Source organism: Solenopsis invicta, chromosome 3 (assembly GCF_016802725.1).
Source record: "Solenopsis invicta isolate M01_SB chromosome 3, UNIL_Sinv_3.0, whole genome shotgun sequence".
NCBI classification, from domain to species: Eukaryota; Metazoa; Arthropoda; class Insecta; order Hymenoptera; family Formicidae; genus Solenopsis; species Solenopsis invicta.
In genome coordinates this window covers 12,627,147-12,696,718 of record NC_052666.1, presented here as the reverse complement: position 1 = coordinate 12,696,718, position 69,572 = coordinate 12,627,147, and the positions used below count along the sequence as shown (strand labels likewise).

At 34.2% G+C, this 69,572-nt stretch overlaps 5 protein-coding genes across 5 annotated transcripts; 2 read left to right on the top strand and 3 right to left on the bottom strand.

Annotated features, from left to right (window-relative positions):
* Window positions 1–20,327: 20,327 nt before the first annotated feature.
* On the bottom strand, window positions 20,328–21,760 carry LOC120357247. Its single transcript, XM_039447321.1, has 4 exons — window positions 21,599–21,760; window positions 21,107–21,447; window positions 20,883–20,972; window positions 20,328–20,801 (listed from the first exon to the last, which is right to left on the bottom strand). Exons 2-4 carry the CDS (start codon window positions 21,248–21,250, stop codon window positions 20,685–20,687), a joined length of 351 nt encoding a protein of 116 aa, XP_039303255.1. The 5' UTR covers window positions 21,251–21,447; window positions 21,599–21,760; the 3' UTR covers window positions 20,328–20,684.
* LOC120357407 lies at window positions 21,268–25,104 on the bottom strand. The gene is made up of 8 exons (XM_039447596.1): window positions 24,912–25,104; window positions 22,902–23,029; window positions 22,618–22,821; window positions 22,385–22,533; window positions 22,215–22,305; window positions 21,907–22,098; window positions 21,599–21,766; window positions 21,268–21,447 (listed from the first exon to the last, which is right to left on the bottom strand). The coding sequence occupies exons 1-8, from the start codon at window positions 25,102–25,104 to the stop codon at window positions 21,268–21,270; spliced, it is 1,305 nt and encodes a 434-aa protein (XP_039303530.1).
* A 1,105-nt stretch (window positions 25,105–26,209) lies between these two features.
* LOC120357193 lies at window positions 26,210–33,362 on the bottom strand. The gene is made up of 8 exons (XM_039447092.1): window positions 32,767–33,362; window positions 32,281–32,420; window positions 28,733–28,936; window positions 28,440–28,613; window positions 27,830–28,018; window positions 27,495–27,745; window positions 27,252–27,411; window positions 26,210–27,142 (listed from the first exon to the last, which is right to left on the bottom strand). Exons 3-6 carry the CDS (start codon window positions 28,932–28,934, stop codon window positions 27,603–27,605), a joined length of 708 nt encoding a protein of 235 aa, XP_039303026.1. The 5' UTR covers window positions 28,935–28,936; window positions 32,281–32,420; window positions 32,767–33,362; the 3' UTR covers window positions 26,210–27,142; window positions 27,252–27,411; window positions 27,495–27,602.
* Window positions 33,363–41,664: 8,302 nt separating this feature from the next.
* On the top strand, window positions 41,665–45,137 carry LOC105206458 (prenylcysteine oxidase-like). The gene is made up of 5 exons (XM_039447595.1): window positions 41,665–41,670; window positions 41,747–42,052; window positions 42,129–42,252; window positions 44,418–44,767; window positions 44,853–45,137. Exons 1-5 carry the CDS (start codon window positions 41,665–41,667, stop codon window positions 45,111–45,113), a joined length of 1,047 nt encoding a protein of 348 aa, XP_039303529.1. The 3' UTR covers window positions 45,114–45,137.
* On the top strand, window positions 42,268–43,052 carry LOC120357188 (prenylcysteine oxidase-like). The gene is made up of 2 exons (XM_039447068.1): window positions 42,268–42,677; window positions 42,765–43,052. Exons 1-2 carry the CDS (start codon window positions 42,273–42,275, stop codon window positions 43,023–43,025), a joined length of 666 nt encoding a protein of 221 aa, XP_039303002.1. The 5' UTR covers window positions 42,268–42,272; the 3' UTR covers window positions 43,026–43,052.
* Window positions 45,138–69,572: the final 24,435 nt, after the last annotated feature.

The window sequence follows — 69,572 nt, the reverse complement described above, 5'->3', positions numbered from 1 at the left end:
ACAAAGCGCCTTCCGAAGAGTTCCGGTCGATTCCGTTATTTAATACTTAATAAAAAATTATTAACTCCCGCCAAACACGTATTTTTCCATACATAATTTACCATACATAATTTATTAGTTGACGCTGCAGCGTCTCACCCATATATGACAAAATACGTGTTTGGCGGGAGTTAATAATTTTTTATTAAATATTAAATAACGGAATCGACCGGAACTCTTCGGAAGGCACTTTGTTACGTTAAGAACTATTGGAAAAATATTTTTTGGTACACAGAACTCTCGAATAAAGACCAGCGTCTCACCCATATATGACAAAATACGTGTTTGGCGGGAGTTAATAATTTTTTATTAAATATTAAATAACGGAATCGACCGGAACTCTTCGGAAGGCACTTTGTTACGTTAAGAACTATTGGAAAAATATTTTTTGGTACACAGAACTCTCGAATAAAGACCAGCGTCTCACCCATATATGACAAAATACGTGTTTGGCGGGAGTTAACAATTTATTATTAACTAATAAATTATGCAATCAACCGGAACTCTTCGGAAGGCGCTTTGTTACGTTAAGAACTATTGGAAAAATATTTTTTGATACACAGAACTCTCGAATAAAGACCAGCGTCTCACCCATATATGACAAAATACGTGTTTGGCGGGAGTTAATAATTTTTTATTAAATATTAAATAACGGAATCGACCGAAACTCTTCGAAAGACGTTTAGATATGTTCAGAACTAGAGGAGAAATATTTTTTTGTACACGGAACTCTATTATGTAATATTATAAAATAAATATTTTATAATAATTTTTTTTTTTATTAAATAAACTATGTTAAACGCTAGAACTCTTTCTAGAACTCATCTAGAACTATAGATCTTTTAAAATTCTACAAGAATTGGGTCTGGAAAATGACGCAGGACAAACTGAAACGCTGCGTGAACCTGGCGTCTCACTTTGTCCTATACGTTTTTTTCGCTTTGAAGGCCAGAACTATTTGTTTTATCTATCAGGAACTATAGAACTATTGTAAATAAAGCCAGAACTCTCAACATTTCGTGAGTTTCCACGAAATGATACGCCAGCTTCACACACACTTCCTTTATCGCGCAGATAATTCTCGTCAATTATTATCACCGGATATTACATATGAATTTGTGTCCATTACGGCGTTTCATCATGTAATTATGTGACGATCTCGGATCTCGATGTCCTTCTTACATCGCCAATTAATGAAGTGACGGAACTGGTGAATTGTGTACATTATGAAAAGCTTTGTCTGGAGTTGTCATCGACTCTCCATCTACAATAGCACTTGTGAGCTGCGACGTAACAAACATAGATCTTCGAAAAGAGCGTTTGTAACTTGTCTCCTTTGTTTTTTCTTTTATCTTTTGTTGAGGAAAAAACTGTAACTTATTTATTCTAATTATTTATTTTGGCTGATGAAGATTAAGTATAGCCGAAACGTCCCTTATTATTGCAATTTGCGTATTAATATAATATATGTTTTTTAATTGATATCCAAATCTTGTAGTTTGTTTCTCTGACCTTTTCTTTATATTTATGTTTTTAAATTTATAGTTTAATTAATTTTAGAATAAATTTTTGAATTTCAAAATAAATAGAATAATTTTATATAACTTCAAAAATTTGTATACAGGGTGATTCAAAATAATCTATTGGTCCCGAAGCTGGCATATTCGTAATCGAATTCTGAGACAATTTTTCCTTTTGAAAAAATTTGTCCGGAGCTTAGTTTTCAAGTTAGAATAAGATTTAGTTAGCGTATAACGAGTCGGATACAAGTGGTAGACAGGGGCGGCGCGACTTACTGTTACACGCGGGTGTTTCAGTGGGGCACCTCCTGCGCTCAAATGATTGACAAAAGTACATGGACAGCACATTTATATTTAAACTCTCTCTCTTCTATTTTAACTCTCTCTCTCTCTCTCTCTCTCTCTCTCTCTCTCTCTCTCTCTGTCACTTTAATTATGCTACATTTAACTTGTCAAATTTTGATCTGTCATCCGGCCGTCAAATATTGGGATGATCGTGAAATCTTCAAGTTTACATTATTATAATAAATGTACATACGCCCGCGAATAATAAAATTTAATGCAAATTAGATTACTTAAATGTCCACTTGCAAGTTAAAAGTAGCACGTTTAAAGAAGAGAAGAAAGGGGAGGGAGAGAGAGAGAGAGAGAGAGAGAGAGAGAGAGAGAGAGAGAGAGCAGGGGGGTTTGAACAAGTTTAAGCACGTTTATTTACGCACCATCCCATACGGCGATCAGCTTATTGTCCTATTTAAACTTCCTCTCTTTCTCTCTCTCTCTTTTTCTCTCTCTTTCTCTCTCACTTTAATTATGCTACATTTAATTTGTCAAATATCGATCTCCATCATCCGGCCGTCAAATATCGGGATAATCGTAAAATCTTCAGGTTTACATTATTATAATGAATGTACATGCGCCCGCGAATAATAAAATTTGATGCAAATTAGATTACTTAAATGTCCACTTGCAAGTTAAAAGTAGCACTTTTAAAACACACTAAAAGGGATAGAAAGAAGAGAGAGAGAGAGAGAGAGGGAGTGAGACGGGGGGAGGAGGGGGCTTCAAACAAGTTTAAGCACATTTACTCACGCACACGGCGATCAGCTTATTGTTTCTACGATGCGACAGTTCAATTTAAATTTGTCCTTCATCCAGATCTATCCTTTGAAGTTGTTTTACCACATTTCACCACATTTATACTATTTACTCGGCACTTGATCGATGAACGCGGAACTACGCGACAAACCGATCGATCGACTTTATTAATTTCTATTAATCACTACTCTAATCACTACAATCATTCGATGCGTTAAAATTACTCGAAGAAACACGTGTCTACGTTACGATCACACAACACGTGTTCGCTCGACGATATCAAGCAGTCGACTGGATGTTATTGGTTATGTCGTTATAAGAGTGTCGAACGATTGGTTAAAGCCATAAGTCAAAACGCGGCAATTTAAAATGAAAATATTGGTTAATACGATTTACATCAATACAATTTATCAGAAAAATGTTGCAAATCAATAATAAATTTATTTGCATCTTCTCCAGAATGTCATTGTCGATACTCCAAATGGCATGATGCAGCTTGTCATTTAAATCCTCGACGTCTTCGGGAAGCTTTCTGTAAATAATTTCTTTACAGTATCCTCACAGGAAAAAATCCAACGGATGGAGGTCCGGGGATCTTGCGGGCCAACGTATTGGACCGTAACGGCCCATCCAACGGCCAGGAAATTGTGCATTTAAGTAATTTGTTACTATTCTGGCATTATGTGGTCCAGCGCTATCTTGTTGGAATATAATTTTATTCCTGTTTGCTAATGGAAATTCTTCTAAAAAGTCTGAAATATTTTCAGATAAAAATTCCATGTACGACGCGCCATTTAAAATGTCGGGTAAAATTACTGGACCCAATATGTTTGTGCCTATGATTCCTGCTCATACGTTTAATTTCCATCGTGTTTGGAAATTTCTGGCTCGAGTTACTCGAGAATTCTCGTCACTCCACATATGCATATTGTGAGAGTTAAAAATTCCTTCTCGTGTAAACAGCGATTCGTCGCTGAATATCACACGAGAAGGAAATTCAGGAGCCTCATCTATTCTTCTTAAAAAATTTTCACAAAATGTTGTTCTTTGTAGATAATCCTCCTCTCGTAATTCTTGCACGCGAGTATAATGATAAGCGTGCAATTTTTCTTCTTTCAGAATTCTTTGAACTGTAGGGTAAAGTAGATCGTGTTCCCGAGCAATGATCCGAACACTTGTTTCAGGCTCTTGTTCGACAGCACGAAGGACCCTCTCTACACTTCGCAAATTCCTTTCGTTGCGATGTCTACCGCAATCATTTTTTTTCGGTAAGACACTTCCGGTCTCGAACAACCGTTGAGATGCTCCAATTATAATGATCGCCGGCGGATGCCTTGCTCTATTCGGATATAATTCTTGATATCTCCTTGCAGCAACGTAGGGTTGGCCTTGGCATTCACCAAGTGCCATCAGCATATCATAGTACTCTTCGTTCGTGTATGCTGTCATATCGTGTATCGTCCTGACGATGGATCTAACAATCGAAGAATTAATGAGAGCACCGATCGCTGCATCCTATTTAACGGTCTTCGCGGGAGGTTGATTCCTCCCACCGCACCTCCCCGATCGAATCTTGTCGCGTGTCGCAGGTGACGTATCATGCAACGTTCTGATACAAAGAACAACATTTTGTGAAAACTTTTTAAGAAGAGTAGATGAGGCTCCTGAATTTCCTTCTCGTGTGATATTCAGCGACGAATCGCTGTTTACACGAGAAGGAATTTTTAACTCTCACAATATGCATATGTGGAGTGACGAGAATTCTCGAGTAACTCGAGCCAGAAATTTCCAAACACGATGGAAATTAAACGTATGAGCAGGAATCATGGGCACAAACATATTGGGTCCAGTAATTCTGCCCGACATTTTAAATGGCGCGTCGTACATGGAATTTTTATCTGAAAATATTCCAGACTTTTTAGAAGAATTTCCATTAGCAAACAGGAATAAAATTATATTTCAACAAGATGGCGCTGGACCACATAATGCCAGAATAGTAACAAATTACTTAAATGCACAATTTCCTGGCTGTTGGATGGACCGTTACGGTCCAATACGTTGGCCCGCAAGATCCCCCGACCTCCATCCGTTGGATTTTTTCCTATGGGGATACTGTAAAGAAATTATTTACAGAAAGCTTCCCGAAGACGTCGAGGATTTAAATGACAAGCTGCATCATGCCATTTGGAGTATCGACAATGACATTCTGGAGAAGATGCAAATAAATTTATTATTTGCATCTTCTCCAGAATGTCATTGTCGATACTCCAAATGGCATGATGCAGCTTGAGAGCCTGCATTACAATGGACGGTGGCCACTTCGAACATTTATTATGAAGAAAACTTCAAGAATATAATTCTTGAAATCTCCTTGCAGCAATGGATAATCTGCCCTTTTCAGGGCAACCAAATATTTTATTTCGAGGAATATTTTCAGTTTTTGCAAATAATAAAAAATAAAAAACAAAAAAATATTTAGAAGAAAGTGATTTTGATCATTTCTTGAATATTTTGAATAAATAACAATTATCTAGATAAAGAGTCACTTATGGATCATATATTTTTTAACAAATAATGATAAACATGCATTTGCAACATTTTTCTGATAAATTGTATTGATGTAAATCGTATTAACCAATATTTTCATTTTAAATTGCCGCGTTTTGACTTATGGCTTTAATCAATCGTTCGACACTCTTATAACGACATAACCAATAACATCCAGTCGACTGCTTGATATCGTCGAGCGAACACGTATTGTGTGATCGTAACGTAGACACGTGTTTCTTCGAGTAATTTTAACGCATCGAATGATTGTAGTGATTAGAGTAGTGATTAATAGAAATTAATAAAGTCGATCGATCGGTTCGTCGCGTAGTTCCGCGTTCATCGATCAAGTGCCGAGTAAATAGTATAAATGTGGTGAAATGTGGTAAAACAACTTCGAGGGATAGATCTGGATAAAGGACAAATTTAAATTGAACTGTCGCATCGTAGAAACAATAAGCTGATCGCCGTGTGCGTGAGTAAACGTGCTTAAACTTGTTTGAAGCCCCCTCCTCCCTCTCTCTCTCTCTCTCTCTCTCTCTCTCTCTCTCTCTCTCTCTCTTTTTTCTATCCCTTTTAGTGCGTTTTAAAAGTGCTACTTTTAACTTGCAAGTGGACATTTAAGTAATCTAATTTGCATTAAATTTTATTATTCGCGGGCGTATGTACATTTATTATAATAATGTATACTTGAAGATTTCACGATCATCCCAATATTTGACGGCCGGATGACAGATCAAAATTTGACAAGTTAAATGTAGCATAATTAAAGTGACAGAGAGAGAGAGAGAGAGAGAGAGAGAGAGAGTTAAAATAGAAGAGAGAGAGTTTAAATAGAAATGTGCTGTCCATGTACTTTTGTCAGTCATTTGAGCGCAGGAGGTGCCCCACTGAAACACCCGCGTGTAACAGTAAGTCGCGCCGCCCCTGTCTACCACTTGTATCCGACTCGTTATACGCTAACTAAATCTTATTGTAACTTGAAAACTAAGCTCCGGACAAATTTTTTCAAAAGGAAAAATTGTCTCAGAATTCGATTACGAATATGCCAGCTTCGGGACCAATAGGTTATTTTGAATCACCCTGTATAAAGAAATTATAGTATTGCATATTTTCATATTCAAGATACTTTTAAATAAAAATTTACTTTTAATACGTAATGTCTCTTATATATTTATTAATATCTGTTTACCAATATTTTTAATTTTTTTGTTTTTTTGTAAGACATTTGTTTGACTACATCGCGGGCGTGTAAAATACCCTGTGGACACAATTCAAGATCCTCGGATCATTTTCAAGGTCGTATATATATGTATTATGCACTCTCGACACTACTTTTTTGCCAGTACCGTCTTTAGAAAATGCTCGACTTTCCGCTGGAATCCCTTATCGAAGGTTAGGTCGTACAATGGTCTTGAACTTTCTAGAAGTTTCAATCTTTATAACGTGTTCTAGACATAGAAAACACGTATATATTTTTTTATCATGACCGATCTATTGCAATTATTATTAAAAATAAAAGATGCCACCAATCTCGCATTGTTTCAACTTTTTACATATATTAATTATAAATATTATACATACCTTTGAGACGAATATTCCAGTTTTTAAATATAGCATAAGACCACAAGAGATATAATAAAATATATCTGTTCAACGTTCATGAGGTTATATGTATATTATATAGACATCGATCACGTGCATTGCAGCGCAAAACAGCTCTATTTTGCAAAAATATGTGATATGCGCGTGCATTTATTAGTTAAGACATCTCAGAAATCTCTCAGAAACATTTCAAATGTAAGGTTTTAACCAAGATGGTTGCAGGAATATCGCAATTATAATATTTTAAAAAAGATGATCTCAGAGACATTATGTTGTATCCCCGGAAAGGGTGAGGTTCGGATGTAAAGGAAAACTAGTGTAGGCCGATACCTAATGCTCGTTTATTCTTCGAGTCTAACTACACGTCCGATAGCTGTGATGTGCCAAACGGAAGATAGCCCGGCGATCCGCGGTACGCATATATATCTCCCATTTGTTATCCCCAGCGCCATCCTAATTCGCTCGCGTGTTCTATCACGCTACTGTATTTACGCGCCAAATTCGAAGTGATATGTAAGCACGTAACACATTACAAATATAATGATGCACAATTGAAACATTGAAACGTCCCTGCAACATAACTGAAACCTTATGTGCTATTAGGGTTGACTGGTTATTAAACTATTGTGTTTAACGATATGAGCGTATTACTGTTTAGAAAAGAATAAATTTGGAAGCAGACTTTGAATCCACTTTTGGAGTAACCACAATTACACCTCAATCAGCATCTGTTCCTTCATCTTGCAACTCTATAACAAGGTTTGTCATCAATAAATAAATTCTATAACTGTTGATGGAAAACAAATCAGAGGATCATTTATTTTCTAAAAGACGATCCAAAAAGTCGAAATCATCAAATACATTCACAGAAGAAGCTAAGCTGTAGATAATCTGAAACCAGATTTCTGTACCAGATCCATCTTCTTCATCCGTATCTTCTCAAACAAAAACCTCTACTGATATAACTCATACTCTAGCACTGTTTGTAGAAACTAGACTTCGTTCATTGTGCTTTAAGAGTGGAAAAGAGTGTAAAAATAAAATTATGAAAATACATAAATCAAGTTATTTCATATAATGTTAAAAAGAAAATGTTGATTTACTTTTATTTCAAGAATTATAAGGTGAATGTCCCAGTTAGTAACCAGGTTAGTGATCCTAGTTAATGATCAGGTACCTACATTTATTCGAATCATAAGAAAATTCTGTAATCCATATTGCCAATATTAATTTATTACTAATGTTCTAATATAATAAAATAGTACATGTTTATTAGGGGTGGTGAGTAATTGAAATACATGTATTTGAAATACGTATTTAAATACATTTTGTGTTTTGTATTTTATATTTACATACATTTTCTTTAGAGTATTTTGTATTTTTATTGAAATACTTTTTTCAGAGTATTTGGTACTTTAAATTTTATTTCTAAATGCATTTGAATTATGGGGTGATACCCGTTTGGTATCACCAACCAATCATCTTGAATTATTTAACCTAACCTAATTAACGGAAAAAATCTGCATCGGCCGCTGTGAGTGGTGGTGTTCAATCGGTGCTGTGTCGAAACGGGATTCTCGTGAATTATGTAAAAGCATTTTTTATGAAAGTTAAAACTGCACCATTGTTGACTCAACTTATTGTAATGTACTATATATGAGCATATCTCAGCATTCATTTTTCAAAAGATGTAAACAGCACAGATGATTAAATAATACTAAAAAGTGATAAACAAGAGTAAGAATAAGCATGTGTACAACATCCACAATTTAATCTTAAGTGGCTACCAAAAGATTTACCAGAATCTAAAAAATGCAGGATAAAAACTCTGTGCATAAATGCGGTAAATCAATTCGCCACCAAAAATCTACAATCTGCTAATCAATCTTCCAGCGAGGAAGAAGATAGCTTTTTTATTTTATCTTAAATAACAGCGTGATCGATCAATGCAAATCTTGCTCTAAACTGCAGCTGATATCATTTTTCAATGATGAAAACAAAAGCATAGCAAGTTAAGATAACTATTCAGATGTAAGAAAAAGGCATTTATTTGTTACAATACATCTTCATGTTCGTCTAATCCAGTAGAGATTATTTTTATTTGCCATATTTATTAGCTCTCCAGCGCGCAGTTCTCTCTCAAATACATCTTTTAAAGACATTATTGTCTTTAAAAGGCAATAATAATACACTAAATTAAATAACTTTTAATATATATCTTACACAATTTCTAAGTTTAATTTTGAAATTAAAACGTAATCAAAAACAAAGTTTCAGTAAGAAAAATAAAGTATATATGAAAACATTATTAACGTTAAATAATTTTAAATAAAATTGAAAAAAGTATTTTGTATTTAAAAAGGTATTTATCAAATACTATTTTGTATTTTGTATTTAAATGTTTGTTTTGAAAGTATTTTGTATGTTATATTTAAATACATATTTTGAAAGTATTTTGTATTTAAATACAATTTTTAATATATTTTGCCCACCCCTGATGTTTATATACTTGTTTATCAATTTTCTTTTTACTTTACTATTTTTATCAGATTGAAAGAGGTGCGCGTTGTTATTCCAAGCAGTAGCGGCCATTGACTTATGAGATAGGCTAAATTCATGACTCAGATCGTCCTTAGGACGTCCCGTGGACGTCCCTATGCTATTGGGAATCATTAATGTATTTCATGCCTTTGGTCGTTTTCTTTTTCTTACGCTGGTTTATGGATTTCCAGAAGAATTAAAGTCACAGAGTTAAAAGTCACAGAGTCAAACACTGGATGGAAGACCACTCAGACATCAACTTAACTTCCAAATCGTAGTTACGGGCGTTGCAGGAACATGTATTACACACATAATATATATACATATGTATACATATATACATTTCAAACACTAACGCACTATCGACTCACACCGACTATCGTTAACAGCTTTGTGAGACCTCCGGTACATATTCGTTTTTATCAGATTACTTGGTACATTTATTTTCTTTCTGCTTCATTTTATAACTTTTATTGCATCATACATGTGCTACAAAATAATACATTACTGATAATCTTAGCGTAAAACTCGCTAATTTCAACCCAATAATTTCAAGTTACACGATGCTTTGTATCATGTCAATGCGATGGAATGGATCCGAAGTGCAATGGAAATGAGTGCGATTGCTGGAAGAAACGTCGCTATTTTGGAATACAAAGATTTTCAGAAATCACGGCTGTCGGACAACCTTCCAACATATTCTAATATTAAAAAATTACACATGTCAGTAGACTTGTAGTGTGATAATATTCTTGCTATTAAAAAAATTAATATAATATTATATGTTTCCTTTTTGAACAGCCATGTACTCTCTTAAAGTCAATCAGTGTATTATAACTGTACATCAGTGAATTGTTACTGATGACCATAGTTATAAGTATAGCACTGCAAACTAGTACAATATTGCTGATGAAATCAGTTGATTACAGTAACTGTTTTCAGCAGTGATATCTAACTGCTGAAAATAGTTGTTGTACACAGTAAAAATAGTAATATGTACTGCTTAGATCAGTATATTTTAACTAATAGAACAGTGAATATGAACAGATAATTTCAGTTGCTGATATAATGCATTTAATTCAATAATATAAATGTATATCAATTTTAATATACATTAAATAGAAAATTTAATGATACATTACATATGTATATATGATAATAATTTGTGCACACACATAAATATATAATTGTATGGGCATATGATTAATATATTTTAATAAATGAATATAAAAATAATATTATTGTTTGCAAAATTTTTTTAAGTTGAAAACTATTTTCAACATATGCAAGAAAATTGAAACAAAAAAGTTATATGATGTACTAAATAAATGAATACTATATACTAAATAAATGATATATCAAATAAAAATGAAAAATTTATGCATAATTAAATTATATAAAATGCAAACTAAGTATATCATTTTTAACAAAAATAAAAATTATTAAGTAAAACAACATAAATTGTACCTGTGTGAAGCTGGCCCCCCAATATGAAAAAATTAAATTTTAGCTTTTTGCGTTCATTTGCTCATCGTATGCTCACGAATGCCCCGTTAGTATTTTCGTTTGCTCACCCTTAGTTCCAAAGTTATACGCAATTCAAGCTTAGGGGGGCCAACTTCACACTAGCCCCCCAATATGAAAAAATCGAATTTTGGCTTTTTGCGTTCGTTTGCTCATCGTATGCTCACGAATGCCCCGTTGGCATTTTCGTTTGCTCACTCTTAGTTCCAAAGTTATACGCAATTTAATTTTGGGAATGATTCGAGACGAATTTCAAAACGTATACATACTTACACATATATACACGTACATATATCATATCTAGTGATGGGCCGTTATTTCGTTACCTGTTACTGAGTAACCGTTATTGAAAAATAACTTCAATAACCGTTATCAAATTTAGAAAATAACGGTTATCGGACTAAACAGTTATTTTTAACAAATTACAATTTTACAAACATAATAAAGTCGATATTACATTAAATTTGTCGTATAATAAATTTTTTAAACATGTCGATTGATTGTAGAATAAAGAAATTCTTGAGTCTTTAGAAAGCTTCTATCCTGCAGCCAATCAACACTCAAATATAAGTGTGTAGTGTGAATATCGTTATTGAGGCGGCCATAGTTAAAATCTCAATACATTTTATCATTATTATTATATGCCATAGAATTCATCAATTTCTTTCTGTATTTCATGTTAAATTTTATTTTGTTTATTAAATGTGTTATTATTTTCATATTTAAACAAGAAGTTTAAATTACATAATTTTGTTTATATATTTTTAAAATAAAATATGTACTAAGAAAAATAAAAATTTCAAAAATAATATTTTTGTTTCTTCCTTCAATAACAATATTTTACCTTAATTATATTAATATTTCTTTTAGTATAAAATTGAGTTTAATTAATATGACAGATAATTAGTTAAGATTTTCTAACATAGGTAAATTATTGTAAATTATAATGTGGTTAAATACTAGTAACCATTTAACCAAATAACTGTTTAAATAACCAGTTATTTTGAATTAGCAGTAACGGTTATAACCGAATAGTAAAAATAACTGTTTAGCCCATCACTAATCATATCACATCTTTCACATGACAGAATACGATCGGAAAAAAGTCAGAAAACCTTTCAGTCCATGGCTATAGACAACCAAAAGCCGTTACAAAACAATTGCATACTTGCGTTCGACGAGATCGTGCTCGCAGACAGCGCGCGGCGTCCGACCGTAGAGAACAATTGCATACTCGAGCTCGACGAGATCAGATCGTGCTCGCAGACAGAATTTGACCGTTATTATTACCGAAAGCAGTTTTTCGACATCGTTTTCGCCAAGAGTTAATTTTGTTATGTAGTTACACGTAAGTAATGTAATTATAAGCCTTTCTTTCTCTCCGACGTTATCGAAATAATTTTGCACTTGAATGAAGGTGATTTAATTAGATTCCCTACTTTTTGTAATCTAGCTTTGGCCAGAATTAGTGTTGAATGGTCATTATTAAAAATGCCTCAAAAAGTCGTTGTCTCTACACAAGAAATTATTGATGCTCTTGCGCAAGTCGACATTTTTGAAGATGCAAAAGGAACGCTCCAATGAAGTTTGGAAAAATCTATGCGCTTTATTAAATAACAAAATAAAAATTCCTACTCGATTCTTTCATGTAAAACAAGATAGAAATGGCGTGTTAACTACAATAAAGCAACAAATGAACATCGCGGATAATAATGAAGAAATTCTTGATACAACCGATTCGTCTGCTGAAAGCAACACAAGTAGCAATGCTAATGTAACTTGCAAAGATAAATATGTTTGCCCAGTTTTATTATTTGATCTGGATATAGATGATACTTCGTGGAATAATATTGCGCCTCATTCAGTCGTTTATAAAGAAAAATATAGTAACCGTTGTTATACCATCTTAAAACAAGGTTGGACAGATATAATACAAAAAGCATGTTGGGAAAAAACTAAGCTACCTTGCGCATTTTCGTTTAAGAGAGTAAAAATTTTTGACAACGAAAATAGTGTATATTTAAAAATAGTTGGTAAATGCAAAAAATGCGGTGCAACTTTCAACGCACATTGCTTACAGAAACCCATTCCTGGCCATGGTGTTAAACTTTCTGTCAAGACTGTAGATACTCGAGGAATACCTGACGTTAAAAAGCGTATGCTTAAAGGTATAGAAAGGCAAAAAGTCCAACAAGAATTACTTCATACAAAAGCTTCTAATTGGCGTATCAAAGCAACGGAGGATATGACGTATGGTGACCCTGAACCTGACCATCTATATAGTAGTATCGTGCTTAGAAAAAAATTAGCTCGTCAAGAAGCTAAAGATAAAGATTTAGGTTTATATAATGTTTCCGATCCTTTTATGTCATTGCAAAAATTGAAATATAATGTAGAATTGACGGATATAATACGAGAAATAGCATTAGATAAATTTTATTGTATGTATTGGTCGCCAATGCAACTCAACTTAAATAAGGACTTAAAGACTGATGTACCTTTATCGATCGATGCTACTGGATCAATAGTTTGCAAATTAAAAAGACCTTATGGTCAATCCGGCGCCATTGTTTTGTATCAGGCTGTTATTCCAGCTGCAGCAGGAATATTTCCTGTTTTTCAAGCTCTTTCAGAGAAGCACGATACTAATATTATATCTTATTTTATAAAAGAATGGTTACGATCCGGTGGTTCTGTGCCACATGAAGTTGTAGCCGATTTTTCTTTTGCTTTATTACATGGAATTTCTTTAAGCTTTAACGAATGCAATTTGAAAGAATATATAAACCGCTGTCTGCAACTTCTTTCTGGCATTCAGACCACAATAACGTGTTACATTCGTGTTGATATTGCCCATACTATAAAAATGGTGACGAGATGGAAATGTTTTAATGGTGTACTTCCACGTATTAAAGATTTTTATATTAGATGTATTGGTCTTATGACAACTTGCAAATGTAGTTCTGATTTTGAAAAAATGATGTCAGCCATTCTTATAGTTTGTTTAAGCGAATGTGATGATAATGGGACTGAATGTGATAAACAAGAAACTTTTCTTGTAAATGCTATTCGGTCATTCTCAATAGAATTGGACCAAAAAGAGAGTGATGATGCTGATATGGATATGGATATGGATAATGCTACGGTAGAAATTGAAAATTTCGATGATGAAGTCAAGCATGGCTCTCTTCAATTAACAAAAATCTTCGATAATGCTAAATTGATAGCTGAGAACGTGCGTACATCAATAAGGCCCAATCCTTATTATATTCCGGAATTCGCGAAACCTTTCACGCGATTGTGTCACTATCATGTTTTATGGACAAAAGTAATGTCGAAATATAGTAAAACAAATTATGATGTAGCATCTTCCGCAAGATCGGAATCATATTTCAATGAAATTAAAAATATTCTATTGTGCGATGATATTACACCTCTTAGGGTTGATAAATTTATTATAAAACATATCCGCTCAATTGTAGCCGCGTGTAAAATTCAACGTGCTACTTCTAATGCTACTTTATATGACAAGGAAGTTTTATCACAAAATTTAAACGAAACGTCGGAAGTTTCAGAACATTTACAGGAAGAAGAAAACTGGCGCGGAAAAAATAAAAAGAAAGAGGTTACTAATGCTGACAAGGATCCTTTAAAAAGAGGAAAGTATTTACAACCTTATCCAGATATTACATTGATTCATAATCGTCCATTACGTAAACGAAAAGATATAGTAATAAGAAATGGCAATCTGCTTCTTCCTGTAAAAATAGGAAAATTAAAAGTACAAATTATGAATACTTGTTCATTTGATGCGTTGATTGAATTTATAGCTAATGGATATTCTGATTATGTTACGTATGAAAATGAAATAGAATCCAATTTTTCTGATTTTGCAATTTTCCGTTTAGTTACTGACTATACAAAAAACTTTACAAATAAATGGTATATTGAAAGAGCATTTTCTTTGTCTAGAGTCCTTGATAAGCCTCTTGAAAGTACACTCAATTGTTCGTGTAACATAGCAGATTTAGTGGAAAAGTTATTTGCTGATATACCCAGTTCAATTAACGAGTTTAACTGTAAAACGTGCAAAATAAATTGTAAGACAATTAAACCAATTTTGGAGATTGATTCGAAGCCAATATTATGTGAAGGATTGAAAACCGGATTAGAAAAAAGTATCATTAATCATTTTTCAGTAAATAAAAAAGTTTTGTGTAATTCTTGCAAAAAATATGGTTATGAATCTAGAGAACCGGGTTTACATCTGTTAATAGATACAGAATATCCTTTCGCTACTACACTTCCTAAATCAGAATTTCCGCGTGCATCACCAGAAATTTCTTTATCCGAAATACCACATTCAATAATAATAAATAATAGCAAATACATGTTAATAGGTATTATAAATTTTATTCCACCTAACATCGCAAATGGCGTTGGCCATTATACAGCATTTTGTAAAAGAGTAACAGGATCATGGGAACAACATGATGATATACAAACAAAAATAGAAAGAATATCTATTAATGCATTATCAAGCATGCTTGTCCGACCAGTAATTATAGCATATGTTGCGTCGAACTAAAAATATTTGTACAATATGTATTAATATACGTGTATACATAGGTATATAAAATGTATCATATGTGAATAATTATATGTAAAACTCACGTATAGCCAAAATGGTCTATAATTTAATAATAACCACATGTCTTACCACTAATTTCTAATACCCCCATGCAGTAGAGAAAAGGATAATTAAAAGTAGGTATATTATATATTAAATATTTGTACAGGGTATCTGAGATCACCTATGCTTTTGGTTGCTATAATAATGTTCTGGTAAGAAGCACGCCAAAAATCGTCTAATATAACAGTGTCGTAATTTTTAAGAAATACCTTTTTAATTTTATTTAAAACTTATTTTTCGTTAGTAAACAGACGCGGTTAATATTACGTCATATATAACCATTATACATATATCAGAAACATAACTATTATTGTTATAATTTTATATGCAACTTTTGTATAATGTGACTAAAATTCGCGCGCGCAAAAGAACATCGTTTATATGCATTTAAATCTCCTTTTAAATCGTTTGTGCCTCAAAGGAATCGGAAATATTGAATTTTCAAAAATTGTCCTAGAAGCATCCCAAAATTAAAATGCGTTTAACTTTGGAACTAAGAGTGAGCGAACGAAAATGCCAACGGGGCATTCGATGAGCAAACGAACGCAAAAAGCCAAAATTCGATTTTTTCATATTGGGAGGCAAGTGTGAAGTTGGCCCCCCTAAGCTTGAATTGCGTATAAATTTGGAACTAAGGGTGAGCAAACGAAAATGCCAACGGGGCATTCGTGAGCATACGATGAGCAAACGAACGCAAAAAGCCAAAATTCGATTTCTTCATATTGGGGGGCTAGCTTCACACGGGTATAAATTGTAATGATAAAATAATTTTTTCCATAAATTTATAGAATTTTGCAAACAACTAACATAAATATTTATTTTATAAAATAAAATTAAACTGCTGAATAAATTTATGTATCTGATGTGTTATCTATCACATTTGATATTGGTGTGGTATTACAAATATTAATATGAATAGAAGATACAAAAGTATGTGCTTTTTCAGATGAACATTTAAAACAATAATGTTCTAAGAAACTGAAAAAGTTTAGTAGTGTTGTAGGATATGTAACATTTACAACATAATGTACCTTGAATAATAAATCAAGTGCTATGATTGGCGAATTGATACTTGGAGTCAATGTAACATTATCAGTCTGAACAAAATAAGTTAAACTTTTTCCCAGGCGCGGATTTACGTATTTTGCCGCTGAAAAGTAGCAGCCGCCCCTTGTACAGTGAAAATTAGAATTTTTATAAGAAATGCATAACGCGACCTGAACATGATGATTCCTAAGTGTAACAACTTTTAACTTAACAAGTCTAATGCCTGTGTAAAATAAATTCCAAATGTAACAGCTTTTAATAGGTTAATATTAGGATATAACTTGTCAACTTGTATATACAGGGTGACCCAGAAAATCTGCCCATGCCTTCATGGGTTGATAGAGCAAGTAAAACTGAGAAGAAAAGTCCTTTACTATTTTTCGAAATTCGCAATAGTTATCGAGATAAAAATTGATTAAAGTTGACGAATGAAGGCGTACTTTCCCTACCCGCCGCGCGCGGGATCGCCTAGCCGTCACCAAGCTAGGACCAGGCGGCGCGGCGAGGAGGGAGTAAAGCAGCAACTACCGCGCGCGGGGGGGACCGCCTGGCTGTCGCCGAGCCAAGAGCTTGGTGACGGCTAGACGGTCCCGCGCGCGGTGGGTAGGGAAAGTACGCCTTCATTCGCCGACTTTAATTAATTTTTATCTCGTTAACTATTGCAAATTTCGAAAAATGGTAAAGGACTTTTCTTCTCAGTTTTACTTGCTCTATCAACCCATGAGGGCATGGGCAGATTTTCTGGGTCACTCTGTATAATATTGCAAAAAAACCTACGCGCATTAGCTGGTATTATAATTGATTATTTATTATATTAAATGAATTATTAAATACCACTCAGAGTGTGCCACGAGAAGGCTGTACGATAGGACTCCAGTTTTTTGTTCTTTTGTGTTTTCTTGTTTTTTAATTTTTTTTTAATTTGTTAAAGTTTATTTTTTTATTTGATTTTATTATAGTTTAATTTTTAATTAAAATGTTGATTTTGACAATAAAATACTTGTTAAATGAAGGTCCTTTAATTGTGAATTACTTCTTCAATTATTACTTATTTTATTATCTTTCTACGCGACTGAGCATTAGCAAATGAATCAATTATATCATCATAATTTATACGTTTTGCGATTTCTGATTCAATTGTAAGAACTGCTGAATAGTTGAGACGTTCATCACACATCGTAGATCGGAGATAATTTTTGACGCGCCGTAATACTGAGAAAGATCTTTCTGCTGAACAGTTTGTTACAGCTATGCATAAGAAGATTCTAAGTACGATATTAATGTAAGGATATACTTCTTGGAGGCCTTTATCGTAAATCATTTTGCAGATCTCTCGAATAGTGCTTGGAGGTTCATTTAAATTTTTTAAAAATCCAAAGAAATGGAGACATTCATTTTGAAACGATTCTGAATCTGGCAAGTCTTCTTTGTATTCATTACTTAATCTGGCAGCATTTTTAGCAATAGTTTTATCATCCATTGTAATTCCTTTAGTTAAAAAACCAAAACTCGTGCTTAACTTTTCATAGACTGCTTTTCGACGTTCTAACTCTGCAGCTATTCTATCAATTATGACATAAAAAGTATTGATTTTAACGTTTTCTCGCCCAATAAATTCGGTTTCAAAATTTCGTGATTCATCATCTTGGAGTTTTCTTATCTTTTTTCTTTTCGATATATCTTCATACTCTGTAACAAATGATTTTTTAAGAGCAGCATTTTCGTAGGTATCAAAAGTTTTCCTAATACTTTCAACATAGTTTATTAGTGAACCGTATAGTTCTGCTACAGTATAAAGATCAATGTCAGCTGCTTGGAGCTTCTTGCTAGAAAAATAAAATCTCTGTAATAAATTATCCCATACTGAAGAAAGAATAGCTGTTTCAAGACGTTGTAGTTGTCGGAGGATACCTGAAGCTTCACATCGAGTACAAGATTTTTCTGTTTCATCTTCCGCAATTGATGTAAGAGCCTCAATCACTTCATTCCAATCTTTATTAAGACTCTGACACGCGTCATAACGGGCTGACCATCGTGTTTGTGACAAGCCTTTTAGAGTTCTGTTTTCACGTTGTGTTAAATCTCTCTGTAATATTTCCCAGCGATAAGTAGAACATGAAAGAAATACATACAAATTTTGAAGAAGAAAAGAGTCATTACTTTCTTTACAACAACTTGCTGCATGTTCTCCAACCAAATTCAGGGAATGAGCTGAGCAGGGAGAGTATACAGCATTTGGAGAAATTTCATTAATTCTAGCTTGTAATCCGGCATATTTTCCAGACATGGCATTATCATATGATTGACCTCTACAATTTGCAATATCGATATCAAAACCCACAAGCACAGTGACAACAGCATCAAAAAGTTCGATTGATTTGTGACCAGCATTCGGAACAAAACACAGAAACCTCTCTACAGGATGTCCATTTTCCAAAACATATCTCACAATCACTGCAAGTTGATCAGTATGAGATATGTCTGGACTTGAATCTACTATAATAGAAAAATACTTGGCACTCTTTAATTCTTTAATTATTTGTTTCGTTACTTCTTCAGCCATTAACTTAACGAAATGTTCATATGTAGTAGAAGATAAATAAATACGAAGTGTGGCCTTGACCTGGATTACCGTACTTAGCTATATGCTCTGCCAAAAAAGGATCGAATTCAGATATAAGTTCAAAACACATTATAAAGTTACCACTGCTTGACGAACCAAACTTCTCGATATCTCGACCTCTTAAAGCTAAACCTGCAGTTACCAAAGCACGGACAGTGGCTACAACTCGTTTTAAAACGTTACTCCAGTACTTTTTCTCTGTGTCTATTTGACAAGAAAAATGTGTATCAATTTTTTCAAGAGTGTTTGATCTCATTTTCATTTCTAAAACACACGACTTGTGTTCAAAAGAATTCTCGTGATTTTTCAATGCATCATTGCCATGCTTCCAGTCGTCAAATCCTTCTTTTGCTATTTTTGTAGTTCCATCAAATAATTGACAAGAAACACAAAACACTGAACCAGAACTTTCTGAGTACATTAAATACGATCGCTTTACTATTTGGCCATTGACAAGTTGGGTTTTAAATAAAGATTCATTTAAATATTGATATTGCTTACCACAAAGTCTCTTTGAGCGGGAAAAATCAAAATTTTTATCATGAACATGATCTTGGTTAATTCCATGCTGCAAAACGTATTTACGTGTAGCATCGTTTATTACCCATAAAGATAGATCCTTTACAATCACATTAGAATTAACTGCCAAATTATTACTTTGATTGATATTAGTAATAGAAGACAAAGTAGTTGGCTCTGGGGACTTTGAGGTGAAATTAGAATTAGGGTCTATGTCACAAGCTGTTGGTACAATTTCTTTGATATTATCCGAACCAATAATGGGAAGGAGCTGTTTTGAAGAATCAGCAATGGAAATGGCTGGTTTTTCAAAGTTATTTAGTTGATTAACAACTTTCGGTTGATTAAAGAAACTATCAATTTTAAGAGTTTTTTCTACGATACTACGTTCTCTCTCAGCCTTATCCAACCTACGTTTCTTGTACTGACTTCCACTTAACCGTATTCATCCGTCACTCATGTTTCTTATATAATATTTAAAAAAAAATTGAAGGCTGCGACAGCAATCTAATGCAAATTATAAAAAAGGAAGTAAAAGGAAAAAAACGTAAAAAACTGCGATTAATAACTAAAATTTATATATACTAATCAAGAAATTTATTTGATTTTAAAATACAAAAGATAAAAACTAAAATATGAAACACAAATGGATATAATATTGTCGCACGCTAATTCTCACGTATCGTAAGTATCGTTGCCGATTGCCGGCCGACGGGCTCGATCTCATATATGTAATAATCGAGGTCTAACTTCTCTTGCGAGATAGGGTTTCGATGGGCACGACACACCGCGGCGTACGATTGAACCTCAGCCGTATGCCGCCTCTGAAACGCGGCCCTGTGGCACGATGCGCCGCGGCATGACATGCTGCGGCGCGTCGTGTCTCCATATTTTGCCGCCCCTATATTTTGCCGCCCTGGACTATAGCCCATTAAGCCGCTATAAATCCAGCCCTGCTTTTTCCATTGATTAATATAATATAAGGTTGAATTGGACCTTGTGCCACCTTTTTCATTTCCTTTATTTTGTTCTCCATGCTACATCCTTCCTATAAAAAAGAACATTAAAATGAATATTTAAATGAACATTAAAATGAAGAAAATTAAAATGAATATTTAACAAAACTTACGAGCCAAATTTGTATTAAAGAAGAATTAGGTAATGTAGTAGAATATACATCGTCGTAATCCTCTTTCCTCATATTTTCTTTATTAGAACTCTAAAAGTAAGTGATTTCAATAATTTAAAATTAAATTTTATTCAATTAAATTTAAAGATAAATCTTTTCCAATAATTATGTATATTTATAAATAAATCATTATCTAAATTATATAATATATTCAAAATATTTACTTTCTTTGAAGTTACACCCTTCTTTTTTCCTTTTCCCTTCCTCAATGAATTTGACACAGGGAGTAAATGCGCTAAAAGTAATATGGCACGAAGATTTTCTATAAAATAAAATAAAATAATTGCGATTAGTATTTTAATATACATGTAAATAATGTAAAATATTAAAAAAAACTGAAGTAAGAGAATTGAACTATATCTTCTTCAATAAAATTTGAAACTCTATATAAATCTTGTCTCACTGTGTTGCAGTATGTAAGAATTCTAGGAACATAATATGTAGAAAATTTTGTTAAAAATTTATCAGAAGCTCCGCTGTACAATCTGTCAAACTCCTCATCAATCTGTAATCAAAAACATAGAAATGAAGTGAAACAAAATATACTTATTATAAATACATAAATTCTTAATGTTAAAAAAAAACAAAAAAGGAAAATAAAATGTGTTTCTCTTTAATACAAATATAAATTATGAAGTCAAAACATTATTACTTACCATTTGACCAAAATAATCAACTAATCGAGGAAATTGATCAAATATTTCGTCTGTTGTAGGAAGATTTTCTAAAATCCATTTTCTTCGATTTTTCATAGTAATGTTCATACATTCTGATATTGCAGATTTATTCGTTTTAGACGGTACTTTAAATTTCATCCATGAAATCTGATAGATATATCAAATAAAAATGTAGAAAATTAAAAGAAAATAATTTTTTTCTATGTCTTAAGAGTATATATCATTAAAAAAAGTATTTGTATAATTTAGAGAAAGTTATTAATATCCAAAAAAGTATCATAACGCACCTTTTCTTGATACAAATCTTCAGAAAACAAGTCATCATTTTCGTCATCTGAACTGTCTGCAGAGGATGAAGGTTGACCCATTTTTCTTTTTTTTGCAGTAAATTTTTTCTTGGCAGGTGAAATATTTTTTCTAATTGTCCAAAGACGATATTCAATAAAACCTCTTTTACTAAATGGATCATAGTAAAGTTCCTTAAAATGGTAAAAAAAGAAGATAAATAATTCATTTTATATAACAGTTATACAGAAAAATATATTAAATAGTTTATATTTAAAAAATAACAAATGATTTGTGAATTTTTTCTTACATATTCTTTAGTTGTTTCGGGGTCACCTAATTTTGGAAATTCTGTTACAATACTTTCGGCAAGAGCTACTTTGGCTTCTTCAGGTGTATAGCTGCAGGACAATTTTACAAAATTTCATAAAAATATAAATTTAATTGAATACAACTTCATTTCATAGATACAAAACTTACTAGTTAACTTCGTGTGTTTTTACTAATTCAGAAGTTACTATTCTTATAAGGCTTCGTCTATGACTTTCTGTAAATATGTCTTTTGCAGCTGCCAAAACATTAGCACCTTGCGGATGATGTAGAAGCGTCTTACGAACAGTTGTGAAACGCTGCATTATATAAAATTTTTAATTTTTTAAAAATATTTTGACTATAAACACTAATTTAGTTTTCTGATACAAAAAAGAATATACCGAAAAAGATTTTTTGGGTATAGATATTTCTTCATTAGAAGTTGCAGTTGTAACTGAAGCAATATTGCTGCTGGTAGATGGTATTTCAGCAATTGTTGTCCAATTTTCAGAGTCAATATTTGCAGGTAAAATAATTTCTCCTGGTTGTCCAACAATTTCTATTTTTTCTTCTGTATCCAATAGTTGCTCCACACGTTTAGCAACCTAAAAAGAAAAAAAGAAAAATATAATGTCGGAAAAATTATATGTATAAAAGATTACTTTATTAGTAAGTAAAACATTACCCCAGAAGAAGTTTGAGAACATTCCTCAAGAAATTTTAAAATCTTTTTTGCTGGTCCTTTCTTTATTTTCATATCATTTAAATCCTGTGCATTGAGTAAAAGGAAAGAGGAGCCTTCGATCTTTTCATCTAAAGATTAACAAAAATTGTAATGTATTCATAAAAATAATAGCTGTAATAGTAAAATATCACAATAGAAAAAATGCTTAACATAAAGATCAATATCGAGTTGTACAAAAAATAATTGAGGGCTTTCTATTGAAAAATCTATTGAAAAATTACAAGTTACTTAATATAAAATTCAATGTGATACATAATTAAATATAGAAATAGAATTATGATTTGAACGTATATTTAAAGACTAATAAATAAATCTTACATTTTTTGCTAAAATGATGCGATGAAAAAAAACTCCATTTCCATCATATTAAAATGTGACGGAGACTAACATAAAAATTATTGGATGTTGGTTCTGACCAGATAAATAATGGTTTGTAATATGCAAGACTAAGACAGTTCACAAAAAGCTGTGAAATGTTATGCATTTCTCAATCGACATGATAGGCATTAAAATCAGTATCAAATAAATGAGTTTTATATAATGTGGTCAAAAAGTATACTTCATTTTAATTCAACATTAAAATTTCTTTAATACATCCAAAAAGAGGCAAATTTTTTCCGTTTTGTTTATCAATTTTAAGACATACTAATAAATTAAGTCGAAATTCCACACTATTTATTTTTATAGCATTAGTGGTAAATATAGAATCAGTATCAACATATTCTAGATCATGTAAATATGTACGACTTTGGCAATTTTGCACTGTAACTGTTTCTCCATTTAATGGCTCAACTCGAATAATTGTGGCATTTCCTTTTCCCCATCTAGCACTTTGAGAACATTGAACAATTTTTATTAATGTTTTCGGTGGATTTTTAAAATTATGAACATTTTGTGCTCTTAGTTTTATTTCATTATGTTTGGCTTCATAACGCATACAGTTGTACAATTGAAGAGGTCCTGACCACAACATACAATCTGGGTAATGAGTTAAATGATGGAATTTATTTATCATATGTACATCAGGGAAAAGTTGTTTGAATGTTTCCAAAAAATCTATAATGAGGTCTTTCAAATAAGACATAAGAGAAACTGTAACTTTTGGCGCAAATACGATTTTCATAATTCTTAGCAAAATGAGAATCAGCTGTAGATGTTCTTCTCCTGCCAAGACCCAATCAGAAATTAAGAAAAGGAAAACGCGAAGAAGACACCATATTTGCATAACTTTTTGATTTAAAGTATGCCCTTTTACACGCAATATTCTTTCACTGAAATTTGCCGAAGGCTTATTCTTTCTTTCAACAAAACCATATTGAAATGATGCTATTCTGTTGTTAAAATCATTTATATGAAACAATTTTATTTCCAAAGTATAACGAATTAAAACTAACTTTAATATCATTGGTCCAATACCACAAAGAATATCATGCATTGGATCAAAAATAAGGTTTTTACATATATGAAAGAAACGAGATGAATGTAAGCAACACTCTCCATGCATTCCTGTTAACGTTTTAGCATTATCGCTATAGTTTGCATTATGTAGTAAATTTAAGTGCTGAATGTAAACTGCCATATTTCTTGATTGTTTAATTTCTATGCTACCATTATGCAAATCTTGTCTAGTATAAAGACACATTCGACAAAAGAAATTAGAAGATGGACCTAGTAAATTAAATACTTCATGGACAGCTAATCCATCCCTAACAAATGCAGTCAATGATGCACGCAAAATATATTCTTCTCCTTCTAAAAGTATAACAACTCCTTCATCACTTTCTAACTTTACAAGATCTTCTAAGAAAGGACTTAATATTTTTTTCATTTTATATTTTTGTACGTCAACATGACAACAAAGAAGCAAAACGTGAATACTGCTTGTTTCAGAATTCATGTGAGATGGAAGATTCTGTATTGTATAATAAAAGACTCCTAATTTATGAATACCGGTCTTAGAACCAAGTGGATTGACAATTTCCAGTTCATCATAATAAAGTTGAATTCTAATGGCAAGTTTATATTTCTGAAAAAAAGGATGATTTTTAAAATGCTGCCCATCAATAAAAGATGCAAGAATGCCATCATTTGATTCTTTCTCTGCTTCTATTACAGCGCGTATGTCTTTATTTCTAAGCACCATTGTTAAAGAATCTATTATAGAAATGTAACGATTCGACTTTTCTCGCGGTCACGGATTAGCTCGCCGGTGCCAGGGTCAAGAAAAGAAGGAACTCCGATTTGAAAAGAAGTTAACAAAATATTTATTTAAATCAATTTCTCCTCACACTCCGTGATACAAAATAATAAAATAAAATTTATTAGGAAGAGAGGAAGTTAACACCTTCGGAACTCGTGTTCCCCGGAACGTTTGATCACACACGGAAAGAACCTAAAATTAATTGTAACGTACTCGCATAGAGAACACATAGAAAACTTAAACTAAATTAAGCGCTCGCGGCGTAGATTGGGACGCGGATCTTACAAACTAACGCTCGGAAAATATTACAAGTAACGCGACTTAATGCTAACGCAACTTAATAGCTATCGCTCGCCTGAGGAAGGGGTCAAGATACGCTCGCTTTGTTAGGAGGCGCTTATTCGGACGGAACGTTCGAGACGGAGGATATCCCAGGAAAAATCCGGCAAGGAAGTTGTAACTCCGGGTAAACGCGTCGTCGCCGATCGAGTGAAATTATTCTAAATCTGCTCTGAAAATAAAACGGAAATTAAGAAACAAAATGATAGGACAGGTAACAGGTAAAGAAACGGGTAACCGAGTACGCCCGGTATCAGGAGGCCGTAAATGGCCTGTTTCAGGAAGCCGAGAACGCCCGGCACAGGAGGGCGGATACCCGCCCAGATAGCACGTGGACGTCCATTGGACGTCCAATGGACGTCTGACTTCGGACATTGGGACGTCCTTTAGGTAACCGAATAAAGTCCGACGGACGTCCTATGGCCGTCTTATGGACGTCCGTTTTCTACTGCCTCGGATGTCCACTGGACATCCAAAAAAGGATCTAAAATGGACCTAAATTGACCTAAAAAGGACCTAAACTGGACATACTTTTCAGTACCCTACTATTCGTAATTATTGCTGAAATAAATGTTAAAACTATATATAAAGGAAAAGTTTAGAAGTAATAATAAGTCTGAAATACAAGATTAATTCATATATTTATTATAAAACATTTTTAAAACATTTATTAAACATTTATAAAACATTATATATTATATATATATGCATATACATATTATATAACTGTACACACAAATTTTTAATGTAATAATGGACAGTCTTTCACTCAATTGAGTTTGCACATGGTTTAACTGCAGAAATTATATTTCGTTATTTGATTATACATATGCGAAATAAAAAATAAAAACGAACGTAACATTAAGATATGCGCAGTGCGATCTTTTACAAAATAAACAACGTTCACAACCTTTTAATCTTTTTATCTTTACTATTTATAAAATATCAGAATAAAATCTTTGCACTTTCTTAACGAGTTTAATATTTTTCTATGCGTCGTAGCATAACTAGTTGTAGAAATTTATAAATACATATAGGGGAAGGTTGCCGCACCGGCTCCTGAATCACACCACATCGCCTAAAAATTCAACTTAATAAAACTTAACAAATAGAACTTAAAAATATATATTTATTATAATTTAGTTATTTCAAAAGTGGTGCAATTTCGGCAACCTTACCTTACACACGCGCGCATGTATAAATATATGTATGTATGTATAAGTTATATAAGTAACAAAAATAAGAGCAAATCAGTCTTCTTACGTTATTTCGTAATTGAATGAAACTATAAGTGGACTTATAACTTTGGATAACTTTGGATTGAAACTATAAGTGGTGTTTAGAAATCACTTATATTTATATTAATATCTATAAAGTGAAAGTAGTTTCACTGCAATTGTACGTTGTCCGCTATCACTTCTGAAAGAATTTTGATTCCCCTTGTATTAACTCCAGCAGATTTTCTATGGTTCTAGAAATTGTAAGAAATGTTACAATGTCTACAACAATCGGCGATTTTCATGTGCTTCAAGTTTTTTTCTTTCAGCGTCATATCGTTCTTTAGCCCTTTTTAACCATTTCTGTATGGCCTTCTCTAGTTCTATTTCACTGTACGTCGAATTAGAATATTCAGCACCTGCAGCTGTAACAAAAGAAATTTTATACATGTATAAATTGATACAAATATACATATATTTATTACTATAAAAATATCATATTAAAATGTAATATATTTTTATAAATACATTTACCTAATAACATTTTCGTAATTCGAAGATTACAAAATTTTTTTTTGAGTTTAGCACCTAACCAACTATATTGTTGTGCAAGTTCATTAGTAATCAATCGGCACAAACTTCGTTTGATAAAATTGTAAGGAGAGGTGCCTCCTATTTTACATGTTTCGGTAGTCTGTAACAAAAACTCGTACATTACAATACAATATTTAATTCTAATTTTGCAAAATTTATACAGAACATATATATGTATTTTACCGAGCGTTTAAAGTTCTCTTCAGTTCTTAAAAATTGCTCCACGGTCTCAATATTTTCTACAGTTTTTAACGGTAGATCAAAAGAAGAATAAATAGATCTTATATCCTGCTATTGGTTGTTATCCTGATCTTGCCGCAGATTTAAACCGGTTATGACATTTTTCATTTCTCTCAAATCGTCTACTATCTGCCACAACTGAGTTCGAAAGTAGCCTTGCTGGCGAATAATTTCTTTGAAATAGTTTGCATTACCTGTAAAAGAAGAATATTAATTCTTAAAATATTCATCTTTCTATCTAACAATGATAATTTTTAATTCTTAAAAATAATACATACAGCCATCATCTGGAGTGGTTGCGGGGAAAACATTATTCAAATTTATCTGTGTGTCGCATACATCATAATTGCTATTTAGTAAATTACACGTTGATGTACTTGGTGTTTGTTCGCTAACTTTGGTAATTAAATTTTGTCCGGTTACTCCATTCGTGCTTACGTTTAAACTCTTCTTAATATTAATAGATTCTAAAAAAACAATATTATATTTACAACTTTACGTTACAAAAATATGTGGTTCTATCTTTACTTATTACAATTAAAGTATACAGTTGCTCAATATTTTATTTCAATAAAAATCAAAATTTTGTATATATTTATTTTAATAAATAGAAATTGAATTATTTTATTGTTTTACTTGATTAATAATTATTTTATTTTATTAATGTACTGTTATTTGCGGAGGTTTTGGAAGAGTGCTTTCAGACTCGTCAGACTCTTCACTAGAGTCTGCAGTCCTAATTTTTTTTTTCACCACTTTGTTCTCTGAAGAAATAATTTAAAATATAAATTTGTATATATTCTTTGTAAAATACATTTTAACATTATACAATAAACTTTAATATTTATATAATAATTGTAGAGAGTAATTTTTATTTATAAAACAAACCTTTAACGTGTTTCTGTTTTGTCGGAGCGTTGTTTTCCTGATCGCTATCACTGCAGGTGTCACTCACAAACAACGGATTTCTTGTCCTTTTTCTTTTTGTATCCTCAACTTCTGAGTTTAAATCGGATGTACATTCAGCCTTTTTTGTTTTTTGTCTTGCCACATTATAGTCATCTAAAATTATGTAAATGCTTATATTCCAGCGAATAATAGCAATAATATACGTATATAAATTCACTCCTAGAAAAATAATATTAATTTAAATAATTTTTTTTAAGTAAAATGTTACTGACCATATGTGCTGTTCCGAAACGTAATGATATCATAAGATGGCCAACATGTATTTCGTTCTACGTTTTTTTTAATTGCAGCGATAATTTGTTCATATTTAAATGGAGGCCAATAACATTTGCTATGTTCTATCCAAGTTGATGGTACTGCTTCAACAGTGTTATCTGCTGTAAATTTAATAATTGTCCACGTCGGTTTGGCCATTTCTGGAAAAAAAACAAGAGCACAATTTTCTTTTAGACAGTGACTAATTCTACACGTAACGAACACGTGACGAACATTTTTAATATTAGGATTAGCATCTTTTCTCATTTTAGTCATTATATTAATGTATTAAAGTTAGCACATATTGTAAATATTATTAAAGATTATTTTTTATGTTTAATCACTTATTATTTATAAAATTATGTTCTCCAAGTCATGAAATTATGTTATATAAATCACTAAGTAATATCCTTAACAAAAAATCAATATTAAAAGTTAGAACAAATTGTGCAAACAATTAACCAAAATAATCGTCTGTATTATTTGAAATAGCATTTTTTTCAAATGACTTGAATATTTTACGTACAATTTTACATGTAATTATCATACAATATGTATTCGTTAATTACTTTTAAACTATAAATTTATCAAAATATGTATATAATGTATATAATGTATATAATGTATATAATAAATATATATATATATATATATATATATATATATATATATATATATATATATATAATGTATATAATCAAAATATGTATATAAATATAAATTATGTATATAAAATATGTATAAAAAAAGTAAAAAAAGTTAAGTACAAATACAGTCATAAAAAAACATTTAAACTTAAAATAAATGCACTTTTAGAATATATTTATAATATACCATGTTAGTCATTATAGATATGATGTGTAGCAAAAAAAACAAAGAATTATTAGTCTATAAGGCAAAGTAAATGATTGCTAAATGTAGCTGCCTATATTATGTGTAAATATAATGTATATATATTAGTCTGTAATAGAGATATTGTAATATTACTTAAGTAATTTATATGAAACAAATACTGTAGCAAATCGACCTAGTAACATGAATTACATTTCCTTCTAATACAGTGAATGAAAGAAGATCTAAATAGGTAATCACACAATTTTGATTAAATTAATAAAAATATAGACTGGATGACGATAAACATAGATTATATTAAAAATATTAAAACAAAGTAAAATTAAAAAATGTTATTAATACTAATAAAACAAAAATTCTTTTTCTTGTCTTACTTTAATAATAATTTTTGTGAAGATTGTGAAATAAACTGAACAAATTTCATATGATATTCTCGATATAAATTTGTAATTATTAGCAATAAATGCTTTGTTTTCTATAATTGTGCATGTAATAAAGGAAAAATAACGTATTTATTTTTATATTTTAATCTAATACATTTATGGGCGACTTGGTCCAAATTCCAAATCTGTAAATTGCCAAGATCACAGACTTTATAAATATCGAGTTTTGAAGATTTGCATGGATTGATATAAAAATCTTTAAGTGTCTTATACTTATTTCCAATTATAATATTATTCTCGTCATTAGAAGCAAAATTTGAGATAATTATAATACTTCCATCCAACAAACAACAACAATTATCAGGTTCTTTAGTTGTTAATAAAAATTTGTCAAACACAACTTTACTAAATTGATTACAATTACGACAATTTATAAGCGGACCATTAGAATGCGGATTTAAAAGTTGAGGTTTATTACATTGTTTTGTGTTTAAATTAGGATTAATATAATTATTTTGTTCACTTATCCGACAAACAATTTGCTCTAAAGGCTTATCACTTTTGCGAACCATTTTTAATATAGATTGCATATAATTCTCAAATAGGAAAGCACTGAATTGTTGCAATGTTCCGAATTTTTTCACATCATCACAAAGATGTAATAAATGATGTGTATTATGCGATACATTTTCTTTACCGTACAGACTAATAAATGTTTCAATGTAGTATCGTAATAATAATTTTGCATATTCTAAATATAGTTCAATGTGCTTTGGATTGGATAAAATGGTGGCAGCTGCATGTAAAGTTACAAAATTTAAATATTTATCACGATTTAATACAGATTTTAATACAACCGGTCCCGTATATAATAAAAATGTTCTAAATTCCGTGGCTTTCCACCTTTTACTTTCTGATAATGATCTTGATTTTCTATTAAAATCACATGGTATATTATATTTTTGCTTTTCTAATAGAGTAGATATTATTAATAGTTGTTGCGATGATAATTTAGCAGGTTTTTTATGACACCATAAAAAAACGACTAATTTTTTTACTTCACCCAAGAATAGTAAGTGCATTGGATCTGATGGGAAATCATATACCATATCTGTATTTGGAAGCAATTCTAATATTGATGTACCCGTATGATGATCTGGCTGCGATTTTGATCTGAATTTTTCATCTGTTCTTATATTAGAAATTTCTAAGTACGGAAAGCACACTCTATTAAAATGATATTCTCCTTTAGCTTCACATTTTGTACATGAATAATAACCGGAATGACCTTTTGTATATTTTATAAAAGATTGAGCTGGTACATCACAAATAAAAGCTTTAATTTTAAACGGATAGATTATTCCATTAATTCTTATACCATGAGTAATTAAATCTTGAGCTTCTTTTACAAAAGAGTACAAAAATTTATTAGCATCTGCAGGTTTTTCATATCCGTGATAAATTCCAATAATGCCTACATTGCTGTAATTATTAACTAAACTGCATAAAATAGGATAGACTTGACTCCCTGAACTTTTAGACAAAGGTAAATCGTCGATATTTATAATAATTTCAATTATCTGTAAATTTTGAGAATACTGAGATGCAAGTTTTTCCACGCAATAATTTATTCCAAAATGATAATAGTAGCCCGGTTCGACATTATCTGTATTTATTTTTCTCAATGTGCCTAATAAAGTACGAGCATCTCGAGGAAGTTCAGGATATTTAGACTTTATATATGCCATCAATTCGTTTAACGCAACATGAGTTATTCTATTTCTAATAGCCCATCCTTGCAATTGTGATGTAATTTCATTATCATCCTCAGAAACATTATTTAAAAAATTGCGATTATCATCATTAATGCAACAACTATTAATATCATCTACCTTATTATTTTCATTATCAATACTTCATTATTTATTAATTCGTAAGTATCAGTATGAATGTCTCCTGTTACTGATAACTTATTATCAAATTTTGTATTTAAATCAATTGTGTTTACAAGTTTATCTCTTTCACTACATGATGCATCACTAGTACTGAAGGTGGACTAATATAAGTGAATGAAGGTAAATCTTGAATTGCTTCTACGATATTAATAGATGCATCAGTTATCTTTTTTGCACGTTTATAATATTTCTTATTTGTATTTACTTTAGGCATTTTTAATTATTTAATTATTTTTAATTATTTAATTAATTTTAATTATTTAAGTATTTTATTATTTTTAATTATTTTTGAATTATATTTGTATTATACTTAACTGCGTCAAGTGTTGATCTTCTTAGCCATGAAAATCTATTTCAATCCATGTAATTCTCTTCAATTAAGATCCGAAGAAGTTGCACGTAGAGAGATCCGGAATTCACGAGCAGCCTAGATTGTAAAATGCTGAAATGTTCGCCTGAAAAAAATCGATAAACAATATTTTAAAAGCGACAAGTGGAGGCAGCAGTTGGGACGACAGTGAATTGAAGCAATTTAACCTTAGAACAATTAAGTATATATGTTCTAAGGCAATAACATAGACTTAGGCTACATTCCAAAACATCTTCTACGAGGAAAAATTTAACTCGATATACGATATAGAGTATACGTTACATGTATTTCGAGTAAAATTTTCCTCGGAAAGAACGTCTTGGAACCTAATCTTTAACCTATTATGCATAGTGCCCAACATAATAGGTTAATCAACGCCGTCATATTTATGTATATATTTTTTACACACAATTTTAATAAAATGTACTTACTGTTTTATAACAATAAATGGAAAATTGCTATCAAAAAAACGTAGAACGAAATTTAGAACACGATTAAGTCACAAGCACAAAGGCGGTTGCCGATTTCTCGATGAGACGATACTGGCGAGACCAGTCATAGAACTTTTCTATGAGACCAGTGATGATCAAGGGCCGGTTTTTCTTGCGCATGCGCGACTATGAAAGAGTAAATTCAGCCCGTGTTCCGAAATACAATGCCTGTACTAAAAGTCTATAAAATATAAACGTAAATTATAGATTTTCAGTACTAGCAAAATGCATATCAGAATAAAGCCACAGTCATGTAACAGACATGAGTACTAGACTTGGCTTACTTGACAAAAGGATATAGGTAAAGAATCATGCACTTAACGTTCATAGTCATTTGGCTGCACGCTAATGACGCACTTCCCGATTAATGCCGAGATCGAATGTCCTATGGACGTTTAAAAATGGACCATTAATGGACGTCCAAAATTGGACATACGATGGACGTCCATTTCATGTCCATGGACGTGCGGACGTAAAATGGACCGGAAACGGACGTCCATAGGACGTCCTGTGCTATCTGGGCGGGAACGCCCGGTGTCAGGAAGGCCGTGAAGGGCCGGTGTCAGGAAGCCGAGAACATCCGGCACAGGAGTGCGGATAACCGAGAACGCCCGGTGTCAGGGGTTTTCAGGAAACCGAGTACACCCGGTATACGGAAGCCGAGAACACCCAGCCAAGGAGCTCCGAGTACTCCCGGAGTGTCGGTACCGGTGATTTGGAACCGACTGGTTATTCCTTCCTGGTGTGGTTCCGTATTTATACCCTCCAGCCGCCCACGCAGTCGGAACCACGTGTTTACCCCACTTTTCGGCGTATACCTACGCGCACGTGCCCGCGCGATGCTACGTGTGACGTCACGCGACCGGGCGCAAGAGCGAGCGAGATGGAAGACGGAACCGACGTCACGTGGCCGCGCGTGCGAGTGAGCGAGACGGAGAGTACTGACGTCACGTGATCGGGTGTGCGAGTAAAAGAGATGAAACGATACATTATAATCCGGCGTGCGAACGAGAAAGAGATATAATTTACCTGCGTAACGATGCTATCGTTACATCATCCCCCTCCTCAGGCTGGTGGCGCGGAGATTTTAATTTCCTCGCCGACACGTTGATAGTTGGCCCCAACGATTGAACCGTAGGATCCATCGGTCATTTAAGAGCCGTAATTTATATTTGCGGCTCTTGTGTACGGCATAATAAGGTATGTCGACTACTCGACCGTTTGATAATGTGATCTTTACGGGTGGTGGCGGAGGCGGTGTCACATTAATTGCACGAACATCAATCGGTTCGAGTGTTGGTGTATCATCGCTCAAAAGTTCCGGTGTCCTCCATGGTATTTGTTCCTCCATTCGTGGTTGTGTTGGAACTATATTTATAGGCGTCGATGTCACGGGGATAGTTTCCGGATGTGTCGGAGCGGCGATCTCTATCGGTTGGGTCACTGCCGCGATGGAGGGAACGATGCGCGTTTGAGTATTATCGGTCTTTTTAAGCAACGTTATTGGAGTTAGATTTTTCTTGTTTGCTCCCTTTTTTTTTGTTGGTTCCTTTGCGGCGGCGGTGATTTGAGGAAAATGGCCCTTTTAGCGGCGTTCTCTCGATCGCCTCGTTGTATTTTCGTGCCGACGCGCGGTACAACGTGATTCGCGCTTCGATGCTTTGACACCGGTTCCTCGTCGGAGAGGTTGGAGATATCTCCGAATAATCGCCGGAAAATTTCTTCTTTACTCTCCATCCTTGTGATTTTGCAGAACCGTGTTACCTTCTCAAGCTTTTGCAAGCGACTGTGGTTGTATGTGCGGTACTTGACCTTATTAGGTTGGTGCGCTTTTGCAATGGTTTTCGGGTAATTTTCGAATTGCGCCCGTATAGATGTGGCAACGTGGGGGCGTAAATTTTTCTGGAAATGTAATGCAGGGGCGTCGCAAGTCGGGGGCACGGTTTTATTTATAAAATTACAAATTGAAATTTTTCTTTCTTCCGGAGCGGTTTTTAAGTCTTGGATATGCACATGTCGGTGCCAGCGTCCTCGCGTGTCTCGCAAATCCACAATTACCGGGGAAATAATGCGTCTTACTTCTAACGGTCCAATGTATCGCGGGGCAAGTTTTGCATTGAATCCGGCGGCTTTATTTGATAGCGGGTACTCACGTTTCCAAACTTTGTCGCCGATTTGCGGTCTCCAATTTCTTCGGCGGAGATTGTAGTGCGTTTCTTGCTTTTGAAAAGCTCGGGCTTGATTGATGCGGACTACCTCGAATGCTTCTTCTAAACGACGGCGCGTAATATGCGGTGTCGTGTTTTCGGCATATCGGCGATCCTGCGGATGCGGAAAAGCCAATTCGCGGCCGTAATTTAAATAGGCCGGGGTATAACCCGTGGTTTCGTGCCTTGCAGTATTATATGCGAATTGTAAGGGTAGTAAATATTCATCCCAACGTCTATGATTTTTCCCCACGAATTGCGAAATCATAGTTTTAATGGTTTTATTTGTTCGTTCGACAGGATTACAATGAGGCGCTCTTACCGGTGTGGTGCGATGCTCTATTTGAAAGGCGCGCAAGAGTTCGGCCAGCTGTACTGATTTTAATTGCGTTCCGTTGTCGGAAATAATTTGATCGGGACATCCGTGACGGTGTATAATTTTTTCGGCGATTGCTCGGGTGACGACCGGGGCCGTGGCGCGACGGAGTGGTTTTAACTCTATCCATTTACTAAAACGGTCTTGCATGACCAGAAGCCATATATGTCCGTTCACTGACCTCGGCAAAGGACCGACTAAATCCAAAGTCACTTGTTTCCACGGCGCGGTCACTGGAGTCGTGTGTAAATTGCCAGCTGGTTTCATTGATGGTATCTTGTGTGCTAAGCAAGTCGGGCATTGTCGTACGTATTTCGTGATGTCCTGGAACATACCTGGCCAATAATATAATCTGGCCATCCGAGCAATAGTCTTTGCTACTCCGAGATGACCGGCTGTAGGCTCATCGTGGTGTCGCTGAAGTATGGTCATGCGTTCTTCCTTAGGAACACATTGTTTCCATTGCTCGGCAGGATCGCTTTCACGAAAATCTAATTCGTGCAGGATGTGCCGATAAAGTCGTCCTTGTTGCACACGGAAGTCCGGGTAATCCGTTGGTTTATTTTTAACTCCTGTTAATACCCGGCGGTACCAGCTGCATTTCGGAGTTGTTTGCGTACTGCAAACTTCTGGTTGCCTGGAAAGAGCGTCGGCTACTCGATTAAGGCTGCCTTTGCGATATTGAATGTCAAAATCGTATTGCTGTAACTCAAAGAGCCAGCGTCCTAAGCGTCCGGTCGGTTCCTCCAGTTTCTGTAGCCATCGTAATGATTGATGGTCAGTTATTACGGTAAAGGCGTAGCCTTCTAAATAGCCTCGCATTTTTTTTATGCCCCAGACGACTGCTAGGCACTCCAATTCCGTGGCGCTATAATTTTTCTCTGCGCCATTTAAAGTGCGACTGGCGTAAGCTATTACTCGTTCGCCGCTTTCTTGATGTTGAGTCAAGACAGCTCCGAGACCGTACGAACTGGCGTCGGTCTGAAGGATAAAGCGCTTGCTAAAATCCGGACAGGCTAGGACTGGTGCGTTTACTAATGCCTCCTTTAGTTGCTGGAAAGCTTTTTCTTGTTCCTCGGTCCAGGTCCATTTGACATTCTTTCCAGTTAACTTAGTTATAGGTGTTGCTATACTTGAAAAATTCGGTACGAATCAGCGATACCAAGAAGCCATCCCCAGGAATTGTCGTACCTTGCGTATCGTGGTCGGAGCCAGTTCGCCACGGCGCTTACTTTCTCAGGGTCTGTCCGGATGCCCTGGCGATTTATAATGTGGCCCAAATATTTTAATTGCTCCCTGCAGAAATGGCATTTCGCGGGATTAACTCGTAGCTTAGCCTCTCGTAGTCGTCGAAATACTTCACGAAGATGTTGAAGATGTTCTTCGAAGGTCTGACTAACGATGATGATGTCGTCTAGGTACACTAGCACATTAGGTTCAAGTTCTGGACCTAGCACTTCATCTAAGAGACGTTGAAAGGTGGCTGGCGCCGAATGGAGGCCAAAAGGCATCACGCGGAACTGCATTAATCCTCTTCCAGGCACCGTAAAAGCCGTAACAGGTCGACTTTCTGGATGTAGCGGAACTTGCCAGTATCCGCTTACGAGGTCGAGCGTAGACAGGTATCGGGCACCTCGTAATTTGTTAAGAGTAGCGGTTACATGAGGAAGCGGATAGGCGTCCTTTTCTGTAACCTCGTTTACCTTTCTAAAATCGATGCAGAAGCGATGAGTTCCGTCTTTCTTCTTTACAACCACAATGGGTGAACTCCAGGCACTGCGGGACGGTTCGATGATGCCATCAATAATCATTTTTTCGACTTCTTGGTCGATTACGGCTTGCATTGCCGGGTTTCGCGGTCTATATCTTTGCTTAATCGGCTGATTAGTTTTCAAACGGATGCGATGCTGTGTTCGATCGGTCGGACCCTGAACTTTCTCGAATTTTCGCAACTCATATTCTAGAAATTCTTTTAATCTCTGCTCTTCTTCTGGAGTTTGAGTGCTCAGTCCTTCTGCCGTTACTTTCGTTGTAGATGCCACGTCTCTTAAGTAGGCTTTAGGCGGTGGCCTTAGCATTGATCCAAGCTATGCCCATAAATCCACGCCAATCAGCATCGCACTCTTAAGAGAGGGCATTATAAGAAAATTGTGTACGTGTTGCCTGCCCCCGATTTGAACTGGTAGATTCACGGTTCCGGGGATTTCAATGGCCGTATCGTCTGCCATTCGTACGATGCTGGCCTGGTGTTCTGTATTGAAGCCAAGCGATTGTGCGTATTGGGCGGTCTTATTATTAATAAAAGATAGTTTGGAGCCGGAGTCGATTAAAGCGCTTATCACTTTATTTTGAATCTGTACAGGTATGTGCGGCCGCGGCTGGTAACTCACTGGGATTTTTGCGAGGACCGGTCGGTGGCGGCGTTTCCTCCGGTCCGGTCGGCGTTTCCCGTCGGGGGGTGACAATCTTTCGTGAATATTCCGTCTTTGCCACATCTGGAGCAAAATTTCTTCGGAGGTCGCTTGCAATGAAAGCGTGTGTGGCCTCGCTGTTTACAACGCCAACAGCATTCTTCTCTACTGTACGCTGTCGCAACGGTACTTCCGGAGGTAGTTTTCTTTTCTGTGCGTAACTCTCGCCGTTGTTTTTCAATAGCTTCGAATTCGGCCGCTCTATCACTGAGATTGCTAAGACTAGTGAGATCGTCCAAGCGAATATATAACTTATATTCCGGATTCATATTTTCGTATAGCCGGTCAAGTTGTTCTTCCGGAGAAAACTTTCCTGGTCGACGCATATTTGTGAGCATGGCCGTGGCGTATTTGTGGAAAGGCTCATCTGCTCGTTGTAATCGACCTTGAATTTCTCGCACTAATTGCGTGCGATACCGGCGGGGTAAGAATTGTCTTTTAAAATCGTCGCAGAAATCGTCCCAGGTAGTCCAGGAACTCTTACAATTCCGATACCACAGCAAAGAATCACCTCTCAGCATTTCAGGTAGTCCCATCAACATTTGATCGCCCGTGTATCCATAGCCTTGTCGCAATTCATCTAATCGCTCCAAAAAAGAGATAGCGTCTTTGCCATCGAAATGGCAGCCCCATTTCCGCATCTGATTCATCACCTTTGCCGAATCCAAACGGTCGTTGTTTTCATCGGCCGGTGGATTGATAACAAGTTGAGGAGGACCTTCCCCTGGTTGATCGTCGTTGTCCATAGTTAGAGTTTCTAACTGCTCTGGATTTCTCAGGAAATATTTCAGGAGCCGCTGTCGGAGTGCTATGTACGTGCCGGTACTCTCTAAGCCGAGTCGGTCTAACTGTTCGATTAACTGGGTTTTATTATAATAATATATATCACTTCGTGTAGGAGACATTTATAACAAATCGGAGCTCGACGGATCAGGTCCCTGTTCGGGCGCCATGTAACGATTCGACTTTTCTCGCGGTCACGGATTAGCTCGCCGGTGCCAGGGTCGAGAAAAGAAGGAACTCCGATTTGAAAAGAAGTTAACAAAATATTTATTTAAATCAATTTCTCCTCACACTCCGTGATACAAAATAATAAAATAAAATTTATTAGGAAGAGAGGAAGTTAACACTTTCGGAACTCGTGTTCCCCGGAACGTTTGATCACACACGGAAAGAACCTAAAATTAATTGTAACGTACTCGCATAGAGAACACATAGAAAACTTAAACTAAATTAAGCGCTCGCGGCGTAGATTGGGACGCGGATCTTACAAACTAACGCTCGGAAAATATTACAAGTAACGCGACTTAATGCTAACGCAACTTAATAGCTATCGCTCGCCTGAGGAAGGGGTCAAGATACGCTCGCTTTGTTAGGAGGCGCTTATTCGGACGGAACGTTCGAGACGGAGGATATCCCAGGAAAAATCCGGCAAGGAAGTTGTAACTCCGGGTAAACGCGTCGTCGCCGATCGAGTGAAATTATTCTAAATCTGCTCTGAAAATAAAACGGAAATTAAGAAACAAAATGATAGGACAGGTAACAGGTAAAGAAACGGGTAACCGAGTACGCCCGGTATCAGGAGGCCGTAAATGGCCTGTTTCAGGAAGCCGAGAACGCCCGGTGTCAGGAAGGCCGTGAAGGGCCGGTGTCAGGAAGCCGAGAACGTCCGGCACAGGAGTGCGGATAACCGAGAACGCCCGGTGTCAGGGGTTTTCAGGAAACCGAGTACACCCGGTATACGGAAGCCGAGAACACCCAGCCAAGGAGCTCCGAGTACTCCCGGAGTGTCGGTACCGGTGATTTGGAACCGACTGGTTATTCCTTCCTGGTGTGGTTCCGTATTTATACCCTCCAGCCGCCCACGCAGTCGGAACCACGTGTTTACCCCACTTTTCGGCGTATACCTACGCGCACGTGCCCGCGCGATGCTACGTGTGACGTCACGCGACCGGGCGCAAGAGCGAGCGAGATGGAAGACGGAACCGACGTCACGTGGCCGCGCGTGCGAGTGAGCGAGACGGAGAGTACTGACGTCACGTGATCGGGTGTGCGAGTAAAAGATATGAAACGATACGTTATAATCCGGCGTGCGAACGAGAAAGAGATATAATTTACCTGCGTAACGATGCTATCGTTACAGAAACATATTGACAAGTTTCAAGAATTGTTCTTGGTACAGAAGTGCCTGTTTTCTTATCAATTGCATTTTCTATACGTTTACCTAAAGGTATTTCCTGAGACTTGATATATTCTGTATTATTTGTTAAAACTTCCATTTGTTCTTCAAGTGTTCTTAAACCTTCAAAAGATTTATCTATTTCAAAAGAATGTAATAAATTATTAACATCAGGGTCATGAAGCATTTCTTTAGATTGCAAAAATTGTTCAACTTTAGTTTTTAATGATAAACACAAATTATTTGTTATTTGTTCATATTCATCAAGAATATAAGTTATAATGCTTCCCGTCATTGATACTTTTGATTGTAATCTAATTATTAGACTTATTAAAGAATCTCTTAAATTAAAATTGTCACAAATTTTTAAGTACTCTACATTATTTGAATTTTCAGATATTTTGTTTGCATCATTTTCATTAATAATTATATCATCATACGAAGAAGTGGATTCTGTATTTTCTACAGAAAGGTTATAATTTTCTTTTCGAGAAAAATGAATTTTCTTTATATGATCTCTTAAAGAGTAAAAATGAAGAAATCTTCGATAACAATTTTTTTGACCACATTGAAACCCAACTTTGTCTATTCCGTGTTTGAGTGTCAAACCATGTACTATTGTAAAATGTCTTGCCAAACCATTTAACTCCCCCTTTACAGTATTACGACACATAAATCACTTCAAAGGCTCCATTGCTGTTATATTTTAATGAAATTTTTACACCTGTAATATTAATAAACATGATTTAAAAATAACTTTATTATTTTATAACTATTATCAAGAAATAAAATAAATAAATAGAAATGATAAATATGTAAAAAAGGAAAGATGACATTTAATCAATTTTTAAATATAAATATATATTCTAGGAATGTGGCAGTCGTATAAATAATTTGCAAAAAGAATAAAGTCTGAGATAGCATTCCGAGATGTAACAATAAATATATAATAAAATGTTAAATTTTGCTATTTGATGCTTCATATTTCTAAATATCATAATGCTTGTTAAAAAAATGTAAAAAAAGATATATATGTAAATTAACCTTCAAACTTATTTCGTGTCTCCTCATCTGTTATTTCCTCGATTTTTGTTCCTAATTCTTGAATAGACAAATTTGTTATTTTTCTCATTTTAGCCTGCTATTGAGAAATAAATATTAAAGATAAAAAGAGAAAAGTTCACGTGTGTGTCTGCGACTACGTATTACATAAAACACTACAAGAATGGTAATAATAACGAAATACACACAATAATGAATATAATAAAATGTTATAATTATAATAATATAATAAAATGCCACATAAAAGCGTTGAACTTACCAAATACCGTCGATCGTTGCGGACAATGTGGACGGATAGCAGCTAACGTGTTGTAACTTGTATCAGTTACGACGTACGACGAACGATGCACGACACGACCGGCACGACACACGACACTAGCACACGCATACCGCGGACGCCGCAGACAAAAGAACGGATATATCGCGCAGCAACAAACTGAGCTCTTATTGGCTCGCGGTTACAGATTTGCAGTGAAATTTTACTTCCACTGACTAAAATCAGTAAATTGTAAGTCTGAACCAAGGTAGGAGTATTGTTACTAAATGTCAGTAAATACTCACTGATTGTCCGTGATATACTGTTTCACTGATTCAATCAGCGTTATTTTCACTGATTGACTTTAAGAGAGTAGAAAACATAATGGAAGATATTGCGAAGATATACGATCTGCAGGATGCTGGGCATTCATTTGCCAATGCCACCGCACTATTATCAGTTATAAATAAGGATTTTCCGAAGTTATTGCAAACATCCACGAGAGAGTATCCTTTGCGTCAAGGTTTTAAAAAGATTCTGATCGACGGATTAGTGCAAGCCATTACCGTAGCTGTTTATGGCGTGGAAGTTCAAAATATTCAGAGTTTTGTTGGTCGTATATCTGTAGCTGTAGTATGCGCTGATTTGTGGTCTGTTAAGGGTGGAAACAAAAAAGTATATTTTATTAATTTATTATCTACTTATCTTACTCTATCTTGCAAAAAATATCAAATATAAGTTTAAATCTTAGGTACCGCAGCATCTCATTTATAGAAATAAAAATGTGAACGTAGAACCGCGTCGCGTTATAAAGATCCATAATCTAGCAAACGTATCTAATTCGAGTCAGTACGAAGTGACCTACATAAATAAAGGTACAATTGATAAAATCCGAATGACGAATGTTCGAATCGTAAAAGATAACACGAGTAATCTACGCATTTCAGATAACACGGAATCAATAACATCTAATTACGACATTATGATTATCGCCGCACCACTTACCAGCGACCAAGAATTTCAAATAGAATTCTTCGGATTTCCAAACAGCTTGGTGTTTTCAGGAGACTATCAGACAGTATATGTGACACTTGTCAAAGCAAAACTTAATCTAACATATTTTGGTTTGCAACAGTCTATAAATAGTATTCTAAGTTTTAATCTCAACCAAACCAGGATCAGTTTGTTCGAGAAATCTGGTCTTGTTGACGATTCAGTTAAGAAATCTCCTCGAGTTTGGAGTATATGTAGCAAGGAACATATGATGGAGTCAAGTGCTATACACGAAATGTTTTCTCATGTATGAAATATGCTACAATTGTTTTTTATGAAATATAACGAAGAAGACTTGATACATAACCAGTAATAATTTTTTTTGTTTCAGAAGGTCATCGAGAAAAAAGAAATCGTTTGGAAAGCATATCCCCAGTACTCGACAAATTTGTTGAAACCCAATAATTTCAAGTTACACGATGCTTTGTATCATGTCAATGCGATGGAATGGATCGGAAGTGCAATGGAAATGAGTGCGATTGCTGGAAGAAACGTCGCTATTTTGGCATACAAAGATTTTCAGAAATCACGGCTGTCGGACAGCCTTTCAACGTATTCTAATATTAAAAAATTACGCATGTCAGTAGACTTGTAGTGTGATAATATTCTTGCTATTAATTTTTTTAATAGGAAAAATATTATCACACTACAAGTCTACTGACATGCGTAATTTTTTAATATTAGAATATGTTGAAAGGCTGTCCGACAGCCGTGATTTCTGAAAATCTTTGTATGCCAAAATAGCGACGTTTCTTCCAGCAATCGCACTCATTTCCATTGCACTTCCGATCCATTCCATCGCATTGACATGATACAAAGCATCGGGTAACTTGAAATTATTGGGTTTCAACAAATTTGTCGAGTACTGGGGATATGCTTTCCAAACGATTTCTTTTTTCTCGATGACCTTCTGAAACAAAAAAAATTATTACTGGTTATGTATCAAGTCTTCTTCGTTATATTTCATAAAAAACAATTGTAGCATATTTCATACATGAGAAAACATTTCGTGTATAGCACTTGACTCCATCATATGTTCCTTGCTACATATACTCCAAACTCGAGGAGATTTCTTAACTGAATCGTCAACAAGACCAGATTTCTCAAACAAACTGATCCTGGTTTGGTTGAGATTAAAACTTAGAATACTATTTATAGACTGTTGCAAACCAAAATATGTTAGATTAAGTTTTGCTTTGACAAGTGTCACATATACTGTCTGATAGTCTCCTGAAAACACCAAGCTGTTTGGAAATCCGAAGAATTCTATTTGAAATTCTTGGTCGCTGGTAAGTGGTGCGGCGATAATCATAATGTCGTAATTAGATGTTATTGATTCCGTGTTACCTAAAATGCGTAGATTACTCGTGTTATTTTTTACGATTCGAACATTCGTCATTCGGATTTTATCAATTGTACCTTTATTTATGTAGGTCACTTCGTACTGACTCGAATTAGATACGTTTGCTAGATTATGGATCTTTATAACGCGACGCGGTTCTACGTTCACATTTTTATTTCTATAAATGAGATGCTGCGGTACCTAAGATTTAAACTTATATTTGATATTTTTTGCAAGATAGAGTAAGATAAGTAGATAATAAATTAATAAAATATACTTTTTTGTTTCCACCCTTAACAGACCACAAATCAGCGCATACTACAGCTACAGATATACGACCAACAAAACTCTGAATATTTTGAACTTCCACGCCATAAACAGCTACGGTAATGGCTTGCACTAATTCGTCGATCAGAATCTTTTTAAAACCTTGACGCAAAAGATACTCTCTCGTGGATGTTTGCAATAACTTCGGAAAATCCTTATTTATAGCTGATAATAGTGTGGTGGCATTGGCAATAGAATGCCCAGCATCCTGCAAATCGTATATCTTCGCAATATCTTCCATTATGTTTTCTGCATGGCTGTTCAAAAAGGAAACATATAATATTATATAAAATAACACGAGTAATCTACGCATTTCAGGTAACACGGACTCAATAACATCTAATTACGACATTGTGATTATCGCCGCACCACTTACCAGCGACCAAGAATTTCAAATAGAATTCGTCGGATTTCCAAACAGCTTGGTGTTTTCTGGAGACTATCAGACAGTATATGTGACACTTGTCAAAGCAAAACTTAATCTAACATATTTTGGTTTGCAACAGTCTATAAATAGTATTCTAAGTTTTAATCTCAACCAAACCAGGATCAGTTTGTTTGAGAAATCTGGTCTTGTTGACGATTCAGTTAAGAAATTTCCTCGAGTTTGGAGTATATGTAGCAAGGAACCTATGGAGTCAAGTGCTATACACGAAAGGTTTTCTCATGTATGAAATATGCTACAATTGTTTTTTATGAAATATAACAGAGAAGACTTGATACATAACCAGTAATAATTTTTCGTTTCTGAAGGTCATCGAGAAAAAAGAAATCGTTTGGAAAGCATATCCCCAGTACTCGACAAATTTGTTGAAACCCAATAATTTCAAGTTACACGATGCTTTGTATCATGTCAATGCGATGGAATGGATCGGAAGTGCAATGGAAATGAGTGCGATTGCTGGAAGAAACGTCGCTATTTTGGCATACAAAGATTTTCAGAAATCACGGCTGTCGGACAGCCTTTCAACACATTCTGATATTAAAAAATTACGCATGTCAGTAGACTTGTAGTGTGATAATATTCTTGCTATTAAAAAAATTAATAGCAAGAATATTATCACACTAAAAGTCTACTGATATGCGTAATTTTTTGATATATCGTAAGATATATCGTAAGTAAATATTTAATATTATAATTATATTACTACTTGCCATAAGCCAATATCAGATGATTTATAAGGATACGTAAAAGCATCTTTTTTGTGATAGTTTAATTCGATGTTCATTGTTTAAAAAATTATATGAAACAATTTTATCAATTTGAATAATTTCACTATTTTTAAGTTGTACGATGTTATTAGAGAAAGTAATTATCATTTCCTTTCATGTGGCACTTGTAAATGTATCTTTTGATGTATTATTTCCTAAATTAACTATTTTATTTTTTCTTAGAATTCTTGATAAATATTAACTTTTGCCAAGGATCGATTGTGCGTTTATTCATTTATTTAATTTCGAGCTTTCTTTTAAATTTTGAGGTTTTTTACGGTATAAATAGTGACGGAATTTAATCTTTATTTAAAGAAGAAATGTCGAAAAGAAAATATTATTATACTAAAAAGTGTCGAGAGCTAAAAAAACAATTAAATGTACCATCTCCTTCATCTCTGTCATCATTTGATGATAATGAAACGGCTATCAATTGGGTGAGTTATTTAACTGAATTAGAGTTAATGACTTGCAAAATTAATTAGTTTAGTTAAAAAGTTGCTAACATTAGATATTAATCTTTTAATTTTATTGTTTAACTTATAACTTTTTAAATAGTTACCATCTAACCTTGATAATCAAGAAAACCAATTGCCAAAAAATATCACACAAAATGATGTTACACCTGTGTCTAAGTTATTACTTCAAGAAAATGATAATATCTCATTAATTGAACATGAAATGTATTTAAAAAGTAATAGAAATAAAAATATTTAATGTAAAAAAACTTGTTGCTGTTAGACTTCCAAATATAAAAATAATTGTAGCTGTCATATTAAATTAATCATTATTTATAAATCGTTTTTTTAATCTTTTTTTCATACGTTTCAATAGACAAATTGTACGAATATTGCGTGATAACGGTATCAATATTAAAAATTATAATAAATTATAATACAGTAAATACTAATCAATATATTATTTAATATGTACATATATATGTGTGTATATATATATATATATATATATATATATATATATATATATATATATATATATATTTATATCTTTATTGCATTTCTTTCGGTATTAGAAGAACTTCCGCTTTCTATACATTATATTCACCATATAATACAAAGGTTTACAAAATTAGCGGGGTCTTGTTCTTTGAACGTTGAATGATGTTTTTATAGGATTTTGATGCGCTGAAAACGACTACTTGTCCGTTTTTTTTCAACCACCCTCCATTTTTTAAATATTCGCAAAAACAGCTTTTTCGGACTTGACTTATTTATGAATTTTTTTCTGGTTAAAGAAAAAATAAAAGCGAGGTCAGCTTTACGGCATTTTACGCAAAAATGTTACCACAATACAGTGCCGTAAAGCTGACCCCGCTATCATTTTCTCTTTAACTAGAAAAATTTCATAAAGTAGTAAAATTCGAAAAAACTGTTTTTGCGATCATTTGAAAAATGGAGGGGGATGGAGAAAAACGGACGACGTAGTCGTTTTCAGCGCATCAAAATTCTATAGAAACGTCATTTAAAGTTCAAAGAACCCCTTCCCCCAACCACTAATTTTGTAGAGCTGTGATATTATTTAATAGGTATTGTCAAATCGGGGTATATAAAATAATTATAATCTCTGAAATTATAAATTTAAAAATTTTGTAAAATTTTTCACAGTGAAGTTAAATTATCTTCATCAAGCGAAGAAAGTTCATATGAAACAGACCATGAGACAGACAAAGTGCAGTCTACATTTGAAGAATTAAACGAAAATATTTCTTTTAAAGAAAAAATACGTAATTGGTCTATGAAACATATTTCAACTTTAAATGATAACAAAATGTTATCTGAATTACTATGTATTTTGAAAACTGAACACAACGAATTTCCACAGACAGCTACAACATTTCTGCAAACTAGAAAAGCAAAAAATAATGTCAAGTTTATGTTAGGAGCTAATGGATCTTTCGGTACTTATGTTTATTTCGGTTTGGAAAAAGTTCTTAAATTGATGATAAGTTCCGAAATATATATGGAAGACTTTATTGAAATTTTGGTTAATATTGATGGTGTACAAATTTATAAAAGTTTAAAACAACAATTTTGGCCTATATTAATCATGTTACATAATAAAAAGTATATTGTCAAACCTCAAGTTGTGGCTATATATCATGGTGACTCTAAACCAAAATCACCGACGGAATTTCTAGATGATTTTATAACAGAATTATTAAGTTTAATGGCCAATAAAATTACAATAAAAAATAAATTATACACTATTAAAGTATTAGGTTTTGTATGTGATACCCCGGCTAGAACGTTTATTAAATGTGTAAAGTCTCACGTTGGTTTTTACGCATGCGAACATTGTACAATAAAAGGCCAAACCGTTTTTAAGAATAAACGCATTTATGCAATCGTTACTTGTGAAAAACTCAGTAAACATTTGAAACCAGTAAACAACCTGAGCATCATCTGAATAATGAAATCTCTCCATTATTGAGAATTCCAGAATTTGATCCGATAAAATCAGTTGTTTTAGATTTAATGCATCTTGTATTTCTAGGAGTTACAAAAACTTTATTAAACAATATTGTATATGGTGGTCGTAAGATGAGTGAAATTGGTCCACGAAATCGTTTGGTATTATGTAAATTATTTCGCAGTTTTTCTAGTCAAATTCCTGTAGAATTTCAAAGAAAAGTTTATGATATTATGGATTTAAAAAATTGGAAAGCTACTTTCGTTTATTTCTTTTATATGGTAGTGCATTAGTACTTCGTCATGTTCTGCCTAGCGATAAATATAAGCATTTTTGTCTACTGTACGATCATGTCGATTATTATGCAATGATGATTTAGCGGTCCCTGGTAGAAATGTATGCAGTTTTCCTAGACACCCTTCCAGTTACTGCCTAGTATTACTGCATTCTCATTAGTTATAACAATACTGCGTAGGAAATGGACAAGAACTTGATAGCGTTTTACTCAGTGGCTAAAACAGTTTTCCTGGTAAAAAAATGTGCAGTTTACGTAGACACGTGCCCAGTTATTGTCTAGTATTAATAGATTGTTATTAATTAAAATACTGCGTAGGAACTGGACAAGAACTGAACGAAGTTTCATTGAGGTTATTCAGTTTTATAATGTTGACGTATTATACGTACAATCTGTATAAAATTAATTTAAAAGATTGATTGTATTAGCGTTAATATAAAAGATCATAAAACTGCGTGAAGAATGAGTGAACGTGTAGAAAAACATAGAGCAAGGAAAAGGAAGTTGGAGGAAATAAGGAATATGAGAAGACAAAATTTTGTGGCAGAAATGACATCCAAGGTTAGGGTTGCAGATGAGCAAAAGACAACAGGGGAATGTATTAATAATACAGATTATCATTGCGATGAGAGCACATCAGACTATTCTGATGATAATGATATTAATGATAGCTCAGACTCAGTAGAGAATTGTCATGATAGCTCAGACTTAGTAGAGAACTGTCATGATAGCTCAGACTTAGTAGAGAACTGTCATGATAGCTCAGACTCTGAACCAGATGAAATAGTACAACTACAAGAATGGATTATTTCATGTAACATACCTCATTCAAAAAGTGATAAATTATTAAAAGTATTAAGACGTAGATTATTACCCACACTTCCAATGTGTACAAAAACATTAATGCAAAGCACTTCTGCGGAATATCTGTTGGAAAATATGGAAGATTCCGATAATTCTATGGGGGAGTTTACATATTTAGGCATCGCACAGGGGTTAAAATATTGTGTAAATGTAAATTTGCATACAAATCGTGAATTGCAGCTGCAATTCAATATAGATGGTATGAAGCCATTTAAAAGCAGTAACAGAACGCTGTGGCCAATTTTATGCAAGGTTTATTTTGAACCTAACATCTACAGCCTTTTACAGTTGCTTTATATTCCGGAACTCATAAACCAAAAAGACTTGAACAATATTTAAACAAATTTATTTGTGAAATTAATGAACTGCTTTGCGAGGGATTGATAATTGGAGAAATACTGGTAACAATTAAAATAAAATCCTTTATTTGCGATACTCCAGCACGCTCCTACTTGAAATGTGTAAAAGGACATATGGCATTTGATGGCTGTGAAAGATGTTACGTAAAAGGCGAAAAATATGAAAATACTACTGTATTTTTAAGTATTCATTGTGATAAACGCACAGATGAAGAATTTCGCACTTTTAGTGATGTAAATCATCACACTGGAGTATCTCCACTTATTTATATTGAACCAAACATAAACATGATCAATCATTTTGTGTCAGATCCAATGCATTTATTTGACGAAGGAGTTATGAAGAGATTATTGCATTTTTGGATGTGCAAATAAAGTCTAAAACTTAATATTGTGGCAAAAACTGAACTAGATCGACGAATTGACTTGATAAGAAAATTTATTCCATATGAATTTCAAAGGAAAATTCGTAGTATAAAGTTTTTTGAAAAGTACAAGGCATCAGAATATAGATTTTTTTTGTTGTATTGTGGTCCAGCTGTTCTAAAATATATTTTGGATGACTTTAAATATAAACACTTTCTATTATTACATGTTGCATATCGTTTGTTACATGCAGAAGTAAATGAAACATTTCTTGAATATGCCAGAGAATATTTGAGTACTTTTGTTTCTATTGCCAAAGATCTATATGGGAAACAATTTGTTACAATAAATGTCCATAATGTGTGTCATACTGTTGATGACGTTGAAAATATGAATTGCCCTATCAGTTTAATAAATGCATACAATTTTGAATCTCACTTTGGACAAATTAAGAATGTATTACGTTCTCCCTACCGTACAGTATCACAATTTTGTCGGCGAGAATATGAAAAAAAACTTTATTCACAAAAAGATGTCATTCTGCCTAAAGAACAAGAAATCATACGTAAAAGATCTGATGGAGACATTCTTGAAATAAAACATAAGCAATATTTATTGACATCAAAATGCCCGAACAACATGGTACTCTTGAATAGTGGAATTGTTATGGAAATAAGCCAAATTTTTTTAAAAGAAAACTATATTTATTGTAATATGACAAAATATGACAAAATTAATACGTTGTATAATTATCCTTGCAACTCTGATCAGTTATTTACATTTGAAGTAAAAAGAAACATTAAAAAGGAGAGTGTTGAAATACATTTGAGTCAAATCAAATATAAGTTAATCAAGATGAAGTTAAACTTCAAAGTAAGTGGGCGTGACAGATTATTTGTTATGCCATTATTATAAACAACAGTTTCTTCAATTGCAACACCATTGGTAACATAGGATTGATATATTGCAGGTAATTGAAATTAAAATTTTCAGTGTGTTTATCTTTCTGTAATTCTTAGAAGTCGTTTATTTTGGAAAACAAATCGTTATACTGAAATTAATATAAACTGTGTCATATTAAAATAGTTGTGTAGCACAAGACGTCCCACAAAATCATTATGGATATATTCTAAAATATATTAGAACACATTTAGGATGATTCAAGGACATTTTGTGCTATTTCGATATCAATTTGTTTGTTCTACAAATTTTATATTTATTAAGATTGGTTTATGTAGGCCGTAACCGTTAACTTATGCCAGAATCTGTAAGAAATTGACCAATCATAGTCGATTATTCTTCTATAAATCGATTATGATTGGTCAATTTCTTACAGATTCCGGAATAAGTTAGCGGTTACGGCCTGCATAAACCAACCTTTAGTTGATCATAAAACTTTATATTTTTGCTTCTAGTTGGACAATTTATTTACACTTTATTCCAAACTTAATTTACATGTTAAGTTATTTCTAAAAGCAAATACTATATTGATTTGTTTAATTGTATTATCCGGAGAATCCCAAAACTGTCACGATATAAATGCCACATCAATATGAAAATCATTTGTTTTTTTTATCATCATTTGTTTTTTTTTTTTGCTTTGACGGCTGTACTGTGTGTTGACGTGAAGAAAGTGGTTCTGTATTGAAAGCGATCCTGTGTGAGCTTAATACTCGTACTTCTATAGGACAATCAAGGACGTTAAAAATTTGCAAGTAAGTAAATATCGCATTACTATGTAGTGTTTCGAGAAAAAGATGAGACCAATTCCTTTTCTTATATATCTTAATTTATATAATTTTCAATATAACCTCAAATTTCAATGATTACGAATACTTATCAAACGATATATTCCGAATGTGACTGCGGATATACATTCTCAATAAGCGATTTATGTTTGCAGTGAAATCTTGTTTGGCGATCGAAGATCAGACTTCCAAATCCACAACTCGAGTAAGAAGTGAGAATAGAGCTGACGCAGGTAATAACCCGCCCGACCATCAAGTTGGGATCTCGACGAGTGGTCTATTCTTTGCTGTAAATAAATGAAAAAATATCGACTACTGTTATTATACTGTTGTTATACTTATTCACAAATACAAAGATTACTTTATTTACAGCAAGAAACATATTACTCCTTGAGATTTCCATTTCAGTCACTGATTTTGAACTGTCATAGTTTGTGTACCATCGAAAGAAAGATTCTACTGCAGAGTTTTATATTGAATAAGTCTAATATCTTTTTAATTACAGATATGGACAGTATGGAGAACTTGCACATGTACACATTGGTACAATTTATAACCAGAGGTCGGAGGCCTTTAATGAAAAAGATTGATATTGTTCCGACTTTTTGGGTGGATTACAATAGCCAGACTAAAAAATTTTTTACAAGATTTTTAAGTCCACCCTATACATCAGAAAATGTGAATAACCTACATAATATGATAAAAAAATGTGATTATCCTTTACGAGAATGGCCCTTATATTCAGTGGTTTTGAAAGGACGTGCCAGTAAGTATATTTATTTTTGTATATACTTTTTGTAAAGAGGTACATTTATCATTTATTACAGAAACATATGAAGAAGCATTAGATAAACTTGCACGTTTAGAAAAAGAAGAACATGTGTTTACATTAGAATCTGATAATAATGCTTCTTCAGCAGAAAGAAAAGTCGAGGATATAGTGAAGCAAAGTAAATTTAAAAACAAAGCTGAAGCTCTGAAAAAGAAATTATTAGTGCGTAAATTATGTTCCACATCTTGTTCTCAGGACTTTGAAGGTTATTCATATTATATATCTATTTTATATTATTTTTATAATTTTTAATTAAAATCTTGCTCTAATCTAAATAACACGGAGTAGTTTGTGTTTTTACATTAAATTTATTTTCATAACATTTTATCAAACTATTTCATGTTTATAATTGTTAGTTTTATGTATGCACTAATTTTTAAAATATCAATTACATACATCTTTTTCTGATTAAATTTCTATTACACAATATTTTTTTGTTTCCTTCCAAACATTTAATCTTTTTATTTCCATTATCTTACACACGTCTTCCATAATGTTTAGAGACAACGTCTAAAGACGAAATATCTCAAATTAAAGAAAAAAAAAGACAATATTTAAAGAGAACACATGTTTCATCTGTGACAAATCTATTTGCATCAGAGGACATACAGAAAAAGCCGAAGGTATTGTTTCATAATCCCTTAAAGAAAAATAAATTAGAAAGGGCATCTACTTCAAGGAATCAAGGTAATTTTTAAATTTGTATACAAAAAACGATAAGACAAGTTTCTTATGTAAATTTTTTACAAAAAATCCTAGAGTCTATGTTACAAGTGATAATAGAAGGCATAAAGGTGCCTGCTAATATGAATACCTGCATGAAGAACGACCAACAGATTTTACATCAAACTTCTGATGATATTCAAGAGCAAAATCCATTCAATAATTCTACAGTTGTAAAATGTAATGAAGAAAGTCATGGTATGTTTGAATATGGAATTATAAATTTCTTTGAAATTTTTTTGTTCATAATATTATTAAGTTATTTCAGAAAGTGAGATAGATGCATTATCTGAAGTTGAGCAGAACAAAAATAACTCACAGTCAGAGAAAACTTCACATAAATCAATAAATGTTTTAAAATACATAAGTAATTTAGGTAAGTTTACGTTGTCTTGAGATAAAAAAATTTTGTTGCTCAGTAGATTAAATGAATTAGATAAAAAGAGAAAAAGACAAGTTTCATATAGATATAATTTCATTTCAAAATTAATTCTTAACCAACAAATTTATTTATTTAAATATTACACATTTTATTTATAGCACATAAATGAATAGTTGTGTGTGTGTGTGTGTGTGTGTGTCTGTGTGCGCGCGCGTGCATGCGTGTGTGTGTGTGTGTGTGTGTGTGTGTGTGTGGTGTGTGAAAATAATAACTGCAATAAATAATATTTCTAGATTCCAAAAATTATGACGATACTAATTTGTCAAAAGAGGGCTTCAATGAGACTCCAGATATTATGCAGTCACATTTAAGTAAGAAATGCACATATAACTGTTTTTTCACGCATTGGTGAAAAAATTTAACTTAAATATGTATTACAAATGTGTAGTTCTACAAACAATAGCTACAGACTTAGCAGCTGTCAAGTGCGATTTAAAATTTATTAAAAGACAACTGACCAAAATTAGCAACGGGTTGATACAAACAAAAGAAGCTCCAGTTTGTAACCCTGATACGTTTTTGAAAAAACATAGCATTTCTTTGCCAATTAGCAATTTAGCAGAATTTATAACATTTGATGAAAAACTGAAAAATGATGATGAGCTAAGAGTGGATGTGGTAAGTAAAATTTAAATATTTATTTATTTTGAATTATTATACATATTATTCCAATAAAAATATTGTAACACATAATTAAAATAATTATACTCTTAAATTGTTTCCAGAATAGCATGCTTAGAATTTGTTTAGATAAAAATGATGTTATTACTAAATCTTTAGTGAATATGTTAAAAAAATTTATCACAGCACAAATTGCAATGAAATTCACAAGTTCCAAAAAAGTTAACAATAAGTTTCTTATGTGCAACATGGCCTTTTATAATTGCATGAAGGGTGAGAATGTCTAATATTTTTTCTTTACATATTATAAACAATATTTCATTCAATTTATATTAATTTGTTTATATGGCCTCTCTTTTTTATGTTGTAGATGTGATACTATTGAACAGGAGTATTGCTGACAAATCTGCATCAGAGAAGGAAATTTTGAGTTTCTTGGGAAAAGTGTTATCAAATGCTCGAGACTGGGATGGTGGAAGAAAATCACAAGCTAAAACTATGATAACTGCAATATCACCAACTGAGGAGTTGACATGCAGTATGCCTGAAACCACTACAACGACACAGACAATTTTTTTTGTTAATGAGAAAAACTAAATGGAGTTTGCTCAGGTTGAAAAAAACAATTATAATGAATCGGATGACTCGAACAGCGATAAATAAATGTACATTTTTTCTTCTCTTCTTAATATATATATATATATATTTTTTTTGTTATTACGTTTATATTATGTTATCTTACACACACACACACACACACACACACACACACACACACACACACACACACACACAATATATATATATATATATATATATATATATATATATATATATATATGTTTTTATGTTCGTTCATTATGCTATTATAAAATTCATATTTTTAGGTTAACGATACTTTTCAATATTAACATATGTAAAGTTAAAACAAGAATTAAAACTAAAATGTTAAAATAAATTTTTTTGAAGGAAAATGCAAAGGTGTGTTTTAGTGTTTATGACATATGCAATCCGAATATAAGATAATAAGATCAATGAGAGTCACACTGCAGAAAATCTTGGGTATATAATATATATTATGCTACTTTTAGTACAATATATATTACGCACGAAAGATTTCCTGCACGACTTTCATTGTCATTAACCTTAAAATTTTATATTTAGCGCCGCAAGCATGCACAAAAATGAAATATTACTAGGACAAAACTGCCTATTTCATGAACAGCAGGCTTGCTTATTAATCAATTAAGTGTCCATTTATTGTCCTGTTTTTGATCAGTAAATGGGTTCAGATTTTGCGCATCTTTTGTGGGCAGTAACTGCAAGAAAAGCGTTACATCCTGATTAGGATCCCAAGTAGTTTTACTTCTCAGTTACTAGACAGAAGTTAATAAAACTGTCCACTAACTGCTCAAAAAATGCATGACATTTCTATCAGGGGGTATCAAACGTAGAAAATGCAAAAAAGTTGTTAATATTATTTTTTTGTTTATTGCCGAGATTTTATGGTTTCAATGTACAAAGTATTAATTTTCGTAACTTGATTCATATAGCAGATGATGTAAGTCACATAAGTTGTTCACTGACTACAATTTCGGCGTTTCTATTCGAAAATTTTTTGATGACTTTAAAAAAACTAGTTTGTACTCCAAATAATCTTTTAAGTCAAGTTGCAAATCGTTTAAGAGAAATTAATTTAAATACTGATATTAAAATTCAATGAATTGTACTAGTAACAGATTATGTAAAAACCAAAATTGTTGATTTAGGAAATCATATAGTGAAAAATACATTTACAAGTAATACATGGAAGGAAATGATTATTACTAACACTTTACCTAATAACATCGTACAACTTAAAAATAGTGAAATTGTTTAAATTGATAACATTTTTTCATGTAATTTTTCAAATAAAGAAAATATTGAATTAAAAAGATATTTATACTGTCATAAAAGAGACGTTTTTATAAATCATCTGGTATTGGGTTATGGCAAATAGTTTTAAGCAAACATCATTGTACTTTTCAAATTAAAAAAATTAAACATGAATACATAATTTTACAAGTTAAAAATAACACGTATTGCATACATTTATTACATACTTAGTATTAATGCATAAAAATGTTGTAATAATTATGTTATCAAATATTTACTTACAATATATCTTTATACTTTATTTAAGGCGATGCTGGACTGGCGGTGAAACTCACTCGACTTCGGTATTTCAGATTATTGCAGATTTTTCTTCTACGAACTCGGGTCGAGCAAAGAGTAAGAGGAATAGGCTAGCGCTCTTTGTCAAACGCATTCATCTTTCCTTGTTTTTTTGACTTTAGCGCCTCTAATGCAGGATTTCTAAACTACCGTGAACGCAATTTATGCTCTTTGCATCAATATATGTGAAAATTACATAAACAAATTTTATTCAGGCCTTTCACTTATACTAGAACTTCTAGGATTATTCTGCAAGCGTCGTATTGTTCTTTCATTTTTTCTACTCGCCGTAAACTACTTATACATACCAAGTCTAAAACTTTTATATGGGGCACATGTTGTCACGAATCGGCTGCAAATGCCGATAATTAAACTATAATTTTTTAATCAACTTTAGTTTTTTTTGTGTTGGTACACTCGTCACGATCATATGTTCACAGTTTTGACTATATAGCATGTGTTGTTTTTATGTGAGAGGCATAAAGGTTAGACTCGTGTTTGCGTGCTCGGCGATTTTTTGCTGTTGAAAATAATGGAGCAGAGAGTTTGTATTAATTTTTGCGTAAAAAATGGTATTAAGTGTTCAAATACTCTTGAAATGTTGACAGTGGCGTACGGTGAGTCAACTTTGAGCAAAAAAAATGTTTATAAATGGTATAAGTTATTCCAAGAGGGCCGAGAAAATGTTAACAATGAACCTCGCTCTGGACGCCACAGCACGTTAAAAACCGACGAAAATGTTCAGGAAGTGAAAGAAATTGTGTTGAAAAATCGTCGAATCACGATTAGAGAAATAGCTAATGATCTTAACATATCGTTTGGCTCATGCCAATCAATTTTAACGGATGTTTTGGGTACGCTGACACGTCAGCGAAATTCGTTCCAAAACTGCTTAATTTTGATCAGAAGCAGCGTCGCATGAACATCGCCCAAGACATGTTGAAAGACGTCAATGATGATCCTGATCTGCTCAAAAGGGTTATAACTGGTGACGAAACATGGGTATATGGTTATGATGTCGAAACCAAAGCCCAATCATCCCAGTGGAAGAGCCCAGGAGAGCCAAGACCGAAAAAGGCACGCCAAGTTCGTTCGAATGTGAAGGTTTTGCTCACAGTTTTCTTTGATTACCATGGCGTTGTGCATCAAGAATTCCTACCATAAGGTCGTACGGTAAACAAGGAGTATTACCTTGAGGTTATGCGGCGTTTGCGTGAATCAATAAGAAAAAAACGTCCGGAAGTGTGGAAAGAAAATTCATGGATTCTGCACCATGATAATGCACCTGCGTACACGTCGTTACTAGTGAGTACTTTTTTGGCCAAAAACAATACTATCATCATGCCTCAGCCACCGTATTCACCAGACTTGGCCCCCTGCGACTTTTTCCTCTTCCCAAAATTGAAAAGGCCTATGAAAGGACGAAGATTTGCGACGATTGAGGAGATTAAGGCTGCATCGCTGGAAGAGCTCAAGGCAATACCCAAAAGTGCATTTCAGAAATGTTTTGACGACTGGAAAAAGCGCTGGCACAAATGCATTGTTTCAGAGGGGGATTATTTTGAAGGGGATAACATAATTTTGGATGAATAAATGAATATTTTTTTATAAAAATGAAAAGTCACCTTACTTTTTGATCACACCTCGTATATATGTCCAGCATCGCTTTAAAGGGTGTCTCAAAAAGATCGGATCCTTTCTTAAGAGCGGATTTTTTGGAACATTCTCTAAAAAAAAAATTCTAATACACAAATGTCGAGGGCATAATGGTTTTCAAATTATTCGCAATTAAAATTTACGAATCACAGAGCTGACTTTTCGCGCGCTCAGGCATGGTGACATGACATGTTACCACAAAAAACAACTATACACATAAGAGATGATTTCACCTCTTGATTCTGTGTATTGGACGCAACTGAAAGTTTCTAAAATTATCTATTTATATTACCTAAATGTGTGTAAAGTTTTATTAAAATCGGTGTGTGACATTTTAAGAAGAATTAAGAGGTTTCCTTATTAGTAATATTTTAAATAGATATTAATTGAAACGTTTCTTAAATAATTCTAAAAAATGTCAAATTTGTGTCATATGGGCAGTAGAAAAAAAAATTTAATGGCAGTTAAAATCAATAAATTTAAATGACAGTCGAGCCTTATCAACGAATCGTTACGAAAACAGATGATATAAAATAAATATTCCAAAATCGAAAAAAAAAAATTTATTTGTGATATTTACTAGTTAAATATTTCGTGTAGAAATAATAATGAAGAGTTCCTCATATCTGTAAGTATATTTATATTTGGTTATTGTGTTTTTATAAATGGCTTTAGTAATGCAAGAAACAATCAATTCACATGAAGTTTGTTTCGTGAAAAAAATTCAAATAATAGTTGATATGGATTACCCACCTTTTACAACAATTTTATGAATTGGTTGTTTCTTGCGTAACTATGGCCAAATAAAGGTTAATTATTAAGTCATTAATAACTTATATAGAACCGAATTAGATGACAATGCTACGCATATTATATCGTGTGGTTTTATAATATTCGGCGTAAAGACAAAAAAACATGTATAGATCTTGTACCAAGAGAGTGGTTAATAAAAATTAAACGTTCATGGTACTGCAAATATCCATCAAAGTCTGAATATGACAAAGTATAGGATGGAGTAAAGAACGAAAAGTTTCTGAATCGACGTCTGAAATATTATCCAATTTAATAAAGAAAGCTAGTAAGTATAGGGGCTAGTGCAGAATTAATACAATTTTAATTAACATAACTTTTCTAATATTTTACCTTTTACCATTATAAAAAAAATGGTATGTATGTGTGTGTATATTTTGTGTGCATATGTCTATCTGTATTTATATATGGAGCATTCACGTAAAAGGGGTCCACCTAAAAATAAACTGTTTGGGATTTTTAAAATAATAATGAAAACATGTTATTGGATGTATTATATAAGGTTAATGATAAAAAAGTAAGCATTATATGCCTTGCATCAAAGATATTGAAGGCTATCGGTTAAATTTAAAAAAAATTATTTTTTTAACATTTTTAGCTAAATTAAAAAAATTTTTAAAGACATGATTTTTTTACGATTTTTTCCGTACATTCAGATAAAAATATTAATTTTTGTGACAAAAATTTAATAGAAAATAATCGAAAAAAGTAATTCTTTAGTTTTAAATAAAAAAATGAACAATTTTATTCATTTTTAAAAATCTGAAAGAATTCTCAAAAATACTTCAATACATGTAGAATATCGCACCATAAAGCAAATGGAATTGCAATGGGATCACCTCGAGAACAAATATTCTTTCCAATACAAAATTATAATTTCAGCCAAAAGCTAGATAATATCAATTTTTATTGGCCAATTATTTAGTACAACGTTAATAACATATTTTTAACAAATAATTATAAAATAAAAAAATAGTTCTGACGTCTACATTATATATTATTTAGACTTATTTATTTTTTCTTTATTTTTTTGGAAAAAAGTCTCGTTCCTCATTAAAACTGACTTTTTTAAAAATTAATTGATATTTTGTCGCAAAAAAAATCGCATGATATTTTAATGTACCCGGAATCGTTTTCGCTAATGCAAATCTTGGTTCCAAAAACTTACTTAATATGTCGTGATTTGTCTTCGAACTAAATATAATTGTTGTCTTTTTCATATCATTTTTAGCCCACAGATGCAATGCATCAGCATTGAGGAATACACTTTCTTGCATACTAGCTTTCCTTGTTAATCGTCTTAAATTTTCACCAACACCATCACAGGCACCTTTCCTATGTGCTGTAGTATAGAAGTGATTTGGCCGTGATATCAAAAAATCTCGCACATGGTAAAGCAAATTATTATTCTTAAATTATAATCATTAAATTAGAATTTGCTTTACCATGTGCGTGATTGTTTTGGTATCAAGGCTGAATGGTATTTCTTTGCTACAGCACATGGGAAAGGTCTCTGTGATGGTATTAGTGGAAATTTTAAACAATTAGTAAAGAAAGTTACTTTGCAAGAAAGTGCAAGGAAGTAATCTTTGTTAGTTTACAGAATCATTTATTTTAATAAAAAATAACAATCGTATGAAAAATATTTCAATATTTGGGTTAGGGCATCACTAATATAGTCCCCCCCCCCCTCTATTTTGATGACTGTTTCAAATTTGGGCCGGAAGCGTGCGCATGTCTTTGCCAAAAACTCCTTCATCATACTCGCGAACGATGCCTCAATAGCGGCTTTCAGAGACACAACGTTAGGATGTCGAGTACTGTTGGAGTGTCGCTCAATCACGCACCAGACGAAATAATTCAACGGATAATGTCCGGGTTGTTAGCAGGCCAAAATTTCTTACTCCGACACATGCTCATGTTTTTGAAGAGCCAATTCTGCACTAAATGACCGTCTAAGAACCTTCTTTGAATCTTTCGGAAGCCACATTGCGATAAGTAAATCGTCATAAATCGTCGATTTCGTAATCAAAGAACTTTATTATTTTGGTTACGGTATGTCCCGCGCAAAGATTTTCAACAAGTACGGCTCTCTGATTATATTCTGGACACTGCTTAACTAGCTCGGCCATGACAAAGGCTACGGTCCACTTGACGCTACAAATGCTTCAAAGTATTCTTCGATTGGTCAATTTGCAAAATTCATTGTTCTGATTGGTTAATCAAACGCTTCGAAGCATTTGTAGCGTCAAGTGGACCGCAGCCTAAGTTATGTTTTTGTTTCCAATGGATGAGGCATACTTGAATGCTATCTAGTTGCCGGCTCACAAATTATTATATGACGAAAATTTTAATTTGAAAATTGTCCGGATTCAACTGATACTTCGTGTACACACACAAGCGCGCGCGCGTGTGTGTGTGTGTGTGTGTGCTGTTAAAAATTTCCAAACATTAGAGAAAATTTAAAAAATTTTATTTTTTTAATTTTATAAATTGTTTAATTGTAATGTATAATATAAAAATGTTTAAAAGTTTTATTTAATTTGCATTAAGACTCTTAAATACTCTCAGTGACTACGTTTAGGAATCCTGAGATTTGTAGCGAGAAATGATATGCTGAAACACTGCAAATTCTTGAGTGCTATTTCTAAATGAAAAGCTATTTTGATAAAATAACATTATAAATCATTTTAAATAATTTGTGAAATTGTTCGAAAATTATTTTTTCTTGGCGGTTATTTATTAACTGCACCAAAAAAAGTAGCTTTTGGACAATTTTACAAACTTGTTAACGTAATTTATAGTGTTGTCAAAATATTTCTTTAATTAAAAATGGCACACAAAAATTGTTAGCGTCTCAGCGTGTCACATCACATTAAAATTCGATTTAATTATAATTTATGAAATCCTGTAATTTCGGATTGAAATGGATTTAACAAGTGAGTGAACCACCGCTAGGCGCCCACCCCGCGGAGAATCTCGTGAGTCAAGTGCAGCCACAGGCGTTATATCTAGGCCCCACCGCGGCTGACTCCCCAGTTCATACTTCAGTGAGCTGCTTGTTGTAACCTCGAGACGAATACTTGCTCTCATTTGAGGGAAAACTAGCGTGTGGCATTTTCCTGTCATTGCCTGTCCCAGTTATAGGTTATGAAAGATCATTGTACTACCTTCGCTCATGCATTTTGACCCTACGCTCAGCGCATGCGTCACGAAACGTGTGAAGTCACGTGACAAAAGTGCGCATGCGGAACCGTACGAGAATCTTGATTTTGCCCATTTTGCCGTCCACAGATGGCAATATCCCCCATCTCAAAGATTGCCCATTTACAGCCATGTAATCAACTGTTCCAGATTGTCGCCAAAAACGTGCTTCTTTGCATAAACATTTCTTTCTAAACTAAACGTTTATTAAGTTTACATTAATGTTTACATTAATTCTGTTTTAATAAATCTATCTGGGTTTCAATCTTATTTTCAATTAATTATTTTATTTAATGTCCACAAGTGCAGTCGTCAAAATTCAGGTTCATATATATTCCTATAACCCGATATTAATCCGTTTAAGATGAATTATATATGATTTGAAGAAATTTAATCCTTTTTGATATCGAAATTTCTGAACAACAAACAGAATCGGAATAGATTACTTTTTCTTAAATCAGTTTTAATCGCTCTTTATCAGCAAGGTTATCAAGCATAATCTGTTATGAAATAATATTTCTCCATATATGTAAATGTATGACTCCATATACAATTTTATATGATCATATATAATAGTAAGTTTTAAACATGAAGCTGTTTATAATCACATATGATTTTATATATCAACATATGTATTGTGACGTGACGCTCCGTAGCGCCGTCCCGGAGATCGATAAGGCCGTGGAGAGTACTAGAGACCCTATATCCAAGTCTGGACAGGCGACAATCACTTTTGATTGGTTCTTCAGTTTTGGTCAACTCCCGTTTATATTTGAATTCCAATATTCGTATTATGTTTAGATGTTATAGAAAAATCGAGTATAGGAAGTAAATAAAAAAAAATTTTTTTATAATGTAATACAATATATTTTATTTGAATATAGTATGCATTGCCATTGACTTACTGTCATATTTTTTACATTTTATTGCATTTTTTATTAAAAATCTATAATCTAAAAATTACAAACCTCTTAATTATATTTATATATAAGTTGTGACATGGTAAAATATGGTTAGCTGTAACTTTACTACATTCTTTAATTAAAAAATTTTTTAAACTTATATCTGTAATGTTATTAAAATATTAAGAATAATGTCGAAACATTTGTTCAAACATAAAAAAGATTAAAAAAGTTTCAACATTAACAAAAAATAAACAATTATTTGTGTAACATTTTAATTGTACGAATTTGGTAAATAAATATAATATTGGAGTTTTTGAGCCAACTGATTTTAAACATTTATTACACAGTCTGCATTGTTTTGTAAAAGATTACAAAATGGGGCTGCACAGCCACCCATTTTTAATAATTTTTAAAATAAACTTGCACAAAGAACACACAACAACAATAGTTTTGCGTGTCACGTGATTTCGCGTTTAAGTTGAAGTTAGACACGTCAAGAATAAGTTTGAGAGAGAGGTGTATTTCTCTCTCTCTCTCGTGCGATTTTGCCCAAATCGCGTCTTGTCCAAACTCTGATATAGGGTCTCTAGAGAGTATCATTGCCTGCGCCTCTCTCTCCCCCCCGAGAGGGAGAAGGGGACGCAAATGCCTCGTTTTATTACCGCGTCTTACCGCTCTGTAATCCTAATTATCCATGTATTTTGTTTGTGCAATGTAAAATGGACTTTATTGAGAGGGCTAGGACGCATCAAAATCGGCGAAACCCGAGCGGACGGCAATGCTAATTGTGTGTGCCCGACGAAGATCCGAGCGGAGGCGTCGATGAGGAAGCCGAAGGAACGACGGAAGTCACACCGCCGCCGGAAGGCTAAGTCGCGGAAAGCTAAGTCGCGGTTCCGCCTATTTATTACTACCGCCTATCTTCCCGAACGCCATAGAGATTAACGCCATCCTTTGTTGTAGCGAATCTTGCCGGAGGAGCTTTCAAATAGAACCAGCAGTCTGCAGGCCGCTGAGCCATCATCCTGGGGGAATGCTGTCAAAGACCTGGCCAGCCCGACGACCGCAGAGGGGAACGGAATTCGAACTTGGAGCATCAATGCCGAGAAAGATTTCGGAACGTTTCGTTCGTCCCGCCGACCGCTGAGTAGAAGAGCGGCAACCGCCGCACAACGTGACAACGACGCGGAGCACCGAGGGAAAGCGAGAGGGCAAATCGCGAGTACCGCGGAGCAAGGGAGAAGGACGTATTACCGACCGCTTAAGAAAAGCGGACTACCGCTAGGAATGAGAAGGATGCGCGTGAGAACGCGAACCAATCATCGGCGTAAACCGGCGAAGAGGAACGTTGTGACGTCACGAGTAAATTTGGCGGAGCCCGACGAGCCGGAAAGCGCGAATCGGGCTTATCACTGTCGTGTGTGCCACAACGACGAGAGGTACAGCCCAGGAGCCGCCGATCATCGCCTACCGATCTATCATTGTAAGCCGCCGCTCCGGTAATCGTAAGTTAAGTCCTTGAGTGAGGGTCGATCTCCGTGCATTTCCCGTAATCATACCGTATACCGCACTTATAAAAGCGGAGCATCCCGCGAGTAATTAACTGAGCCGGAGTGGCGACACTTCGAGAGAGATCGACCGCAGCTCAAGAATCGTTAAGTCCCTCTTGGGGTGCGGACACCGACAGTTGCGCGTACCGTCTAGTTTTTAAGTTAACGTCACACGTTATTCGATACGTTGAATTGTTGGGTGGTATCGGGATTGAATGAATGTTCTGGATCGTGAAGTGCTACTAGTTTATTCGGACGAGTGATAATGAACGGTATGACTCCACTACTGATACAATACGTGAGTATAGATACTAACGGTCGTTCGTCGCAGTTCTCTCAACTTAACTAAACTTTTTTACAGCGCTGCGGTACGGCCATTACTAGTGACAGCGGGAAGGAACCAAAAGAAAATAACTAGTCGATTGAGCGCAATTATATAAACGGCGTAAACATTCCGCCCGCCTTGGAAAACTTACGTTTTACAACAAATATCTTGAGTATATAAATTTAACTTAAATGTAAATAAACATGCTAATAAGAAACAACTTAAATTAAAATTTGCTTAGATTATTCTATTTTTAATTCTGAACACATAGTTTGAATGTGACACGGGTCTTAAATTATGCATCTGTTAACGGCATACTATCAACAGGTAACAAACATATTTTTGATATAGCTCTTTGGCACGTGCCATTTTTAGTGCGAATGGTTACCACTCGAATCAAACCTTTCTTGTCTGGGTATGTCTCAAGTATACGACCCATCGGCCAAGTCATCGAAGGAGTATTTTCATTCTTTAAAAGTACCATGGTACCAATACGGATATTGTTTTCTTTGGCTATTTGCCATTTAGTACGTGATTGAAGTTGTGCAATATACTCCTGCGACCACTTTTTCCAAAAATGTTGCTTGAGTTGTATTAAATATTCGTACCGATTGAGTCTATTACTAGGAACGTCGGACACTTCGCACTCCGGAACCGCTGTGAGTGGTTCCCCGATCAGGAAGTGCCCGGGCGTTAGTGCGATTAGATCATTGGGATCTTGTGAAATAGGTGTCAGCGGACGCGAATTCATGCACGCTTCTATCTGTGTTAATACTGTATATAATTCTTCAAAGGTCAGTGTCGTCGAACCAATCACTTTGCGCATGTGTGTCTTTGCTGATTTTATTGCGGCCTCCCAGAGGTCCCCCATGTGTGGGGAGTATGCAGGAATAAAATGCCAAGCAATTGATTGCTTGGTTAAAAAAGTTTTTATTTGATCTTGAGTGGCTTCTTTTGTCAAAATCTCCTTTGCCTCTTTAAGTGCATTGTTGGTCCCCACAAAGTTGGTACCATTGTCAGAGTATAAATTGATGCAACGTCCACGTCTCGCGACAAAGCGTTTAAGAGCGTTAAGGAAACATCTAGTGCTCAAGTCATTTACTAATTCCAAGTGTACAGCTTTAACGTCAAAACATACGAATAGACATACGTATGCCTTTGAGGTTTTATTTCGAGACAGCTTTACCGAAAATGGTTCGGCATAATCAAGCCCCGTGTTGAGGAATGGTCTGGCTTGAATAACTCGATGACGAGGTAAATCGCCCATTAATTGCTTTATACAAACTGCTCGACAACACACTATGCATCTTTTCAAAACTCTCCGAATCGCTATTCTTCCAGATAAAGGCCAATACCGGGTACGAATAACAGCCAACACCGCTTGCTGTCCCGCGTGTAAGTTTCAATAATGTTCATGTCTTACGAGCAGCTCGGTGATGCTTCCCCGGAAGTACAATCGGATGTTTTTGAGAGTATGGTAGCTGAGTATGACTGAGTCTCCCCCCCCACTCTGATTTGCCCTTTTGAATCTAGGAACGGATGTATATTACGTAGTTTACTTTTATGATTGACCGGTGAATTAGATTGCAGAGATCTCAACTCGTCGGCAAACTCCACGCTCTAAACTTGTTTTATTATGACTACAGTGCTATCCTCTAGCTCTTGCACAGATAGAACTCCGCTTTGTTTAAGATGCAGGCGAGATCCCTTGAGTCGTGCATTGGCTGCAAACCGCAAGCAATACGCGACAACTCTTTTTAAACGTGTGAACGATGAAAACCTCTGGATGAAAGTGGTGTCCGGTCCTTCTGATTCCATAGCGGCTAGACACGGATTAGTTCCTTTGCGTTCTGGTATATTCTTCAGATCGGGAGGCGTGTGTGAATCAAAACCGCTCTGCTGTCGCAAGTATGATGGTCCTTCCCACCATAATTGTTTTCCCTTCAAGTCCTCCGGGTTAACACCTCGCGACAACAGATCAGCTGGGTTCTGATCTGATCGTACATGGTGCCATTTGTGCTTGTCTGTTAGCCGATGTATTTCCGATATTCTGTTTGCGACAAATGTGTGCCACTGATGAGGTTCACCTGCAATCCATGCCAACGTAGTAGTAGAGTCACTCCAATGGTGCGTGTCCTTTATAGAGATTGTCACGGCGTCTTTTATCTTGCCACAGAGTTGGGCTAACAAGAGCGCTTCACAAAGCTCTAGACGTGCCATCGATATCCTATTGAGCGGTGCAACTCGCGATTTGGCGCATACTAATTTAATTGTGCGTTCTTGCTTTGCATTTATACTGCAGATATACACACACGCGCCGTATGCCTTCTCCGACGCGTCGCAAAAGCCGTGTAGTTCTATGGATGTTGGTTCATCGCAGATCACTTGCCTTGCAATGGAGATGTGGTTGACGCATTCAATGTGCTGGGGCCATTTTTTCCATCTTGAATAGGACTGCATAGGCACGGACTCATCCCAGTCCAGCTTGAGTTGCCACAATTCTTGTAACATTATTTTTGCTTGCACGATCACTGAACCCAACAATCCAAGCGGGTCATAATGTATATCCTGTATGCAGCGGAGCTATATCGGACAGCATGCTCCGCCGTGATCCTTTTATTGCTGCTATTTGTACAAGCCTTGTATGTAAGACTATCTGATGTAGTGTTCCACAGTAAGTCCAAAGTCTTGGCTTCCTCCCCTATTGGTACTGTAGACTCCTTATCTATTTCCGTTGTACAGAGCTCTGGTGCATTTGACCTCCATTTCCTTAGCTCAAATTGGGCGGTCTTTAATATTTGGATGATGTTCCTTTGTAGCTTGACAAGTTCATCTATTTCGTCCTTGCCCGTCAACAAATCGTCTACGTAGAAATCTCGCCTGATGATTTCTGCCGCTGCAGGATGTTTGCTATGGTGTAGTTGCGCGATCTCTGTCAGGCATCTTGTTGCTAAAAAAGGAGCGCTGGACGTACCGTAGGTAATCGTATTTAATCGGAATGTACGTAGAAACTCATCGGGTGTCCATCTCCATAAAATTCTTTGAAGGTCGCGTTGTGACTCGTGCATCCAGATTTGTCTGTACTCTTAGTGATGTCGACTGACATCGCATATTTGTGCTGCTGAAGACGTAAGATGATACAAAATAATTCGTCCTGTATCGTTGGCCCGACCATCATAATGTCATTTAGCGAATTTCCCGAGCTAGTGGGGCAAGAGGCGTCAAAGACCACTCTTACTTTCGTGGTGGTGCTTTCCGCTTTAATCACCGCATGATGCGGCAGATAGCATGCTTGTTTGACGGTGCTGTACCTTTCTTCAACTTCCGACATATGGCCCAGCTGCAAATATTCCTGTATAAATGCATGATATTCCTTCTTTAATGTGGTCCTTATTTAATTTGCGTTCGATTGATTGAAATCTCTTTCTCGCTATTTCATAAGAATCTCCCAGTTTCGAAGGATTCATCTTTAGTGGCAATTGTTCTACGAATCTACTATCCTCCACCCGCCTGTCTGTGTCAGTAAAATGTTTTCCACAAGTTGTCTCCTCCTGTGATAAATGGCGGCTCGATGTAATCTCTTCTATCTGCCAGAATTTTTGCAATTGATCGCACAATGTCCGTTCTGAGGAGAAGCCACAATACGTTGTCATTGTTGTCGGAATGTGGTGGAGCTCCATTGCTCCCGCAACTATCTATCCAAGTTGTGTCTTTCGGAACGTTGGCTGCTGCTTGGATATCTTTATTTGTCCTACGCACAGGAGGTCCCAAAAGATACTCCCAGTAGTATATCTATGGTAGTCGGTATATGAAATTCTGGGTCCGCTAACTAAATTCCTTCTAGAATTTCGACCTTCCTTAAGTCTACTTTATTTAGTGGCAGCCTCTCGGTGATTTTTGGAATGGTGAAAAATGGAAGCGTTGCTTGAAATGCGTTGTAGCAAGATTGGATTGTTGTTGCCGTAATCTGCTGACTAGTTTTTATAGGAATTTCATTAATTGCGGTGATCGTCATTGTAGTTTGTTGTTTCGGCAATTGAAGGCGGTCACTGAGTTTGCAGGTGATAAAATTGGAGTGGAAACCACTGTCCAAGAAAGCTTGACATTCATGAAGAATGCCTTTCGATTTATATAGATTATGGCCGTTGCTAACATTACTTGTAGCGGTCCTTTACTGGCGCAATGCGTCAATGTGGTTGTTGGTGTCTGAGTGACCGTGGCAACGATCTGTTTATCTGTCGCCGACGTCTTGGTTGCTCCTGTAGAAGGCTCTGTCTGATTTGCTTCTTTGTCCGGCTTTATCGTTTTCTCCAGATGTAGCATGGTATGATAATAGCCTTTGCACCGTTTGCATCCTGACGCCTCGCAGTTCCTGCCATGAAAATTCTTCAAACACCTGATGCACAGTCCCCTTTTCTTAATTTCTGTTAAACGCTCTGCCGCAGACTACTTACGAAAGGTGCCACAATCAGCTAATTTAGGATTATCTTGACAAACAGGACAACTTGACTCCTCTTCCGATACACATGCGCATGTGACAGCTTTGTTATGTGATTTATTAACGCTGGAAACAGAGTTTGTATTATTAGCTGAGTGAGACAGTGATTCAAGAAACGCGCTGCGAGTATTCAAAAATTCAATAAATTCATTTAGTGTGGGGAATTTATCTATCGTAGCTTTCTTCAACTCCCATTCTCGTTTAGTAATTTTGTCTAACTTAGGCGTGAAAATATGAATTAAAATTGTATTCCAATGTTCTACTGGCTGTCCTAATTTAATCAAAGGCTGAATATGTTGCGAAATGCCATCTACAAATTGTCGCAAGGCAGCGTGAGACTCCTTTACAATTGGTGCCAGATCAAGCAATTCTTGCATATGATGTACTATTAATCGTTTGTTTTCGTATCTCTGTTTCAG

What these genes read in the sequence shown, in the direction of transcription:
- LOC120357247 (XM_039447321.1), bottom strand. Translation starts at nt 21,250, where the DNA reads ATGTATATTAAAATACTAATCGCAATTATTTTATTTTATTTTATAGAA. An exon ending in AGGGTGTAACTTCAAAGAAA is followed by an intron (nt 20,973 to 21,106) that starts GTAAATATTTTG and finishes ACTTACTTTTAG; the next exon opens with AGTTCTAATAAAGAAAATAT. An exon ending in CTTTAATACAAATTTGGCTC is followed by an intron (nt 20,802 to 20,882) that starts GTAAGTTTTGTT and finishes TCTTTTTTATAG; the next exon opens with GAAGGATGTAGCATGGAGAA.
- LOC105206458 (XM_039447595.1), top strand. An exon ending in AGTGACCTACATAAATAAAG is followed by an intron (nt 42,253 to 44,417) that starts GTACAATTGATA and finishes TACGCATTTCAG; the next exon opens with GTAACACGGACTCAATAACA. An exon ending in TACACGAAAGGTTTTCTCAT is followed by an intron (nt 44,768 to 44,852) that starts GTATGAAATATG and finishes TCGTTTCTGAAG; the next exon opens with GTCATCGAGAAAAAAGAAAT.
- LOC120357193 (XM_039447092.1), bottom strand. Translation starts at nt 28,934, where the DNA reads ATGGCCAAACCGACGTGGACAATTATTAAATTTACAGCAGATAACACT. An exon ending in GTTTCGGAACAGCACATATG is followed by an intron (nt 28,614 to 28,732) that starts GTCAGTAACATT and finishes ACATAATTTTAG; the next exon opens with ATGACTATAATGTGGCAAGA. An exon ending in AAAACAGAAACACGTTAAAG is followed by an intron (nt 28,019 to 28,439) that starts GTTTGTTTTATA and finishes TTGTTTTTTTAG; the next exon opens with AATCTATTAATATTAAGAAG.
- LOC120357188 (XM_039447068.1), top strand. Translation starts at nt 42,273, where the DNA reads ATGACGAATGTTCGAATCGTAAAAGATAACACGAGTAATCTACGCATT. An exon ending in TACACGAAATGTTTTCTCAT is followed by an intron (nt 42,678 to 42,764) that starts GTATGAAATATG and finishes TTGTTTCAGAAG; the next exon opens with GTCATCGAGAAAAAAGAAAT.
- LOC120357407 (XM_039447596.1), bottom strand. Translation starts at nt 25,104, where the DNA reads ATGGTGCTTAGAAATAAAGACATACGCGCTGTAATAGAAGCAGAGAAA. An exon ending in AAAACACACGAAGTTAACTA is followed by an intron (nt 22,306 to 22,384) that starts GTAAGTTTTGTA and finishes ATTGTCCTGCAG; the next exon opens with CTATACACCTGAAGAAGCCA. An exon ending in CCGAAACAACTAAAGAATAT is followed by an intron (nt 22,099 to 22,214) that starts GTAAGAAAAAAT and finishes TACCATTTTAAG; the next exon opens with GAACTTTACTATGATCCATT.